Below are 72089 nucleotides of genomic sequence, written 5' to 3'. Positions count from 1 at the left end.
TTTTCTTTCGCATTATTGGCCTGTATCGGCATAACTGGTGCAAAAGATTGCAGAATTTTAAGTGCAAATTACGTTCAGCACAACTCGAGTTTCTGCGATCTTTTACGCTAGTTTTAGAAACATTGCGCTCGAAGCAGGCTCCGCCCACAAAACTGGCCATGCACCCAGGGTGAATTAATCACGATTGGCACTTTCCACTAATTGCTCTCGTTTGTAGGCCTTTAAAAAATTAAGCTGGATCTTTAGGATGCAAGGACACTAATAGGTATGTTCTGAATGATTTTTTAAAAATTTTACCAAGGAACTGACAACTGTACCCAAATTTAACTACAAAATAATATTGAATATTTTTAAAAAATCATTTAAAATCAGGTTAGTCGCAGGTTGTGGATTAACACTGTGATTTCAAATGCTTATTTTTTGTGATAAACCCATTTTCAATTGTATTAATCAAACTTAACCACTCTTAAATACATCAAGGAATATTTTTGAAAGCAAAATGTAAAAATATTATGTTTTAAAACACTACCCGATTGCACTGGTTCATGGCAGATTTTGTGTTTGGCAACATGCAGATGAGTTTGAACAGAAACTCGGGAACAAAACTTCTCAAAACGGGTTATTTATTATGAATCAGATATCAAGTTGTTTTAATGGGAACATTTATCAACAGCTCATCTTCTGACATTTCTCTATTAATTCAGGATTTTCCAGAGTCTCTACGCTCTCTCTGTGCCTTTTTTATATCAATGCTCTCCTACATGCATCATCCAAGCATGCTGATTATTCCACTCTGTATTGATCAATTTCTTTCAGATTACACACTCGGCTCCACTCCTTGCAGTACAATGGCTGAATCACTACATCTTGATCTCTTCTGTGCACTGCCAATTATTATTTTTCCCTTTCAATTCTTGAGGCAACTCCTTCATGTCTGTCATGTGCAAGCAACAATTCTCACTCTTAACATTGCCTCAGCTGCATTCTTTCAACATTCCTTGCATCAATCTTTGACCTCCAATGAATCCCCACATCTCCTGCATCTTCTCGCTATCTTTTTATCTTCTCATCAATTCCACTGGTCAGTGCTGCGAGGAGCATTTATCTCTTGCTCCTTGGAAGCTGCAAATAACTCCGACATGCTCTTCCTCCTCCATGTTGTTGAAATGCATTCTATCCCATCCCTAGGATCTCAAAGCTGTGGCTCTCCTTGCCGCCCTCTGTCTTTCCTTAATCTTCAAGGTTTTAAAATCCAAGCTGGGTATCAGAATCAACACTTCCTAATTTATTTCAACTCACTCATTTCGGTGGCATCCTCTAGCGGATTTACTTTTGATTCTTAAGATATACACTGCATACTGAACTGTTTACAACAACAGTTCTACTGATTTTAATCTGAATGTTTGTAAAGGTGTGGTGAAATGTAAAATGCATTATAATTTCAAACAAATTGATTGAAGCTGTATCTTACATTTTGTCTGATAAAATTGGAGAAACTGTTCAGGTTCAAGTTACATAGAAACACCGAAACATAGAAAATAGGTGCGGGAGTAGGCCATTCGGCCCTTCGAGCCTGCACCATCATTAAATAAGATCATGGCTGATCATTCAACCTCAGTACCCCTTTCCTGCTTTCTTTCCATACCCCTTGATCCCTTTGGCTGTAAGGGTCATATCTAACTCCCTTTTGAATATATTGAACAAACGGGCCTCAACAACTTTCTGCGGTAGAAAATTCCACAGGTTAAACACTCTCGGAGTGAAGAGGTTTCTCCTCATCTCAGTCCTAAATGGCTTACCTCTTATTCTTAGACTGTGCACCCTGGTTCTGGAACTCCCCAGTAACGGGAACATTCTTCCTGCCTCTAACCTGTCTAATCCCGTCAGAATTTTATATGTTTCTATGAGATCCCCTCTCATTCTTCTAAACTCCAGTGAATACAAGCCCAGTTGATCCAGTCTCTCCTCATATATCAGTCCTGCCATCCCGGGAATCAATCTGGTGAACCTTCGCTGCACTCCCTCAATAGCAAGAACGTCCTTCCTCAGATTAGGAGACCAAAACTGAACACAATATTCCAGATGAGGCCTCACCAAGGCCCTGTACAACTGCAGTAAGACCTCCCTGCTCCTATACTCAAATACTCTAGCTATGAAGGCCAACCTGCCATTTGCCTTCTTCACCGCCTGCTGTACCTGCATGCCAAACTTCAATGATTGATGTACCATGACACCCATATCTCGTTGCACCTCCCCTTTTTCTAATCTGTCACCATTCAGATAACATTCTGTCTTCCTGTTTTTGCCACCAAAGTGGATAACCTCACATTTATTCACATTGTACTGCATCTGCCATGCATTTGCCCACTCACCTAACCTGTCCAAGTCACCCTGCTGCCTCTTAGCGTCCTCCTCACGGCTCACACCACCACCCAGCTTAGTGTCACCTGCAAACTTGGAGATATTAAACTCAATTCCTTCATCTAAATCATTAATGTATATTGTAAATAGCTGGGATCCCAGCACTGAACCCTGCGGCACCCCACTGGTCACCGCCTGCCATTCTGAAAAGGACCCGTTTATTCCGACTCTGCTTCCTGTCTGCCAACCAGTTCTCTATCCACGTCAATTACATTACCCCCAATACCATGTGCTTTAATTTTGCACACTAATCTCTTGTGTGGGACCTTGTTAAAAGCCTTTTGAAAGTTCAAATACACCACATCCACTGGTTCTCCCTTGTCCACTCTATTAGTTACATCCTCAAAAAATTCTAGATTTGTCAAGCATGATTTTACTGCTTTCCAAATGCGCTGCTATTTCATCTTTAATAATTGATTCCAACATTTTTCCCACCATCGATGTCAGGCTAACCGGTCTATAATTCCCTGCTTTCTCTCTCCCTCCTTTTTTAAAAAGTGGTGTTACATTAGCTACCCTCCAGTCCATAGGAACTGATCCAGAGTCAATAGAATGTTGGAAAATTATCACCAATGCATCCACTATTTCTAGGGCCACTTCCTTAAGTACTCTGGGATGCAGCCTATCGGGCCGTGGGGATTTATCGGCCTTCAATCCCATCAATTTCCCAAACACAATTTCCTGACTAATAAGGATTTCCTTCAATTCCTTCTTTTCCCGAGACCCTCGAACCCCTAGTATTTCCGGAAGGTTATTTGTGTCTTCCTTAGTGAAGACAGATCCAAAGTATTTGTTCAATTGGTCTGCCATTTCTTTGTTCCCCATTATAAATTCACCTGATTCTGACTGCAAAGGACTTACGTTGGTCTTACTAATCTTTTTCTCTTCACATATCTATAGAAGCTTTTGCAGTCAGTTTTTATGTTCCCTCTAAGCTTCCTCTCATACTTTATTTTCCCCCTCCTAATTAGACATTTTGTCCTCCTCTGCTGAGTTCTAAATTTCTCCTAGTCCTCAGGTTTGCTGCTTTTTCTGGCCAATTTATATGCCTCTTCCTTGGATTTAACACTATCCCTAATTTCCCTTGTTAGCCACGGTTGAGCTACCTTCCCCTTTTTATTTTTACTCCAGACAGGGATGTACAATTGTTGAAGTTCATCCATGTAATCTATAAATGTCTGCCATTGCCTATCCACTGTCAACCCTTTAAGTATCATTTGCCAGTCTATTCTAGCCAATTCACGTCTCATACTATCAAAGTTATCTTTCCTTAAGTTCAGGACCCTAGTCTCTGAATTAACAATGTCACTCTCCATCTTACTAAAGAATTCGACCATATTATGGTCATTCTTCCCCAGGGGGCCTCGCACAAGATTGCTAATTAGTCCTTTCGCATTACACAACACCCAGTCTAGGATGGCCAGCTCTCTAGTTAGTTCCTCGACATATTGGTCTAGAAAGCCATCCCAAATACACTCCAGGAAATCCTCCTCCATCGTATTGCTACCAGCTTGGTTAGCCCAATCTATATGTAGATTAAAGTCGCCCATGATAACTGCTGTACCTTTATTGCACGCATCCCTAATTTCTCGTTTGATACCATCCCTAACCTCACTACTACTGTTTGGTGGTCTGAACACAACTCCCACTAGCGTTTTCTGCCCTTTGGTATTCCGCAGCTCTACCCATACAGATTCCACATCATCCAAGCTAATGTCCTTTCTTATTATTGCATTAATTTCCTCTTTAACCAGCAGCACTACCCCACCTCCTTTTCCTTTAAGTCTATCCTTCCTGAATGTTTAAAAAAAAGCGACCATACCAATCCATTTTATATTAGTGATAGTATCCTCACTTCTGACAATAAGTGTGAGGAGCTCATGGATATCTTTGTCTCTAAGTATCATTTGCCAGTCTATTCTAGCCAATTCACGTCTCATACTATCAAAGTTATCTTTCCTTAAGTTCAGGACCCTAGTCTCTGAATTAACAATGTCACTCTCCATCTTACTAAAGAATTCGACCATATTATGGTCATTCTTCCCCAGGGGGCCTCGCACAAGATTGCTAATTAGTCCTTTCGCATTACACAACACCCATTGTTCGGCTGCTTCTGCCTCTTCCTAGCCCTGACCTCACATCTTTCTCCAGTTTCTCTCCGATCTCCCCTCATGACCTTTCCGAGATCATCCTGTCCATGAGACCCATTTCCTGCTCCCTTTACCCTATTCCCACCAAACTGCTGACCACCTAACTTCCTTTTCTGGCTCCCATGTTAGCTGACATTGTTAATGGTTCTCTCTCCTCAGGTACTGTCCCCCTCTCCCTTAAATCTGCCATTATCACCCCTTCCCTCAAAAAAACCCTCGAATCCTCTCTTCTTGCAAACTACCGGCCCATCTCCACTCTCCCGTTCCTCTCCAAATTCCTTGAATGTATTGTTACCTCCCAAATCCATCTTTCCTGCAACTTCATGTTTGAATCCCTCCAATCCGGTTTCCATGCCTGCCACAGTACCGAAACAACTCTCATCAAAGTCGATAATTGCATCCTTTGTGACTGTAACAAAAGCAAATTATCACGCCTCATCCTTCTTGACTTGTTTGCAGCCTTTGACATGGTTGACCACATTATCCTTCTCAAACACCTCTCCACCATTGTCTAGCTGGGTGGGACTGCACTTGCCTGGTTTCATTCTTATCTATCTAATCATAGCCAGAGAATCACCTGCAACGGCTTCTCTTCCCACCCCCGCATCGTTACCTCTGGTGTCTCCCAGGGATCTATCCTTGGCCCCCTCCTATTTCTTATCTACATGTTGCCCCTTGGTGACATCATCTGAAAACACAGCGTCAGTTTCTACATGTACGCTGATGACACCCAACTCTACTTCACTACCACTTCTCTCGGCCCCTCGACAGTCTCTAAATTGTCAGACTGCTTGTCCAACATCCAGTTCTGGATGAGCAGAAATTTTATCCAATTGATTATTGGGAAGACCAAAGCCATTATTTGCAGTCTCCACAAACTGCATTCCCTAAGCATTGGCTCCATCCCTCTCCCTAACTTCTGTCTGAAGCTAAATCACACTGTTCGCAACCTTGGTGTTATATTTGACCCAGAAATGAACTTCCGACCACATATCCGCAGTATAACTAAGACCGACTATTTCTACCTCCATAACATCGCCTGTCCCCGCCCTTGCCTCAGCTCATCCACTGCTGAAGCCCTCATCCATGCCTTTGTTACCTCTAGACTTGACTATTCCTGGCTGGCCTCCCACATTTTATGATTCTCAGGAGCCAAAATTCAGGCACCAGAAAGCTGGCGCACGAACAATTTTTTACCAGTTTTTTTCCACTGGGAGCAATGAGGCAGCCTTCGGATTGATTTTCAGCACTTTTAACTTTTTTTCATGTCGGACCAGAAGTCGGTCATAATGGGGGTTGAAGTGTGGCGGTAAGTCCTGCTGCGGGGCAGAAGCTGAGACAAGATTGATTCTCCACCGCTGTCACTCAGCAGTGGTGACATCACTGTGTGTGTGTGTCACCACGCTCTCTCCCCTCTGTTAAAGGGGAGAGAATTGGGTATTTTTTAGCTTCAGCCACTGGGCCACCAGGGAGGGTTTCAGTCAGGCCAGCGGCCTGACACCCAAGAGGCAGCCCGGCTGAACTCGGGGCAATAATTCGCCGACCGATCAGGAAGTCGGCCGGCAAAAATAAAAACATGGCGGCTGCGGCAGTGCACCCTCCCCTTGAAGGGCCACTTTGCTGCCGGGCCACACACAGGCAGGAGAAGGTGCACTGGCAGAGAAAGCTGTCGTGGGCACTGCAAGGCGGATCATGCTTTTTTTGGGTGAATTTGGGTCGGAGTGTACTGGAGGTGTGGGAGAGCAGCAGTGCGCGGTTTGATGACACGCTTGTAGTGATCAGCAGCAACGGGGTGAAAGTGGGGACAGGGCGAAAAATCACCAAGCTAAATTTGGGTCGGGGCGGCCCATTGACTGCAATGCAGCAGCCACTCGATTCCGCCGCACGACCGTTGCAAAACAGCGGTAACAGGGCTTACACAGACCCTGAATTTCGGCCCTTATGATTCTACCCTACCTAAACTAGAGGTGATCAAAAATTTGGCTGCCCATGTCCTAACTCGCAACAAGTCCTACTCACCCCTGTGCTCGCTGACCTACATTGGCTCCCAGTTAAGCAACGGTTGAATCCTTGGTTTCAAATCCCTCCATGGCATCACTTCTCTCGACTCTGTAATATCCTTCAACCCCACAAGCCCAAATGTTTGCACTCCTCTAATTCTACCCTCTCGCGCATCCCTGATTATAATCACTCAACCATTAGTGGCCATGCCTTCTGTTGCCTAGGCCCCAAGCTCTGGAATTTTCTGCCTAAACCTCTTTAACTCTCTTTCCTCCTTCAAGACGCTTCTTAAAACATACCAAGCTTTTGGTCACCTGTCCTAATTTCTCATTGTGTGGCTCAGTGTCACATTTTCTGTCTCATAATTTTCCTATGAAGTGCCTTGGGACATTTCACTACGTTAAAGGTGCTATATAAATACAAGTTATTGTTGTTGCAAAATAAGTGAGCAGCTATTACTCTTTCAATCTTTATATGCCAGTTTATAACATTTCTATTACTTTTCTTTTGCATGGCATTTGATATATTTATTCTCTGCTTTTATTTTAATTATTTTTCTCCTCGTTCATTTTATAAGCTCATTTAATGTCAGCTTGCTAATATCAGAAATCTTTCATGTTGGCAGCAAATTGGATTTAAAAATAAGAGGTCTCAACTGTATTAGCAGATGAGAAAGTGATAGGAATTCAATAATGAAGCCTTAAGGAAACCTTGTGAATACTGAATAGGATAATGATATTTTGCAAGATTTTGCCAGAATGCCTGCAACTCAATGCAGCACCAAGATTGATGAAAGTACACTAATGAGAACTGTTGGAGCTGAGCTTGTGGGAATGCACATATCATTAAAACAGCAATAGCCAAAATACTACATTGGTTTTCAATAACAACAGAAGCTATAATAAACAAAAAAAATCAATGTTCATACTAACAATGAGTCTAATTAAATAATGCTTCAGAAGCTATTGGGATGGGTGACAAATCATTGCTTTCAAATGTGGATTGTATGAGAATAGGCATGTGTCCAATACCTTGATATATACCTAGAGGTGATCGGAAATTGTATCGATGCAATAGCGGTAGGGGATTTAATAGTAAGGGAAGCAGATAGGCGTATTTGCAGCCACAGACGTGACTCCAGGATAGTATGGTGCCTCCCTGGTGCAAGGATCAAGAATGTCAACGAGCGGCTGCAAGGCATTCTGGGGGAGAGGTTAAACAGCCAGAGGTTGTGGTGCATATCGGTACCAATGACATAGGTAGAAAGAGGGATGAGGTCCTACACAGAGAGTTTAGGGAGCAAGGAGAGAGATTAAAAAGCAGGACCTCAAAGGTAGTAATGGGCGGGTTACTGCCGGTTCCACGTGCTAGTGAGTACAGAAATAGGATATAGACGATGAATGCATGGTTGGAGAGATGGTTTAGGTGAGAGGGCTTTAGATTCCTGAGGCATTGGGACTGTTTCTGGGGTAAGTGGGACCTGGACAAGCCGGACTGGTTGCACCTCAACAGAGCCGGGACCAGTATCCTTGCGGGAGGGTTTAAACTAGCTTGGCAGAGGGATGGGAACGGAGAATAGATTCAGTGGGGGGAGAAACAAAGCAGGAAAGTAGAAAGTGAATTTGGAAGGCAGAGGAAACAAGGGCTGGAAAATAGACAATAAGGGAGTTTGGCAGTCCCAAATGATATTTACTTCAATGTAAGGAGTATTGGCAATAAGGCACATAGACACTTGGGAGTGCGATATTATAGCTATTACTGAGACATGGCTGAAAGAAGGGCAGGTATGGCAGCTCAACATTCCTGGTTACAGGGCTTTCAGAGGGGATAGAGAGGGGTTAAAAATAGGAGGGGGGGGGGTCACAGTATTAATCAAAGAAACAATTACAGCTGTGAGAAGGGATGATATGTTCGAGGAGTCAACAAGCGAGGCCATATGGGTTGAATTGAAGAACGAAAAAGGGGCGATCACACTACTGGGAGTGTACGATAGACCCCCAAGCAGTCAGAGGGAGATAAAAGAACAAACATGTGGGCAAATTGCTGCAAAGTGCAAAATCTATAGAGCTGTAATAGTGGGGGATTTCAACTACCCTAATATTAACTGGGAAAATAGTAGTGTGAATGATAAGAGGATATGGAATTCCTAAAATGCATTCAGGAGAACTTCTTTAGCCAGTATGCAACAAACCCAACAAGGGAAGGGGCAGTTCTGGACTTGGTTTTGGGGAATGAGGAGGGGCAGGTGGAAAGGGTTTCAGTGGGAGAGCATTTTGGTGCTCGTGATCGTAATTCAGTAAGATTTAGGGTAGTTATGGAAAAGGAGAAAGATGGACCAGGAATAAAAGTTCTCAATTGGGGTAAAGCCAATTTTGCTGAGCTGAGATGGGATTTGGTCAAAATGGACTGGAAACAGCTACTTGATGGTAAATCAGTTTCAGAGCAGTGGGAGGCATTCAAGGAAGAGATCCTGAGGGTACAGAGCAAGTATGTTACCTTAAAAAAAGGATGGGGCTAAAAAATCTAGAGCCCCTGGATATCAAGGGATATACAGGGTAAGATAAAGAAAAAAAGGGAAGCTTATGACAGATATCGAGAACTCAATACGGCAGAAACTCGAGGAGTATAAAGAAGTGTAGGGGTGTATTTAAAAAAAGATATCAGTAAAGCAAAGAGAGCATGAAAGAATGTTGGCAAGCAAAAAGATGTTTTATACATTAAGAGCAAGAGGATAACTAGAGAAAGAGTGGGGCCTATTAGAGACCATAAAGGAAATGTGTGTGGAGGCAAAAGACGTGGATATGATTCTTAATTAATACTTTGCATGTTATCACGAGGGGCAATGCAGACTTTGCAATGAGGAGGAGTGTGAAATATTAGACAAGATAAATGTAGTGAGAGAGGAAGTATTAAGGAGCTTAAGCAGCTTTGAAAGTGGATAAATCCCCAAGCTGTTAAGCAAAAGAGGAAATAGCAAAGGCTCTGACCATTTTCCAGTCCTCTCTGGCTTCAGGTGTAGTGGCAGAGGACTGGAGGACTGCTAATGTTGTACCTTTGTTTAAAAAGGGAGAAAGGGATAGATCGAGTAATTACAGGCCAGTCAGCCTAACCTTAGTGGTGGGAAAATTATTGGAGAGTCCTGAGGGACAGGATAAATCTTTAATTGTAAAGATATGGATTAATCAAGGACAATCAGCATAGATTTGTTTAAGAAGGTCATGTCTGATGAATTTGATTGAATTTTAAGAGGAGGTAACCAGGAGGGTCGATAAGGGCAGTGCGTATGATGTAGTGTATATGGATTTTAGCAAAGCTTTTGATAAGGTCCCACATGGCAGCCTGGTCACAAAAGTAAAATCCGGTGAGATCCAGGGCAAAGTGGCAAGTTGAATCCAAAATTGGCTGAGAGGCAGGAAGCAAAGGATAATGGTTTATGAGTATTTTTGTGACTGGAAGGCTGCATCCAGTGGGGTTCCGCAGGGCTCAGTGCTGGGTCCCTTGTTTTTTATGGTATATATCAATGACTTGGATTTGAATGCTGGGGTATGATTAAGAAGTTTGCAGATGACACTAAAATAGGCCATATGGTTGATAATGAAGAAGAAAGCTGTGGACTGCAGGAAGATATCAATGTACTGGTCAGGTGGGCCGAACAATGGTAAATGGAATTCAATCCGGGTAAGTGTGAGGTAATGCATTTGGGGAGGTCTAACAAGGCAAGGGAATACACATTAAATGGTACAGGTACAACATCCAAAATCCTCGGGACCAAGTCCGTTCTGGTTTTTGTTTTTTTTCGGATTTCAGACAGGAAAATCAATTGTCTGAAATCCGGAACCCTGTGCTGGGTTTTGAGTGGCGAGGTCTGAAATCTAGCATGGTTTCGGGTGCTGGATTTCAGACTTGTTTTTTTTGTCTGAAATCCGGAATCCTCGACTGAATCTGTGCCAGATTTTGCCTCAAAATGATCGGTTTTCAGACAACTCCATCAGCTCTGCGCAAAATGTCTGGTTTTCGGAGTTCTGGATTCGGGACGTTGCACCTGTACGACACTGAAAAGTGTAAAGGAACAAAGGGACCTTGGAGTGCAGGTCCACAGATCCCTCAAGGTAGCAGTCTAGGTAGATAATGTGTTTTAGAAGGCATATGGAATACTTGCCTTTATTAGTCGAGGCATGGAATACAAGAGCAAGGTTATGCTTGAACTGTATAAAACACTGGTTAGGTCGCAGATGGAGTACTGCGTGCAGTTCTGGTCACATTACAGGAAAGATATGATTGCACTGGAAAGAGTGCAGAGGAGATTTACAAGAATGTTGCCTGGACTGGAGAATTTTAGCTATGAGGAAAGATTATTTAGGCTGTGTTTGTTTTCTTTGGAACGGAGGAGGCTGAGGGGAGACGTGATTGAGGTGTATAACATTATGAGGGGCCTGGATAGAGTGGATAGGATGTGTTTCCCTTGGCAGAGGGGTCAACAACCAGGGGGCATATATTTAAATTAATTGGGGAGAGGTTTAGAGGAGATATAAGGGGAAATTTCTTCACCCAGAAGGTGGTGGAGATCTGGAACCCACTGCCTGAAAGGGTGGCATAGGCAGAAACCCTCACCACATTTAAAAAATACTTGGGTGTGCACTTAAAAGTGCCGTAACCTACAGGGCTACGGACCAACAGCTGGAAAGTAGGTTTAGGCTGGATTAGCTCTTGGTTGGCCGGCGCGGACACGATGGGGTAAATAGAGAAAAGACAGGAGCTGAGCCACCCACTACAATAACAAAGCAGTTCAACAGGAAACCAGATCACCATAAACAGAGTTGGTGGATGACCATCCAACAGCAACATGTTTAGAACTGCATGGAACTCTGCCTTTAAAAGTCTTTTGAGATGTCCAAAGAGGAACTTCACTATTCATGAAAACAATCTTGGCAAAAGATGAATTTCCCAGCAATCTTCACTGACGGGGGGTTGGTGCTTGTTTCATGTGCACGTTTATCTACTTTTGGGTTGAACCCAACCTTAAATAAATCTAATTTCTTCCCACTCACCTTTGCGAAGCATGTCTATGTTACAGGCGCTATTGAAATGCAAGTTACTGCTGTATGAAGATGACCATTTCAGACTATTTGCAACATTAAGTATGAGCTCACATTAATTACTATTACAATATTCATTAACCTTTAGATACCCATTCCCTTGGTACTAAACACAAGAGATTTATGTTTCCAATGGCTCTGTTAATGCAAATTATTTTTACATTATTTGGCTAACTTTTATACTAATTATACTTTGGAAAAGTTCAACTCCAAATGAATGAGAATCTGAGATTCCAGTTGCCTACTGCATTTATAATTATATTACTGATCTATCAGCAAACTTTTACAAAGCTTATTAATCTTAAACATAATTTTGCTGGTTGTGTTCTTGAAATCAATGTAAATATTTTCAAACCAGGCAGAGAAAGTGATGCTACACATTTTCTCTTCCAGTGTTCCTTTCTCTTATGTCAAGGAAAAACATAGTAATTTCATAAGCAAAGCCATTATTTGTAGCCCCGAAATCATGAAATTAAAAAACACACACAAAACAGATAGCCCAGATCTTCATTAGAATTCTGTTTATTGTGGATTCAGACAATTTATTATTTACAGCAGGTTTATCAGGTTTTTTGTTATATTGGGACAAAGCAGGCTTATGCAAAGATTGATTGAATTTATTCAGACAGTTAAAATATAGTACAAGTTTTGGTTGAGTTTCCATAGCATACAATGAGATTAATCTAGTTGTATTCACATCCTCCTGAAACTGAAACAGTGAGAGAACATCTTTAAACACAGGAAGTTCATTAGAACATCATAGCTTCCAAACCATCTTCCATGAATTGCTTGTAAATAGCCATAAACTTGGCCACAAATGCTTCCAGGTGATAGATGGCCTTGTTGCCAAGCTGCAGACGATGCTCATAATAGGCAGCCATCTGTGCAACCTCCCCTTTAAGTAGACCATCACAGTTGTTTAACAACTCTGACAAGAGACCCTGAAACAGAAAATTTAAACAAATGAATCTGAAAATTTACAGATCACTACACTTGCTGTGCGCAGTTCATAGAGTGAACATATTCGAATTGTATATAAATTATTCCAAATCAGATCTCACAGATTATGCAAACAGACTTTGATGAGCAATTGGCACTTCTGACTTGGTTGAATATGCAATGTAGTAAGTGACTGAAATAACATACTAATCAGTTTTACTCTTTTTCGCCCTACGATTATTTGCTCTCGTTAGCTGGGTATAAATACTATTTGGACATTTAGACCCAACATTAATTGCCTTTATTGCACATTACACACGATTCTATCAAATACATCTCTTCCTCAAAGGCCTCACTTCAAGAATGGTATTTCTCAGTATATTACAGACTAGCTCAAACTATAGGAGCAATTCTATAAATGTTGGGTCACAATTATACAGAGAAAATAGTGTCACACAAAGCACTGGACTGTTTTGCAATAAATCTTTGCATTTTCTTTATTTTCTACATCAACGTGCAGCAAAGACGAGTCTCAGGTTTTGATGTACAAAATCCAAATTTAAAAGGGGACTTTTGCGATCCCTCAATGAGCAAGATTGAAAGACAATTAATTTCAGAAAGGTTGTTTTTAATTTTATTCAACTGAGTTACACTGCAATAAAATTAATCTTCTATGTTCAGTATTTCTTTTGGCAAGCAGCACATGTAGGTGCTGTGGTTTCCGTAGATAAGCTACTGCGTTGCAATCACGGTAAACTTATCAAATATTGGTCAATAACTAGTAGAGAAAAGTTTCATTCATATGATTGATGATATCAGTGCAACCTTTTAAGGCACTGTTGCCTTGTAACACCGTGTACAATACATAGGATTTTCTATTTAAATCAGCAGTCAAATAGCAATGTGTGGTCTTGCTAAACTACATCACATCCTGACCAAATTAGTGATCTCTCTATGCCACCAGAAGAATGCAAAAAGTTGACTCCCATCAAAATGTAATTTCCCATCCACTTTCCTCCACCCACAACTCAGTAAAGAAACAGTTTGCTTGCTTCCAAAAATCAGCAACTTGCTGTTAAGAAACAGTAGGTTAGCATCTATTTTCCATTACTCTGTGGCATAGCAAGTTAGAATACTAATAAAGCTTATTTCAATGGGTAGCTTTTATGCCTGAGCCAGTAGGTTGTGGATTCAAGCTTCATTCTAAGGGCCCAAGTTTCGGGCCGCGCCGGACCTGGACGCCCGTTTTTCACGCCAGAAAGTGCGCCTAAAAAAAACTTACCTATTCTCCGGCTCCCTGCGGGTCCTCTGGAGCTGGGCGCGGCGCAGCACGAGCTGTAGGGGGCGGAGCCAGGTCCCTGCGCTGAAAACAGTGCTGGGACCTCTGCACATGCGCACTACAGTGGGCGCCCAAAACTGTGGGAGGGGCCCGAAGCATGCAGCCCCTAGCCCTGGCCGAATGGCCTCACTGGGGCTGCGTGGATAAGGCTCTCCCCCCTCCCCGACGCCACCTACCTGTAAATCCAGCCCGAAGTCTTGGGCCCGGCCGTTCTGCCTCCTTCTCTCCCTTCCCTCTCCCCCCGCCCCTCTCCTTCCTTCCCTCCCTTCCTCTCTCCTTCCTTCCCTCCCTTCCTCCCTCCTCTATCCTTCCCTCCCTCCTCACCCTCTCCCCCCCTTCTCCTCGCCCCCCTCCACCTCCTCCCCCCCAACCCCTCTACCTACCTTCTCTTTCCTCCCCCACCCCCCCTCTACCTACCTCCTCCTTCCTCCCCCACCCCCCCTCTACCTACCTCCTCCTTCCTCCCCCACCCCCCTTCTCCCTACCTCCTCCTTCCTCCCCCTCTTTCTACCTCCTCCTTCCTCCCCCACCCCCCTCTACCGACCTCCTCCTTCCTCCCCCACCCCCCTTCTCCCCCTCCCCCCCACCACCCCCCTTCCCACTTCTCCCCTCCCCCTCCCACCCCCCTTCTCCCCCTCCCCTCGCTGTCAGAAACACAGACACTGACAGAGAGTGAGAGACACACACCCAGACAGACAGACAGAGAGATAGACACACTGACAGAGACACACTGGGAGGGCCGTCCCAGCACGCTGTTGGAGGTCTCCGGTGCTGCAGTCGGTAAGTAGAAAATGTTTCATTTATTGATTTAAAATTTTTTTTTTATTTTGTATTAATTTTTTTTGATTGATTTATTGGTTGATTTATTGATGTATTTATCATTGATTATTGATGATGGCTCTTTATTTGTAAAACTGAAGTGTTTAATGTTTGTAAGCTTCTCTTTAAACACCCCCCCCATTCCTTACGCCTAATTTGTAACCTACGCCCGATTTTCTAAAGTGTAGACAAGGTTTTTTCGAACGTACAAAAATCTTCACTTACTCCATTCTAAGTTAGTTTGGAGTAAGTTTTCACTGCCTAAACTTTGAAAATAGGCGTAAGTGGCCGGACACGCCCCCTTTTGAAAAAAAAAATTCTGTTCCAAAGTGAAAATGTTCTAACTGACTAGAACTGGAGCAAACTAAATGCCGAGAATTCAAATTTCTAAGATATTCCATTCTAAACTAGTTGCTCCAAAAAAAGCAGGAGCAACTCAGGCCGAAACTTGGCCCCTAAGATTTAAAGTGCTTTGAGACATTTGAGAGGCATGGTAAAAGTGCTTTAAAAAGTATATTTTCCCCCAACATACTGTACCCACGGCTCTTGAATTAAACTTTTTAGCATGGCCAAGTTGCACAACTATACCAACAATCCTTTTAGTCAACAATGAGGAATAGATTTTGGTCCATCTTTTTTCAGAACGATGCAGTTCGTAAACATACCTTCATTATTATTTCAGGGGGTATGCAGTGGGTCAGAAGCTCATATAACCGTCCACGTACTTCAAGCAGCCTAAAAGGGAGAGAATGTTGCACAAGAAATTCAATAAAACATCAGCTCTTTAGTACTGGGGCCAAAGAGAATGTATCAGCACTATTTATGTTTCACCAGATTAGATGACTGCATTCTAATCGATGTGCTATGACAAATGGAGACAACACACTATTTTCCTTATTGCTTCAGTGCAAAATGATTCAACAAAAATATTATACATAAAGCAAGTTTGTATCCGAAATAGCATTGTTTATGTGTACTGTATTTTTTTTTTACCAGACTTGACAAAATATCACAAATCTTACAGATACCATGAAATGTTATGCTGTTAAACAACATTGGTGAACCAGAAAGATGAGGAATGATAATAAAAAGCACTCTGCAGATATAGTTTGAAAAATTATCAGCAAGGAGGCAAAATATAATAGAACATGTACTTTAAAAATTATTCTACTTACAATATGAATTTATCTGTATATGAAGTTTTACTGTACAAGTATTTCAACTACCACCTTACCATAGCCTAAAGACACATACAAAAAGTGAGAGATTCCAGGCTGGTTACATCTTTGCACCTTCTTAATTTATTAATATTCCAGGCCTAACTATGTCACTTGAACTTGTGGCATCTCAAAACAGTTCCATCCTTATTTGAACTCCATTGGTCTTCTAGCACTTCCCAGGCACTCCTGGAGAGGATACCAGAAAAAAGCTTCTTGTCCATTAGGCAATCCCTCTCATCTCCAGCCTTTACCCTCTTCCCTTTATTGATATAATGGTCAGTAGTCATCTGAACTTTCTTCTTTTAGAAACATAGAAGAAACATAGAAAATAGGTGCAGGAGTAGGCCATTCGGCCCTTCTAGCCTGCACCGCCATTCAATGAGTTCATGGCTGAACATGCAACTTCAGTACCCCATTCCTGCTTTCTCACCATACCCCTTGATTCCCCTAGTAGTAAGGACTTCATCTAACTCCTTTTTGAATATATTTAGTGAATTGGCCTCAACAACTTTCTGTGGTAGAGAATTCCACAGGTTCACCACTCTCTGGGTGAAGAAATTCCTCCTCATCTCGGTCCTAAATGGCTTCCCTCTTTTGGTCCTTCCAAGCTCCAAATTGCCATGCTACATATATTTTCTCCTTCAAATGATCCGATTTTATTGAAATCAATACTCATTGCACACGATCCTACTGTAACTTATTCTCTCAGGACCTCTAAAATGTAGAACTCTTCAACCTTGGTGGCATCCTACATTATAACTGCAAATGCTTTATGGCAAACAATAATTTAAGGAAATGGGTTTATAACTGCAACTACCACAAAATATTTTTCCAAGAGATCAGTAGAATTAAAAAAAAAATTATTCAATGCTGTCTGTCCTATTTTTATTTGCTAAGATTAAGAAAATAACTGCATTGGATGCCAGTGAACTGAGCTCTGCATTGGGTGCAAGCACACCATTGTCTGGTGGTAATGGTATACTACCCATATGCTAACTCGCACCGACTTATTCACCCATCAACCTTGTGCTCGGCAACCTACATTAAGCTCTCAGTCCACCAATGCCTCAATTTCAAAATTCTTATCCTCGTGTCCAAATCTCCCCATGGCCTCAGTCCTCCCCATCTCTGTAACATTCTCCAGCCCTACAACCCTCAGAGAACTCTGCGTTCATTCAACTCTGGATTCTTCTGCATCCTCCACTTCCTTCACCCCACCAATGGTAGCAATGCCTTCAGCCGTCTAGGCCCCAAGCTCTGGAATTCCCTCCTCAAACCTCTTCACCTCTCCCTCCTTCTTCAAGACACTGCTTAAAACCTACCTTTTTGACCAAGCATTTAGTCAGCTGTCCTAATAGCTCCTCCTTTAGCTCGGTGTCAATTTTTGCCTGATTACGCTCCTGTAAAGTACCTTGGGACATTTTACTACATTAAAGGTGCTATATAAATGCAAGTTGTTGTTGTGCCAGTCTAATGCTCTCCTGGCTAGGCTTCCATTCTCCACCCTCTATAATCCAACTAATCCAAAACTCTGTGGCACGTATCCTAACCCGTGTCAAGTTCCAATGCCCATTACCCCCATCTTCACTGACCTACATAGGCTCCAGGTTCCCAATATCTCAAATTTAAAATCATATTAGTATTTACTGTCTATGGCTTCACTCCTCCAGATCTACAACCTCCCCTGCTCTAACTCTGTTGCAACCCCCTTTCACCCCACCATTGGCCTCACTCTCAAGAATTCCCTTTCATATACCTCTCTTTCCCCCTTCTCTCAAGATCCTCCTTAAAACACAATTCTGGTCACCCCTCCAAATCTCTCATTTGGCTTGGCATCGACTACATTAGACAATTTCCCCTCATTATAGTTACTCACTTTCACTGCCACCCTTTTGCTGTCAGTACTTAAGTGCACACTTCTCTGTGACTCCCATTAATGAGCCTCCATAGCAGCGGGTGCGAAGAACCTTTCACAGAGCGTAACTATTTCTGCCTATTTTGTCTCATCGTATGTAGTGTTCCATGTGCTGTCTTTGGAGGCCGAGTTAAGAGCAAGTGATATTCTCCCATAGAAGAAGGGAGAGTTCAAATATCAAATTGAGCCGAGGATTGAATGGTCAACCATTATAGCTCTATCAAATTCAGTTTGGAAATGAAGAATCTGATGAGAGGAAGTAATTTACATCGTCACAAAAATCTGCTAAAGCAATTGCATTATAACTCATCTAATAGATTCCAAGAAATAATGGCCCAGAAATCGCCATTATCTGTACGGACCCGGGAAGGCATCGCAAAAGCCGGTTTTCAGCACACAATGCGCATGCACTGAAAACCGGCTTTTCTGATCCGTCAAGCTCTAGCTTGACAAGATCCTCTGTATCTCGGGAGTGAGGACATTTGCAAGGGCAAGATAGGGCATTTACCCATATCTTGCTCAGCAAATATCCTGAAAACTCTTGCGCCTGATAAAACCAGGCGCATAAGCCTACTTTTACAAGCGCAAGAGTTTAAAACTTTTTCTATTTTTTAATTAGTGTTTCGGGTGTTTGGGGGGTGGGGGGGGGGGCGGGGGGTTGGTTCTCAATCATAATAATGGGAACTCCAACTTACGGAGTTCCCATTATTATGAATGAGAAAATACTCTATCTTGATTGGCTGCCCAGAGCCATGTGACTGTAGCTCTGGCTCTACGGACGTCCCAACGTGCATGCGCTCCGATGCACAGTGAGTGGAGGCCTCAGGATCGGGATCTCTAGTGGGCGCAGCAGGTTCAGGTAATTGCGCATCTTTTTCCCCTATTTGAGTTGATCGCCCGTGGGAAGCAGCTGACCGGGATTTCTAGGCCAATATAAACATAATTCTCTTCACTTTTGGTGGCGGAAAAAGAAAATTCCAGGTTTACCTTTGTGGTGTTTGCTGGCTGACAATAGCATTAGCAGTTTCTCTGAGGTATATTTCCCAGTCTGTCTCGGGAATATCCTGATCTGCTGAAAATGGATATCTAAAGAGCATAAAAATGTTTACAGGTCAAAAAAAATAGTAGGACAATCTAGACATTCTTGCCACATAGTTCCCTTTTATTTTTAGGGTCTAGTTGCTGGAACTGGTAGAAATTTGTGCATTTTCAATTTTTCTATTGTGAATCTGAAATTTAAGTTGCTATCTAATATCACTCTTTTCTATATTTTAAGATTAAAATTTGATCTTCCACTGTTGTATAAAAGCCAATAGTCTTTTACAGAATATCATGTTCAAATTACTTTGTGTAATGAAGATTGGGAAAATATCAAAGTACATGAATTCTCAAAGTACTGTATGAAGGGTATGGTAGTGTAGTGATGTTACTAGACTAATAATCCAGCGGCCTGGACAATCTAGAGAACAGGAATTCAAATCCCACCATGACAGTTTGAGAATTTGAATTCAGTTAAATAAATCAATCATCACCACCTTCTCAAGGGCAACTAAGGATGGGCAAAAAAAATGCTTGCGTTGCCAGCAATGGTCATATCCCAAGAATAAATTAAAAATCAATCTCATCTTTTACTTACTGTTGAACTCTGCAGGCTTCACACATAAGCAGTGCTTTTCTCAGGTTGCGATTGGATTTTTCCGCAATTTTCCGAGCCAGTTCTTGAGGAAGTACGAGACCCTCTTTTTTGCAAACTCCACTTAGCACATGACAAATCTGGAAATAAACGAGATCAGATTGTCACTCCTGCACATTGCCTTAAAATTAGGCAATATTTCACAAAACAGAAAATATTGCAACTTCATTATCCAGACGAGCACTTATCCAAAGATTTGTTCAGATACCACTTCAGTCACTGAATGCTATTATTAAATGGTCAAATTGTCAGAAATACAAATATTCAAAGTATTTGAAGATAAATGATGATAATGGGTATATACAAGGGATGTTGACATGATTACCCAGCTTTGAATACTAGCAGACTGCTCTGGCACTGCATATGGTGAGCTAGGGGATTGCTGTTTATTAGCAATAGATATTTCTGCCATCTAGGTGATAACATTAGAGCAACTGATTTACAATAACTGAATAAGTCAACTTCCATTTTATTAAATAGTATTCTGGGATTTTTACTTGTGCTTTGGGGATAGAATTCCATGACTGTCCATTATTCTGTGAAACTATGAAATATTAATCTATTATACATTAGATTCAGTCTCTGAAATGTGTTTCTTTGAAAACTAAAAAGAACTTTCATTTATATAGCATTGTTCAAGAGCTGAAGCCTCTCAAAGCACAAAAGTGTATACTATTTAGTTACTGACTGTTCGACAAGCAGAAAGTTTAAAAAAAATCCCTTTTGTGCCTCATCAAAAATCCTTAATTTACATAGAAAATAGGTGCAGGAGTAGGCCATTTCGCCCTTCGAGCCTGCCCAACAATCCAATAAGATCATGGCTGATCATCACCTCAGTACCCCTTTCCTGCTTTCTCTCCATACCCCTTGATCCCTTTAGCCATAAGGGCCATATCTAACTCCCTCTTGAATATATCCAACGAACTGGCATCAACAACTCTCTGCGGTAGAGATAGAGCATCTGTATTAGATCTGTTAACATTCTCTGCTCTAATGAAGAGTTCTGGTTTCTCTAGTCTTTTCAATGAGATATTAAACAGACACCTCCTCTGCCTTTTCTGACAGAAAAGACCCCAAGGCATGAATTGAAGAGTCTGCCCAATTTCCCAGGATGCATTAGTACTGCTCAGCAAACTGTACTGATGTAATATTCTAGCAGTCACTGCTGAAAAGTTTTTCAAAATTATTTGAAGAAAAGCTAGAAATTTCAAAATCTTCTTCAAAACATTGAGAGAGAAAATAGGACAGATTGATTATACACTGCCTGATTTTCGTTTCTGTTGACTTGAATTTAACAAAAATTGGGCGGAGTGGAAAACAAGCAGCCGATCCGTTACTGCCCAGCGGCAAAAGTAAAAATTCACTTCCATATCGCTCTCTCTCAGTTGAATAATTTTCTGAAGTTTGCAGAACATAAAAGAAAAGCTATAACAGGCATTATCATTTTTTGATTTTCTATTGTCATTTATTTTCTCACTCACCAACATTCACTTTAGTAATACTACAAGTGCACCTTAATTGTCTCTTAATTTACAATCCTCACTTTTCCTTGCCAACTTGCAGGCCAGGATATGAATACTTGGTCTCATTTAGTCAGGAGACCGGGGCTACAGAATTCACATGAGAGAGACCGGATGAGATAAGTTTAAAAAAAAAATCAGATCATAGGCTCAAAACACTGACTGACTTCTGAGACTTCAACCCCAACAATCAAGATGTGAAGCTAGTACCATTATTTCCGTTATATCATTGAGTTCGCTCTTCGTTGTACATGTCTTTATTAAAGTGTGGTATGGGAGGATGAAATATTTTTTATATTTTGCACCAAGTAATTGAAGGAAGTACTTTTGGATATATGTGGTACCCTTAGCTTTCCTAACTTAACACTTTACAACAATCCACACACAAAAGTTTCATGTTTATGTCCCATGTAATTCACTTATAACTATTATATAGCAATTCAAGAGCAGTTCTCTACCGTGATTCACATCCAAGATAAAGATGCAGTCTTTCATGAGGCAGCTTCCTCCCTTTTACGTTCCAGTTAGGTTCAAACCCAAGTCACAGAATGTGGGTAGGGTTATTACTTATCCTGAAAGATTAACCTTGCCCAGCACTCTATCTGCTTCTCCAAACCAGATGGGAAAGATCAGCTCACATGAGCACATACCAAAATACTTGGCGTCAAGGAAGTAGAATTTAAGACATTAGGATTAAGAATTGCAAAAGAATCAGGTGTTACAGTCGGTTAAGCTTTTTCGATTGTAGGACTAGTAAAGCTAGTTAGTATGCCAAATACTTTATCTGGCTTATGGAATAAGCCAGACAATTAAGGTGTACTTGTAGTATTACTATAGTGAGTGTTGGTGAGTGAGAAAATAAATGACAATAGAAAATCAAAAATGATAACGCCTAACATATGTAACATACATCAGTATCCATCTGGTGCCCAATGAACAGTACCCAACAGCATTCCACCTCGGTTGTCATGTGTAGCAGCACGAGAGATGCAGATGAAGTTTCTGACTAATATTATTCCCTGTAATTGAATAAATCGTTCATGCCACCTAGAATTATTTTACACTGATTCAGTTTTATTGACGCAACATGGATTTATGAAGGGGAAATCATGTTTAACTAATTTACTGGAATTCTTTGAAGATATAACGAACATGGTGGATAGAGGTGTACCGATGGATGTGGTGTATTTAGATTTCCAAAAGGCATTGATAAGGTGCCACACAAAAGGTTACTGCAGAAGATAAAGGTACGCGGAGTCAGAGGAGATGTATTAGCATGGATAGAGAATTGGCTGGCTAACAGAAAGCAGAGAGTTGGGATAAATGGGTCTTTTTCAGGTTGGAAATCAGTGGTTAGTGGTGTGCCACAGGGATCGGTGCTGGGACCACAACTGTTTACAATATACATAGATGACCTGGAGGAGGGGACAGTGTAGTGTAAAAAAATTTTGCAGATGACACAAAGATTAGTGGGGAAGCGGGTTGTGTAGAGGACACAGAGAGGCTGCAAAGAGTTAAGCGAATGGGCTCAGGTTTGGCAGATGGAATACAATGTAGGAAAATGTGAGGTCATCCACCTTGGGGGAAAAAAAACAGTAAAAGGGAATATTATTTGAATGGGGAGAAATTACAACATGCTGCGGTGCAGAGGGACCTGGGGGTCCTTGTGCATGAATCCCAAAAAGTTAGATTGCAGGTACAGCAGGTAATCAGGAAGGCGAATGGAATGTTGACTTTCATTGCGAGAGGGATGGAGTACAAAAGCAGGGAGGTCCTGCTGCAACTGTACAGGGTATTGGTGAGGCCGCATCTGGAGTACTGCGTGCAGTTTTGGTCACCTTTCTTAAGGAAGGATATACTAGCTTTGGAGGGGGTACAGAGACGATTCACTAGGCTGATTCCGGAGATGAGGGGGTTACCTTATGATGATAGATTGAGTAGACTGGGTCTTTACTCATTGGAGTTCAGAAGGATGAGGGGTGATCTTACGGAAACATTTAAAATCATGGAAGAGATAGACAAAATAGAGGCAGAGAGATTGTTTCCAGTAGTCGGGGAGACTAGAACTAGGGGGCACAGCCTCAAAATACAGGGGAGCCAATTTAAAACCGAGTTGAGAAGGAATTTCTTCTCCCAGAGGGTTGTGAATCTGTGGAATTCTCTATCCATGGAAGCAGTTGAGGCTAGCTCATTGAATGTATTCAAATCACAGATAGATAAATTCTTAACCAATAAGGGAATTAAGGGGTAAGGGGAGCGGGCGGGTAAGTGGAGCTGAGTCCACGGCCAGATCAGTCATGATCTTTTTGAATGGCGGAGCAGGCTCGAGGGGCTAGATGGCCTACTCCTGTTCCTAATTCTTATGTTCTTATTATACTATCACAGCTAAATGTTACCATTTGTATTTTTTTTTAAACACACAATTGCCCCAACCATAAAATAAGTACTTGGAGTGCCACTGAAAGGGATGGAATTGTTATCATGTAACTGGGATTTGAATGTCTTTGATGAAAAACAGCATTTAGTTTGAACTATCAGTGGACCAAAGTTATAATGCGATGTGCTGCTAAAGTGTAAGGCTAGAAGTTCTTCCATGCAATGCCCAAATTTATACTGAATCATCAGGAGTCTTCAGAGAAACAGTTAAATAATCAACTGGAAAACAATCCATGGCAGTGGAAGGAGTGGGTCTGTAAACTTAAAATGAAATTATAAAAAACATTACACAATCAGAATACAAATAAAAGTCAACTTCCAGTACTAACTACTTCAGCACTGTCTTGATGTAATGGTATGGTCACCCCCACACCCACCCTTCTCTGGCATAACTACTTTCATGACCACAATCTCATACTTGTTGCCTCTGACTGGAGTGTCTTCACTAATTAAAACTCAATAACTCATTACATAATATGCAAAGTTGCAAATCATTGTATGAAATTAATTATAGCATGACTAAAATACATCCCTCCAAACTTCAATTTAAAAAAAATTAACAGCTGACTTCTTCAACAATTCACCGATAACTAAAAAGCTAAAAGTGAATTTCATCAAGATAAGTACACCTACTTCCTCAATGCTGGGTGCAGAGACTCGCACTGCAAGACATCTGCTACGAATAGGGGGAATGACTTTTGATGTTGAGTTACAGCAAAGAATTAATCTGCAGGTAGACATGTACTTTTCCATCGTCCTCCTCAGTGCATGCTGGGCATCCTTTGTTAGTCTATCAACTTCTGTCAGCAATACAACTGTCAGAATCAATAAAAATTAGAACATTTCATTAGTTGCTGAGCTTCTTTCCATATCATTCATAGCAGTCCCTTGGAATCAAGGAAGACTTGCTTCCACTCTTGAAGTGAGTTCTTTGGTGGCTGAACATTCCAATACAATAAGGACATAAGAACATAAGAATTAGGAACAGGAGTAGGCCATCTAGCCCCTCGAGCCTGCTCTGCCATTCAACAAGATCATGGCTGATCTGGCCGTGGACTCAGCTCCACTTACCCGCCCGCTCCCCGTAACCCTTAATTCCCTTATTGGTTAAAAATCTATCTATCTGTGACTTAAATACATTCAATGAGCTAGCCTCAACTGCTTCCTTAGGCAGAGAATTCCACAGATTCACAACCCTCTGGGAGAAGAAATTCCTTCTCAACTCAGTTTTAAATTGGCTCCCCCGTATTTTGAGGCTGTGCCCCCTAGTTCTAGTCTCCCCGACCAGTGGAAACAACCTCTCTGCCTCTTGTCTATCCCTTTCATGATTTTAAATGTTTCTGTAAGATCACCCCTCATCCTTCTGAACTCCAACAAGTAAAGACCCAGTCTACTCAATCTATCATCATAAGGTAACCCTCTCATCTCTGGAATCAGCCTAGTGAATCGTCTCTGTACCCCCTCCAAAGACAGTATATCCTTCCTTAAGTAAGGTGACCAAAACTGCACGCAGTACTCCAGGTGCGGCCTCACCAATACCCTATACAGTTGCAGAAGGACCTCCCTGCTTTTGTACTCCATCCCTCTCGCAATGAAGGCCAACATTCCATTCGCCTTCCTGATTACCTGCTACACCTGCAAACTAACTTTTTGGGATTCATGCACAAGGACCCCCAGATCCCTCTGCACCGCAGCATGTTGTAATTTCTCCCCATTCAAATAGTATTCCCTTTTTTTGTTTTTTTTCCCCAAGGTGGATGACCTCACACTTTCCGACATTGTATTTCATCTGCCAAACCTTAGCCCATTCACTTAACCTATCCAAATCTCTTTGCAGCCTCTCTGTGTCCTCTACACAACCCGCTTTCCCACTAATCTTTGTGTCATCTGCAAATTTTATTACACCACACTCTGTCCCCTCTTCCAGGTCATCTATGTATATTGTAAACAGTTGTGGTCCCAGCACCGATCCCTGTGGCACACCACTAACCACCGATTTCCAACCCGAAAAGGACCAATGTATCCCGACTCTCTGCTTTCTATCAGCCAGCCAATTCTCTATCCAAGCTAATACATTTCCACTGACCCCGCGTACCTTTATCTTCTGCAGTAACCTTTTGTGTGGCACCTTATTGAATGCCTTTTGGAAATCTAAATACACCACATCCATCGGTACACCTCTATCCACCATGCTCGTTATATCCTCAAAGAATTCCAGTAAATTAGTTAAACATGATTTCCCCTTCATGAATCCATGCTGCGTCTGCTTGATTGCACTATTCCTATCTAGATGTCCCGCTATTTCTTCCTTAATGATAGCTTCAAGCATTTTCCCCACGACAGATGTTAAACTAACCGGCCTATAGTTACCTGCCTTTTGTCTGCCCCCTTTTTTAAACAGAGGCGTTATATTAGCTGCTTTCCAATCCGCTGGTACCTCCCCAGAGTCCAGAGAATTTTGGTAGATTATAACGAATGCATCTGCTATAACTTCCGCCATCTCTTTTAATACCCTGGGATGCATTTCATCAGGACCAGGGGACTTGTCTACCTTGAGTCCCATTAGCCTGTCCAGCACTACCCCCGCCAGTGATAGTGATTATCTCCAGGTCCTCCCTTCCCACATTCCTGTGACCAGCAATTTCTGGCATGGTTTCTGTGTCTTCCACTGTGAAGACCGAAGCAAAATAATTGTTTAAGGTCTCAGCCATTTCCACATTTCCCATTATTAAATCCCCCTTCTCATCTTCGAAGGAACCAACATTTACTTTAGTCACTCTTTTCCGTTTTATATATCTGTAAAAGCTTTTACTATCCGTTTTTATGTTTTGCGCAAGTTTACCTTCGTAATCTATCTTTCCTTTCTTTATTGCTTTCTTAGTCATTCAAAATTTTCCCAATCTTCTAGTTTTCCACTAACCTTGGCCACCTTATCCGCATTGGTTTTTAATTTGATACTCTCCTTAATTTCCTTGGTTATCCATGGCTGGTTATCCCTTCTCTTACCGCCCTTCTTTTTCATTGGAATATATTTTTGTTAAGCACTATGAAAGAGCTCCTTAAAAGTCCTCCACTGTTCCTCAATTGTGCCACCGTTTAGTCTGTGTTTCCAGTCTACTTTAGCCAACTCTGCCCTCATCCCACTGTAGTCCCCTTTGTTTAAGCATAGTATGCTCGTTTGAGACATTACTTCCTCACCCTCAATCTTTATTACAAATTCAACCATACTGTGATCACTCATTCCGAAAGGATCTTTTACTAAGAGATCGTTTATTATTCCTGTCTCATTTCACAGGACCAGATCTAAGATAGCTTGCTCCCTTGTCGGTTCTGTAACATACTGTTCTAAGAAACAATCCCGTATGCATTCTATGAATTCCTCCTCCAGGCTACCCAGTGCGATTTGATTTGACCAATTGATATATAGGTTAAAATCCCCCATGATTACTGCCGTTCCTTTTTCACATGCCTCCATTATTCCCTTGATTATTGCCTGCCCCACCGTGAAGTTATTATTTGGGGGCCTATAAACTACGCCCACAAGTGACTTTTTCCCCTTATTATCTCTAATCTCCACCCACAATGATTCAACATTTTGTTCAATAGAGCCAATATCGTCTCTCACAACTGCCCTGATATCATTCTTTATTAACAGACTCTGTCACAGAATGGACAAATAGTCATTGAGGGAAGGGGTGGGTGGGACAGGTTTGCCGCACGCTCTTTCCGCTGCCTGCGCTTGATTCTGCACGCTCTCGGCGTTGAGACTTGAGGTGCTCAGCGCCCTCTCGGATGCACTTCCTCCACTTCGGGCGGTCTTTGGCCAGGGACTCTCAGGTTTCAGTGGGGATGTCGCACTTTATCAGGGAGGCTTTGAGTGTGTCCTTGTAGCGTTTCCGCTGCCCACCTTTGGTTCATTTGTCGTGAAGGAGCTCCGAGTAGAGTACTTGCTTTGGGAGTCTCGTGTCTGCCACGCAAACTATGTGGCCTGCCCTGTGGAGCTGATCGAGCGTGGTCAGTGCTTCAATGCTGGGGATGTTAGCCTGGATGAGGACGCTGATGTTGGTGCGCCTGTCCTCCCAGCGGAATTGTAGGATCTTGCGGAGACATCGTTGGTGATATTTCTCCAGCAACTTGGTGTCTGCTGTACATGGTCCATGTCTCTGAGCCATTCAGGAGGGCAAGTATTACCACATATTGTGTATATAAAGAGCACCAAAGTCTAGAATTACCATTATTATAATGTGTTGCACTGTTCTGTCAAGGTATGGTCAAGCCAGCTTTTGAGCTTCAAAGTGTTGGCTGACACTGTAGTTCAAAATATAATAGTATCTCTGAAGCCAAAACATAATTTAGCACTAAAGGGACAATGTTCAATATTTAGGTAGTGCTGTTGGTTTTGCATATAATGGAAAACTGTTTCACCGTGATAAATCAGCAGAGATTATATCAACCACAACCAAGGCATTTTATTCTAGATAAATAAAAGTTCTATTTTCTAATAGAATGACCTATATGCAAGGAGTGTACACAATACTTTTTAAATTATTGCGATATCCATAAATTATTAATTATCTTTCCAGCCTCTCAAAGTTGTATAACCTCTTACCTTTGAAGTCTCTCTGTGTACTTGTCTCAAGCTGTTGAGACTGTGCTACTGTCTTAATCAGTTCTTGAATAACCACTCGGTCACTGTTCCCGGCATCACTGCAACAAAAACATAATTCTAGAATTCATATGCTTTGTTAATTTGGAAATAACACACTGTTGAAGGATACAGGTGAAGGAAATCATATTTCAATACTAATTGCAAAAGTTTGGCAGAAGGGTCATGAGAATGGTTAGTCTGGGAAATGGAAAATTCATACAAGTACAGTGGGTATGCAGTTCCTGAGAAATTGAGGCAGAACAGAGACAGGATGGTTTTTGTATGTTAGGTGGCATACCACTAGAATACTGCTACCGACGATTATTACAATGTTAGGCATCTCACAAAACTGACCACGGTGGCTGCAAGATGTGCAGACACCCTCGGTAAAATACTGGGTTATCAAGAAGGCAAACTCTCAGCCGAGTGCATGCTCCAACAATTCTGATTCCACAACAGTGATGATGCCACACTACATTTTTACCTTGCATCTGGCACTGCTATATATATCTGAACTGGGATATTCACACTGGCTACCAAGAACGATCCTTTCCCAATATCGCGCACTCTCATGACCAGTCATCAAAGATAAAGGCAGCGCAAAATGGCTTTTTAATAATAGTCTCGAGGTGCAAAGCAAAATTTTGTACTCCTCAGTGCCTTTTGCCCCACACACTCTGGTTCAAATCTAGTCCAGAAGACAGACATAAATTTCTCTTTCTCTGGCGATTGTAAAGGTACATAAAAGAAGTGAAAGAAAAACTCTATTTGTCTCCTGTGACTCTATGAGACCACTGCAACAACAAAAAAACCTACTAAAATAAGCAATAAATCAGTCAAGTCCCAAGGACAATATATGGGATGGAAATGTCATACTTCCATAGTAGTGATGTTCAAAGAAACGAACTTTAGATTTAGGGCCTAATTTTCCTCTTCCCCTCTTTGCCAGAGCATAAGTTGTGTGGAATGTGCCCAAAATGCGTTTGCTCAAATGCATCCGAACCCATCAACATTTTCAGGTGCAGATCATTAGCATTCCCTTGCACAGGAACACTCCCGAGATTAAGCATGTACCAAAATGGAGGGAGGAAAGTGGACAGTTGTTCCAGGCCTGGGAAGCCTAGAAAAGGAATTATTTTGCTATTTGGAGATTAATGGAAGCCTTTTCTCAGATTTTCCAATTTGTAGGCCAGGTTTACAACCTCCAAGGCTCAATTTCAGTGGATGCTGCAACAGAAACATAATTAGACCAGCCGCATAAGTACTGTGCTGCAAGAGGTCAGAGGCTGGGTATTCTGCAGTGAGTGACTCACCAAAGCCTTTCCCTCACCTACAAGGCACAAGTCAGGAGTGTGATGGAATACTCTCCACTTGCCTGGAAGAGTGCAGCTCCAACAACACTCAAGTAGCTCGAAACCATCCAGGACAAAGCAGTCCACTTGATTGGCACTCCATCCACCACCTTAAACATTCACTCCCTCCACTATCGGCGCACTGTGGCTGCAGTGTGTAGCATCTACAAGATGCACTGCAGCAACTCACCAAAGCTTCTTCGGCAGCACCTCCCAAACCCACGATCTCTACCACCTAGAAGGACAAGAGCAGCAGGCACATGGGAACACCATCACCTACAAGTTCTCCTCCAAGTTACACACCATCCTGACTGGGAAATATATCGCCGTTCCTTCCATCATCACTGGGTCAAAATCCTGGAACTCCCTTCCTACCAGCACTGTGGAAGTACCTTCATCACAGACTGCAGTGGTTCAAGACAGCTCACCACCAGCTTCTCAATGGTAATTAGGGATGGGCAATAAATGCTGGCCTTGCCAGTGACGGCCAGATCCCGGAACGAATAAAAAAAAAATTGATCCTGGGAAGCACACCAATGTCATTCAAGCATCATTTACATACAGCCACCTGAGAGGTATATGTACTCCACCCACACGCTGGAGGTACTCTGAAAATATTAGTGAAGCACAAAGGGATAGCATAACATGTCTCCACCCCTTTCTCCTCTGTTTTACACCTGGGAAATAGGCATATCTTGGGGCAGAGAGGAAAACTGGCGTCATATCGCCAGAGTGTGGAGGAAAAACGTTCTTTCAATTGACATTTGAAATGTAAGGGAAAAAGTGTTCAAATTGCTAATACAATACTGCCCCGCCTTTTTAGATTAACAAAACACTTAAAATTGAAGAGTAACAAAATTCTTATGCTTTGGGAGCACTTACCTCGCATTAACTTCAAGATGATAGTTGCTTGCTATTGTGCTTATTTCCAGTTTCTTTTTGGATGGTGTCTGTAAAGAAGCACAGTAAAGTAGTGAGAATCTACAATATTAATAGTATTCGTGCTGGCTTGATTTGTTAGGGCTTCAATTCTACAAGTGCTAATTTAACCGCTCTTTGGGCCCAAGTTTCCACAGGATAAAAAACGGGCGCCCCTCCGAGCTGGTTGCCCGTTTTTCGCGCCTAAAATGGCGCCAGAAAAAAAACGCGCTATTCTCGAGCGCCTTGCAGCTCCTTGTCTGTTTGGCGCGGCGCCCAGGGGGGCGGAGCCTACACTCGCGCTGATTTTGTAAGTGGGAGGGGGCGGGTACTATTTAAATTAGTTTTTTTCCTGCCGGCAACGCTGCGCGTGCGCGTTGGAGCGTTCGCGCATGCTCAGTGTGAAAAAAAACATTGGCACTCGGCCATTTTTGTAGTTCTTTGTAGCTGTTTAATTTTTGAACATTTTTTAATAAAAGCACATTGCCATCAGCACTGAGGCTACCCTTCTCACTGTCTCCTTCCCCTCCCCACCCTCCACGGCAACAAACGGCTGTCTCCTTCCCCTCCCTCCCCTCCGCGGCAACAAACCGCTGTCTCCTTCCCCTCCCTCCCCTCCGTGGCAACAAACCGCTGTCTCCTTCCCCTCCCTCCCCTCCGTGGCAACAAACCGCTGTCTCCTTCCCCTCCCTCCCCTCCACAACAACAAACCGCTTTCTCCTCCCCCACCCCCCTCCCGCTCAGCGGCACGAACGGCTTTCTCCCACCCCCCCCTCCTCCCGCACGCTCAGCGGCACGAACGGCTTTCTCCTCCCACCCCCTCCCGCTCAGCGGCACGAACGGCTTTCTCCCCCCCCCTCCCGCTCAGCGGCAACGAACGGCTGCAGAATTCTCCCTGGCTGAAGCACTTTCACACAGGTAGGAAGATGGTTTATTTAATCTTTTCTTTGCTTATAAATGTTTATTCAGGTTGGATTTATTTGTATAATATTTGTAGAAGTATAAATAAGGATTTATTGTAGAATTTAATGAGTTCCCTCCCCCACCCCCACCTCATTCTGGACGCCTAATTTGTAACCTGCGCCTGATTTTTTAATGTGTAGAACAGGTTTTTTCAGTTCTACAAAAATCTTCACTTGCTCCATTCTACTTTAGTTTGGAGTACGTTTTCACTGTGGAAACTTTCAAATCAGGCGTCAGTGGCCGGACACGCCCCCTTTCGAAGAAAAAATTCTGTTCCAAAGTAGAACTGTTCTACCTGACGAGAACTGCAGAAAAAAAAATGTGGAGAATTGCGATTGCTAAGATAGTCCGTTCTCCACCAGTTGCTCCTAAAAATCAGGCGCAAATCATGTGGAAACTTGGGCCCTTTATGTTGTTACAGTGCAGTCACTTCATTGGCAGAGTATTTTTTTAATATAAAATTCTATTGATAAGTAGCTCCGAATCCTAGATAATACAATCATGCTTTGTATCCATTTCTGTATCCCAATGAATTCTTGTCCCCTAGCAAAACAACAGATAGCTCTTTCTTTCTCAAAAGCCATTCACCCATCATTCTACAGACTGGTTACTTTCCACTACGACATTTCCATAGCCTCAGCAGCACAAAAATCATAACATTCTATGGAGTACTAACCATTTGTCAATAGTCTAAGAGTGCATTTAGCCTGCAGTTACCAATCACAAAAAAAATGCACCAAAAATATCTACTAGAAAATGGTTGATCATATAGAGCACTGAACAAGCCAAGAAGTAGATGCATTTATATCAGGGATATAGAGGCATTGGAAAGGTGCAAAACAGATTCACAAGGATGATGCCAGAAGTGAGAGGTTATAACTATCAGGAAAGACTGAACAGGCTGGGCTCTTTTCTCAAGAAAAGAGAAGGCTGAGGGTTGACCTGATGGTGGTCTTTAAGATAATTAAAGGGTTTAATAGAATAGTAGAGAAAATGTTTCCATGTGTGGGGAGAACAAAACTAGAGGTCATAAATAGAAGATAGTCACTAATAAATCCAATGGTGAATTGAGGAGAAACTAGTTTACCCAAAGAGTGGTAAACATAGAAACATAGAAAATAAGTGCAGGAGTAGGCCATGTGGAACCAGTAGTTGAGGCGAATAGCCTCGATACGTTTAAGAGTAAACTAGATAAAGACATTAAAGAGAAAGGAATAGAAGAGTATGCTGATAGCGTTAGATGAAGAAAGGTAGGAGGAGGCTCCTGTGGAGCATAAACGCTGGAATAGGCCAGCTGGGCCAAATGGCCAGCTTCTGTGCTGTAGACTCGATGTAACGCGATATAGTGTGTCAGAGAGAGAAAAAACACTGCTCTCATCATTTAGCTGCAACATTTCCCAAGCAATAGCAGGATCATTGCAAAGGAATACAGAATGGTTTGCAAACTTTTTCTTAGTAGGCAGACAGCATGGTGGAGGGGAATAAAGAGAAGGGCAAGATAAAAGTTTCCTCATGTAAAGGTTTCACTTCATAGTCCTAGTGTCTGTCCTCAGTGCGCATCTGGGAAGTCTAACATGGCTAGAAGTGGTCTGTTACGCTCAGTATTCCAGAAAAGGAGCCCAACTTTGAAAGAATTTATCCAGCCAGACATAGAGTTCATTATTTTTACGATAAGTTGTGCATGATAAACCTGTCAGGACTAGCTGGTAATTGAACGTGGAACCATCCAACTTGAATACAATGCTGTACAGTGTATAATAGCAAGTCAAGAAGTTGGCCCCTGTCAGGATCCAAAGGCAGATTTACAGGTAAGCCCCCCAAAAAAGTTCATGTTGTTGGAATCAACTGTTATCTCTATTATTGATGCAATTTATTTAAAGGAGGTACCTTAAGGTCCAAAAAATATGTAAAAGACTCCCAACCTGACCAAAGTCCCTCCAGCATGTTTTAGGATTGCAGAGTTTCAGTATTGCAATCATACAGGGATATGGTAAATACAATGCAGCATTTTAAATGACTTTTTCCTTAATGGATTGTGTGCGACCCACATATCGTCTCCCACTGCTGTTCGCAATGTCAATATTTTGGATTGTCCACTCGTCGTGCTGTAATTGATCGGAACTCGGCAAGTTTATTGAAACAAAACGGATAAAATAAAGTTGTTGGTTTCTCATTGCCCCCATAAAATAAATCTTCCAGCGTGTGTTTATGTTGCCTTCCAACTGCCCCAGTGACAAATCTAGAAGTATTGGTAAAAATCACTACCTTCAACGCAAAACTGACTCTGCAAAGTCTCACATAACTGAAGCCCTCTCCTTTATAAAACAGCTCAGCCAAGTGCTTTAAATCTTCAGTCACCAGTTCACGAAACCATGCCTCACCATCATGACACAATTGCTGCACAGCTGTGGTTAGTCGTCTGATAGCCCAGACAAGTGTGAAGGCAGCAGCAGAAATCCCTCAAAATCCAAAAGCAACACTGATCAATAGGTAGCCTCACAAATCACTAGCGTCACTGGATAAAGAGCAGACATCAAGATTCCTACTCCATCCTTATCCATATCGGGGAAATCCATTCGCACACATCATTAACTTAAATTGCCCAATAATAAAATAAATTATACACTGAAACATCTCTGCCATTCAGAGGGAGGTGGAGTTATTAAGAGTTTTGTGGGCCTGGGCATACCAAAGGAAGCAGGAAATCTGCCACTTGTGACCTTTGAAGGTCATATGCAGATTACAAATTGGGAGCATTTAAAATAATTAATTTTAACCACATCACTTTATGAACAAGAATCATATTGATTGCCCATTAGATTCCATTTAGAATCACGCTGACTGGGAGAGATGTATAGATATCAATGTACAGTGCTCTAAATTGATTGAAGCTATAAAACTATCATATACAGGTGCAACGTCCTGAATCCGGAACTCCAAAAACCGGAATTGTCCGAAAACCGGACATTTTTCAGGTGGCCAAGATGGCGACATCGGGCAGCGAGGAAGGAGGAAACTGGTAAAAAAGCACAGTGCTGGGAATCGGCGAATAGCGAGAATCGGCGAGCAGAGTGAATTGGCGAGGAACAGTGTGAGTCAGCGATGTCAATCGGCGAGGTCTGAAATCCGGCAAAACCCGGCACGGATTCCGGATTTCAGACTATTGATTTTCTTGCCTTAAATCTGGAAAAACCCAAAAACCGGCATAGTCGGTCCCAAGGATTCCGGATGTTATACCTGTAGTAATATTTTCTCAAATAATTGTTCCTAAGGGACTTTCCATAACTTTCATATTTTCAGAAGAGTATTTTTTTTGGTTACTTTGCCGATAATCATGATGTGAAACTGAAAACATTGGGGGCTGGATTTTTGGCTTTTTGGATTTCGGGGCGTTAATCGCGGCGGGACAAAAAAGTCTGCACCTGAAAATAGTTTGCGCCTTCGACTGAAAGTTTCACCAAAAAGTCATCTAGAGGCTCGTTGGCATTAAGTCAGGCATTGCATGCCTGACTTTGTGCACTCGAGCTGAAACTTTCGGCATTAAAGGAGGCGGCCATTTTGCGCATATGTAGTGAATTTTTTTTTCTCCTGTTCGTCGCAAACGCTAATGCAGGATATGGCAGCTTCTTGCACGCATGTGCATATAAACCGCCCCACTTCAGCTGAGATGGAGGAGCAGGAGGGAAGGCAGAGTGCCAGGTTCTTCAGTCAGGCCTTAGTCCACGCAGTGGAGAGGAGGCGGTCCTCACTCCATCTTGCTTGGGGAGCCAGATCATTCCTCCTGTGCTTAAGCGAATATGGAGGGAGATAGCACAGGAGGTGTCTGCCCAGGACTGGCACGCAGTGTCGAAAAAAGTGCAACGACCTTACAATGTTCGTCGGGGTGAGTACCATTTGCATCTATGTATGCCTCCGTGACTTCGAACATTAATCTCACACAATATGTGAAGTTTGTCATGCATATGGTCCCTCTCAACAGTGGGATGGCTTTCACAATGAAGAAAGATGAACGCTTATTTCGGCACCCGTTATCTCTTAATGGTCCATGCACATTAGCTCCATCATTTACATCGGCCCTCGCAATGCACTCCAACTGCTGCTATGCCTTTCTGAAAGTTCACTTACAGCCCCATGTTAGATGCCTCTAACCTGCGAACAATACTGACAAAGCACATACAACATCCAAACAGATTGAACGGAAGCAACCATAACATTCAGACAGTATCACCTATTGTACTCTGGTAAGCATATGTGCCACAACAGCAGAGAAACCCTTTCCGCACCCTTCCTATTTTTCTCTTTCCAGCCCAAACACTCCCATAATAGAAGGGAGCAGCTGTGGACAGGCGGAGGTCTGCCTCAACCAATCCCATTGACGGATGTTGAGGAAAGGCCCTCATCGGACAGTTGTCGGGGGCGATGCTGAGCCCCCTTCGGGTAGTGAGGGTATGCAAATGGATCGCACGACTCAAGATACTGCATTGAGAGATATTATGGAGTTGTGACGGCCCTTCAAATGAACATGTGCAATACCACCTTCCTCACGTCACCTTGTCCCCTCCCCTGCTACTAACCACTCCTCTGTTGTTTTCTTTCAGATGACCAACCAGAGTCATAGCATCCCTCGAGGGAGGCCTCTACATCGCCATGGTGGAGACGACGAGAGAGGGGAGGAGATTGCTCCAGCGTTGCATCACAGCCCACCAGTTGCCCCTTCGGGACTAAGTTCAACTGGGAACAATGCTAACTTCCCAGGTTTTGAGGAGTCGGAGGCTCCTGGACGCGGTGGCGTACTGCAATGCAGTGTCGAGGTGACATCTTGCAGGCCAGCTCTCCGTAGGGGGAGTCAGCAAAGACGGTCTGCTCAAAGACAGGCAGACATAGAACTGGACCTGGTGGAAATGTCCAAGGAAACCACAGTTATGCACCGTGAGCTTATGGATGCATTGGGACGGATCCCAGCGAGCATTGACAAGCTGACTGCAACTATTGCGGAGGCAGTGTTGCAGATTGTCATTGCGAGTCCCGAGTCCAACGAGACCATCATTGCCACACAGAGGCTGGTGGCCTCGAGCAACGACAGTGGCGTTCCAGAGAGCGCGGCGCATGCCAATGATCATGCCGCAGACTTGGGCGCATCACAGGCACAAGCTTTGCTTCAGCTTGGGGAAGTGATGCAGTCCATATCTGCTTCCATACTCTCTGCATTCCCACTGCCCAACGGGGAAGTGATGGTGCCAAAGCAGGCCAGCAAGTTGTGGTAACACATTGTGGCCCAGTTGCTAAGGCCCACCCCATTGGAGAGTCAGTGGCTCCCCGGAAATGGCAGGTGCTGTCATTGCTCAGGATGACAGCATTCTGGATCCCACCACTCACTCGTCAACCATGTATGATTGACACCCTAGCCACCTGACTGGTCACGCCGATGATGAGGCGCCCCAGTTCAAAGCCGGGCCTTCCAGGCCAAGAGCTAGTCCAGGACGTCCTCAGACACTGTCTGCATTGTCTGGCCCCACAATAATTGTGACGACAATAAACTGAGAAAGATGATACTGTTCTCCCTAGATGGGAAACTGTACCAGGGTTTATTGGCAGCCACTAAATTACGAGGGGGTACTCTGGATGGGCTAAAGGCCGAAATTTTAATGGCGCTGGGACATAGCCAAGGCAGCCTATTCTTGCAGGTTGAGCAGACCAGACAGCTGGCTGGCGAGGCTCTGGATGCATTTGCAGACAGGTTATGGCCCGTGTATCTGAAGGCGATGGGGGGGTGGGGGCACAGTTGTTAGGGGCTCCCAGGAATCATTGGTTGAGGACTCTAGTGGCTAACAGCTTGTCACGGAGCAGGGCTAGGGCGGAGGGCGGAATCATGGTTTGACCCCGAGGATGTTAATAACACAGAGCCAGGTGTGTTAAGGACTCTGGCTTTTAAATCCGACTGGGGGGGGGGGGGGGGGGGGGGGCGCGGGGAGAAGAGAGAATAGACAAAAAGGAAAAGTGCACGAGATAAAGGGAAGCGTGGATGGTAGAAAAGAATGGAAGCAGGAGGGGGAGTAATGTGGACAGATCCCAAGAAAGGAAAAACCAGAGGTTCCCTCTAGGTCAAAACCGAGGCTAGTAGAGGCGAAGAGAGGAAAGGTAGAAGATCCGTTGGAACTTCTAGTGGCCGCGTTACGGCAGCTTATGGGCAAGGATCAGGAAAAGCTGGACGCTGCCATAAGCAGTGAAATGCCCAGCGCGCCTCCACTTCCCCCATGCCTATAACGCATCCAGCCCGAATACCTGTGCCCGTTCTATGATGAGTGGGGCAGACCTTGTGTAGAAATCAAGGTAGAGACCACTTGGGGAAAGTATCCAGTGGGCACTGGAGCTTCCAGTACGGTGGTTCACCCACCAAACGCGAGCACTTCACCATGGTCGAGCAGGATCCCATTTAACTTAGTGGGTTTCACAGGGAACGAGCAGGCTGGGGCAGTATCAAAACCTTTGTCCATAGGGTTAGGACCCCTTGTCACTAAGTGGAAATGTGTACTGATGCAATGGGATCAGCCTGGCGTGGGGGTCCTCGGAACTGATTTTATGCTGGCCCATTATGCGATAGTAGATATGAGGAACCACTGTCTATGGAGGAGCAGTTGGTTCAGATAAACCTGAGGAAGTTTTAGTTATCCCCAAGGCGGAAAAGGTAGCGCCTGTACTATGAAACAGAAGGGAAGCTATGACCTGGAACAATTAGTCCGTAGCACCCCGGAAAAATATCGGATGCATGTGAAAAATAATCTTGCAGTGTTCGCCACTCATCGACATGACTGTGGTAGGGTAGCGGGGGTAGAGGTGAAGGTACACGGGGATCCAATGTCGTGACCTCAGAAACAGTATCGTTTTCCCCGGGAGGCAGAGAGGACTTGTAAACTACACTGAGCTCCCTGGTGGAACAAGGGGTACTGAGACTGATAGTGACCCATGTGAATTCACCCCTATGGCCAGTTAGGAAGCCCGATCAGTCACGGAGAGCCACGGTAGACTATCGGGTTCTTAATAAAGGTATTCCAGCATGCGCGCCCACGGTAGCAGCAATAGCCAATCTAATAGGGAATATCCCTGCAGAGGCAACAACATTCACTGTAATGAACATAGCTAACAGGTTCTGGTCTATCCCAGGAAGATGGGAGTTTAAATATAAATTTGCCTTTACATTCAAGGGGCAACAGTATACGTGGACGTTCCTCCTGCAAAGGTTTCATAACAGTCCCTCGATTTTCCATCAGCGTATGGCTGATGCTTTAAAAAATTTTAGTCAGCCGAGCCAGTTGATCCAGTACGTGGACGACCTACTATTATTCTCAGAAATTGCAGAGGACCACGGGCCACTACTGGACGAGCTACTAAAGCTGTTGGGGAAGGCTGGGTTTAAGGCAAACCCCAAGAAAGCCCAAATTGGACAGGAGGAGGTGAAATTCTTAGGATTGACGATTAGGGCAGGGGAAAGGGCTATAGACGAGATGAAAAGGAGGGGTCACCCAGAGTTGGGGGATGTGGACTTGAAGCAAATCCTCTTCAGTAGCTGCAAAAACAGTTTTAGAAATTTGAAAGCTGACAGTAAGGTGGATCCAAAAGGGAGTACAAAGCATGGCAGGGAAGCATTGTATTTACGGCAGTAAGCCGTTTGTTTAAGAGACAAAAAAAATAGAAAAGCATTTCTTTGGCTCCAAGAAGGTGAAACTGACACTTACGCGTCTAACTTTTGAGCCGAGAGAAATAAAACATGGAATTTGCTATTATGGATGTTTGAGAAGTCATGAAATGTGTGTGTATGTTCAATAAAACGAACAAATCTTGGTTGAGCCAAAATCCTGTGCCATGTGTAATTTTGTTATTAGAAATCCTGACATCAAAGAACCATGTAACGGGGGACGAGGTATTTAGTAACCCTTACACAATGCACTTCTCTTCAATGGCGTTGCTGCATTTTGTTCATTTACATTTTGTTCACTGCAGGGAGCAGTTTTGTGTTCATTTACATTGTCTTTATAAGCATTGTATAGTTTGTGATTTTTGGGGGAGGGGAATTATAAATGCTGCATTTTGATAAAAATGTTTGTTTGACCTTTGCCATTGGTCTGCACCTGGGCAGGACCGCAACCAATGTCGTAGGGGGAGTGTTTGCTAGTGCTGTTGGGGAGGGGTTAAACTAATATGGCAGGGGGATGGGAACCTATGCAGGGAGACAGAGGGAAATAGAATGGGGGCAGAAGCAAAAGATAGAAAGAAGAAAAGTAAAAGTGGAGGGCAGAGAAACCCAAGGCAAAAATCAAAAAAGGCCACATTACAGCAAAATTCTAAAGGGGCAAAGTGTGTTAAAAAGACAAGCCTGAAGGCTCTGTGCCTCAATGCGAGGAGTATTCGTAATAAGGTGGACAAATTAACTGCACAGGCAACTATTAATGAATATGATATAATTGGCATTACGGAGACATGGCTCTCGGGTGACGAAGGCTGGGAACTCAACATCCAGGGGTATTCAACATTCAGGAAGGATAGACAGAAAGGAAAATGAGGTGGGGTAGTGTTGCTGATTAAAGAGGAAATTAATGCAATAGTAAGGAAGGACATTAGCTTGGATGATGTGGAATCTGTATGGGTGGAGCTGCGGAACACCAAAAGGCAGAAAACGCTAGTGGGAGTTGTGTACAGACCACCAAACAGTAGTAGTGAGGTTGGGGACAGCATTAAACAAGAAATTAGGGATGCATGCAATAAAGGTACAGCAGTTATCATGGGCGACTTTAATCTACATATAGATTGGGCTAACCAAACTGGTAGCAATACGGTGGAGGAGCATTTCCTGGATGGTTTTCTAGACCAATATGTCGAGGAACCAACTAGAGGGCTGACCATCCTAGACTGGGTGATGTGTAATGAGAAAGGACTAATTAGCAATCTTGTTGTGCGAGGCCCCTTAGGGAAGAGTAACCATAGTATAGTAGAATTCTTTATTAAGATGGAGAGTGACACTGTTAATTCAGAGACTAGGGTCCTGAACTTACGGAAAGGTAACTTCGATGGTATGAGACATAAATTGGCTAGAATAGACTGGCGAATGATAATTAAAGGGTTGACGGTGGATAGGCAATGGCAAACATGTAAAGATCACATGGATGAACCTCAACAATTGTACATCCCGTTCTGGAGTAAAAATAAAATGGAGAAGGTGTCTCAACCGTGGCTAACAAGGGAAATTAAGAATAGTGTTAAGTCCAAGGAAGAGGCATATAAATTGGTCAGAAAAAGCAGCAAACCTAAGGACTGGGCAAAATTTAGAATTCAGCAGAGGAGGACAAAGGGTTTAATTAGGAGGGGGAAAATAGAGTATGAGAAGAAGTTTGCTGAGAACATAAAAACTAACTGCAAAAGCTTCCTGATTGGCAGACAGGAAGCAGAGTCGGGATAAATGGGTCCTTTTCAGAATGACAGGCAGTGACTAGTGGGGTACCGCAGGGCTCAGAGCTGGGACCCCAGCTATTTATAATATACATCAATTATTTGGATGAAGGAATTGAGCATAATATCTCCAAGTTTGCAGATGACACTAAGCTGGGTGGCGGTGTGAGCTGTGAGGAGGATGCTAAGAGGCTGCAGGGTGACTTGGACAGGTTAGGTGAGTGGGCAAATGCATGGCAGATGCAGTATAATGTGGATAAATGTGGGGTTATCCACTTTGGGGGCAAAAACACGAAGGCAGAATATTATCTGAATGGCGGCAGATTAGGAAAAGGGAGGTGCAACGAGACCAAGGTGTCATGGTATATCAGTCACTGAAAGTTGGCATGCAGGTACAGCAGGCGGTGAAGGCGGCAAATGGCATGTTGGCCTTCATAGCTAGTGGATTTGTGTATAGGAGCAGGGAGGTCTTACTGCAGTTGTACAGGGCCTTGGTGAAGCCTCACCTGGAATATTGTGTTCAGTTTTGGTCTCCTAATCTGAGGAAGGACGTTCTTGCTATTGATGGAGTGCAGCGAATGTTCAACAGACTGATTCCCGGGATGGCAGGACTGACATATGAGAAGATTGGATCGACTGGGCCTGTATTCACTGGAGTTTAGAAGGATGAGAGGGGATCTCATAGAAACATACAAGATTCTGACGGGACTGGACAGGTTAGATGCAGGAAGAATGTTCCCGATGTTGGGGAAGTCCAGAACCAGGGGACACAGTCTAAGGATAAGGGGTAAGCCATTTAGGACCGAGATGAGGAGAAACTTTTTCACTCAGAGTTGTTAACCTGTGGAATTCTCTACGGCAGAGAGTTGTTGATGCCAGTTCGTTGGATATATTCAAAAGGGAGTTAGATATGGCCCTTACGGCTAATGGGATCAGGTTTCGGAGAGAAAGCAGGAAAGCGGTTCTGAGGTGAATGATCAGCCATGATCTTACTGAATGGTGGTGCAGGCTCGAAGGGCCGAATGGCCTACTCCTGCACCTATTTTCTATGTTTCTCTGTCTTGTGTCTCATTCGCAGAATCAAGTGTAGAATAGCCAGCATGGTGGCATAGAGGAGCGAGTCAACGCTGAAACCCCATCTTCCCTGTTCAACCAAACTGGTCAATGATGAGCTGCCGATGTAATGCTCTTGCTGCGGCCATATCTCCACGCTGCCTCTCCTGTGGTTGTGGTGGATACACAATGGGTTCTTCGCCAGCCTCCTCGTCGTCCTCCTCCTGAGGTGGTCCTGCAATCCCCATTGGCAAAGCTTGTCCCCTCATGATTGCTAAGTGTGTAGCTTGCAGCACACAACAATGAACTTGGAGACCTGTTGTGGGAGTATTGAAGGCTGTCTCCAGAGTGGTCCAGGCTTCGGAAGCACTGCTTCAGCACGCTAATTGTCTGTTTGATGATGTTGCGGGTGGCAGCATGGCTGTCATTATATCGCTGCTCGGCTTCTGTGGCTGGGTTCCGGGCTGGGGTGGGGGGTCGGGGGGGGGGGTCAAGCCATATCCTTCGTTCCCCATCAGCCATCTCTGGCCTTGTCTTTTTCGCTGAAACATTCGAGAGACACTGCTGTCACGCAAGATGGATAGTGGGCATTCACTGTGAGGATGTGCTGAATGTGGTATCGCAGACCAGCTGTATGTTTAGCGAGTGGTATCCCTTTCAGTTTCTGAAGACCTCTGCATTGTGTGATGGTGCTCGCAAGGCGACGTATGTACAGTCAATGGCACCTTGAATGTTGGTAGGCTGTAGGTCTGCTTATATGAGTTGGCATATCTGTGTCAGCACCTCTTTTCAGAAGGGCAGCCTTCTAACACACTACACATTAGAGATGTGGAGGTATGAGCGATGTTACCTGTAAACCTGTGGTGGGGGGTAAGGCCTCCTCCCCAAACGTCTGCAACCTCGATTCCGAGGCCCAACATGGCCAAGAACCCTTCTTTGAGCTTGAAGCTGCCTGCCAATAGCAACCAGCATGATACGCTGGCGAACTAGTATTGCCCCCATTGAAATTTCTCACTGACCTTGCAAACAAAGTGTGACGGCATATAAAAGTGCCGCTTTAAATTCTAGCCTCACGCAGCGTTCAACCGTGGCAGTCACAGACAACTGCGATATAAGATCCTCCAGCCTCCCTTTAAAAATGCTGCACCCTGGGACCACCTGTTTTTTTCAGTTGTTTCCTGGGGCGGTCGTTAAATGATGTGTTAGGGCCAAAAGTTCCATCCGGGGCGCGAGCGCAGCCTCGCACGACGATTTACGCCACAATGACGGTCAAAACGGAGGGCAGAGCGGTAAGTTTCATTGGATATATTCAAGATGGAGTTAGATATGGCCCTTACGGCTAAAGGGATCAAGGGGTATGGAGAGAAAGCAGGAAAGGGGCACCGAGGTGAATGATCAGCCATGATCTTATTGAATGGTGGTGCAGGCTCGAAGGGCCGAACGGCCTACTCCTGCACCTATTTTCTATGTTTCTATATTACGCCGCCGCAAAACCATTAGCTAAACTTCCGGCCAGGCACTAAATCCTGGACGCCCAGTTTCACACCCAGAAACAGTATTTACAGTCGCGCCAGGGCACGAAATGAGGAGCAAAATAGCGGAAAATCCATCCCCGTATATACACACAGTAAATAAAAAAGTATACAAGAGACATTAAGTCATTCCCTCCCACACTCTCTATATTCCCGATAATGATGAAAATTATGCATAAGTTGTAAACAGCTTCATTTTGCTGAAGTATACATTTAAGCATACTATTATTGTTACTTACTGTTATTGTTTGATGTTCAATCCTTAGCTTCTCTATTCCTGCGCCATAAAGCTCACGAAGTAAACACATTATCCTGGTCTTCTTTCCTGAGCCTGAAGGCCCATACACCAGCAAATGAGGGAAATCACCACACTGAACCTGGTAGAAACAAAGCAAAGGTCACTAAACAGCCACTGAGTATCACTTAATACAGTGGGTTGGTACTACTTTGACCAGTATTTGAAGTCACTATTGTAGGCTAAAGTGGCAGCCAATTTGTGCACAGTAAGTCCTAGAAACAACAAGTGAGAAGAAAAAATAATTGTGTTGGTGGTGATGAATGTTGGTCAGGATTATAGCAAAATCTAAGTTTTACAGCACAGTAGGAGCCAATTCATCCTACCATGCCTGCGTTGATAGAGCTATACATTTAGTTCCATCCCTCCGCCCTTTCCCCAAAACCTTTAAAATTATACTTTTCAAGTTTTTATCCACTTACCTTTTAAAAGCCATCATCAATTCTGCTTCTACTGCTATAATGACTTTATTTCAAATGTACTTAATTGGCAGTGAAACACTTTGTGAGGTCCTGAGGTTGTGAAAGGTGCTACATAAATGTAAATGATTTCTTTCTTTATCTCAAAAGTTTGAGGATGACACCAAAATAGCAAGGATGGTCAATACAGTGGAAGATCGAAACGAGATACAGGGGAAATTAGACTATTTGGGCAGGTGGCAGACGCAGTTTAATGTTGAATTTTGAAGCCAACTAATTACCTTACCTCTATTTTACTCAGTTCGGTCAATGCTAATAGATTACACCTATCCAACAGATTCTAATTTTTTAATATCTATGAAACAGTGGGTGGGGAAAGATCAAAAGGCAGATAGACATAGTTTATTTCCTCATTCTAATTTGTTTTCTTTTTTTTTTACAAAACTTAATTTTGAAAGCAAATAAAGCCTCTTCGAGGGAAGATGGGGCGGGGCAAGTTGGAAACTGGTTGAGGATGAGGAGGGTTCCTCTGGTCTCGCTTCCCAAAACACAGCTGGCAAGTAGAAGTGCAGAGAGTTGAGCATGAGGTGACTCACTGTGGAGCAAAGGATAGGATGTAGGTGTAAAGCAGGCAGTTCAAAAAGAAAGAGATAAGGATAGGAATGGGAATGTGGTAAAGAGCTTGCATTTATATTGCGCCTTTTAAGAGTTAAGGGGATAAAAGCAGAAGAGAAAGAGAGAGACAGAATCAGAGGAAGATAGATTAAAAAAAGGAACAGCAAGACAAAACAGGTGAGAGACTTATTCTTGAATTAATCATTTTGAAATGCCATAGGAGATTGAGCAAACACACCAATACCAAAGACTGCATACTCATACAAAAGACTGTACCTCTGTTAACAGAGCTCCCTCAGTACTGCACATACATTAGTATGTGCTCAAATCCATAGTAGAGTTATACCAGAACACAAGAATAGGAGCAGCCCCTCGAGCCTGCTCCTTCATTCAATAAGATCTGAACTTTTACATTAACTCCACTTTCCCGCCCTATCCCAATAACCCTTGATTTCCTTAATGCCCAAAAATCTATCGATCTGTCTTGAATATACAGACCGACTGAGCATTTACAGCCCTCTGGGATGGAGAATTCCAAAGATTCACAACCCTCGGTGAAGAAATTTCTCCTCATCTCAGACCAAAATGGTCAACTCCTTATCCTGAGACTATCACCCCTAGTTCTAGACTCTCCAGCCAGGGAAAACAGCCTCTCAGTACATACCCTGTCAAGCCCTCTAAGAATTTTATACATTTCAATGTGATCACCTCTCAATCTGCTAAACTCCAGAGAATATAGGCCCATTCTACTCAATTTCTCCTCAGAGCAGCCCTCTCATCCCAGGAATCAATCTAGTGAACCTTCGTTGCACCACCTCCAAGGCATGTATATCCTTCCTTAGGTAAGGAGATCAAAACTGTAAACAGTACTCCCAAGTGTGGTCTCACCAAAGTCCTATATAATTGCAGGACTTCCTTGCTCTTATACTCCAATTCTCTTGCAATAAAGGCTAATATACCATTTGCTTTTCGAATTGCTACTGTACCTGCATGTTAACTTTGTGATTTGTGTACAAGGCACCCAAATCCCTCTGAATACCAACATTTACACAGAAACATAGAAAATAGGTGCAGGAGTAAGCCATTCGGCCCTTCGATCCATTCAATATCATGGCTGATCATTCCTTCAGTACCCCTTTCCTGCTTTCTCTCCATACCCCTTGATCCCCTTAACCGCAAGGGCCATATCTAACTCCCTCTTGAATATAATGAGGGAGTTAGATATGATCCTTAAGGTTAAGATTGTGGGTGAGGAAGTAGTGTCTCAAACGAGCGTACTATGCTTAAACAAAGGGGACTACAGTGGGATGAGGGCAGAGTTGGCAAAAGTAGTCTGGGAACACAGACTAAACGGTGGCACAATTGAGGAGCTCTTTCATAATGCTCAACAAAAATATATTCCAGTAAAAAAGGACGGAAAGAGAAGGGATAACCAGCCGTGGATAACCAAGGAAATAAAGGAGAGTATCAAATTAAAAACCAATGCGTATAAGGTGGCCAAGGTTAGTGGGAAACTAGAAGATTGGGAAAATTTTAAACGACAGCAAAGAATGACTAAGGAAGCAATAAAGGAAAGAGAAATTACGAAAGTAAACTTGCGTAAAACATAAAAACAGATAGTAAAAGCTTTTGCCGATACATAAAACGGAAAAGAGTGACTAAAGTAAATGTTGGTCCCTTAGAAGATGAGAAGGGGGATTTAATAATGGGAAATGTGGAAATGCCTGAAACCTTAAACAATTATTTTGCTTCGGTCTTCACAGTGGAAGATACAAAAACCATGCCAAAAATTGCTGGTCACGGGAATGTGGGAAGGGAGGACCTTGAGACAATCACTATCACTAGGGGGGTAATGCTGGACAGGCTAATGGATCTCAAGGTAGACAAGTCCCCTGGTCCTGATGAAATGCATCCCAGGGTATTAAAAGAGATGGCGGAAGTTATAGCAGATGCATTCGTTATAATCTACCAAAATTCTCTGGACTCTGGGGAGGTACCATCGGATTGGAAAGCAGCTAATGTAACGCCTCTGTTTAAAAAAGGGGGCAGACAAAAGGCAGGTAACTATAGGCTGGTTAGTTTAACATCTGTAGTGGGGAAAATGCTTGAAGCTATCATTAAGGAAGAAATAGCGGGACATCTAGATAGGAATAGTGCAATCAAGCAGACGCAACATGGATTCATGAAGGGAAATCATGTTTAACTAATTTACTGGAATTCTTTGAGGATATAATGAGCATGGTGGATTGAGGTGTATCGATGGATGTATTTAGATTTCCAAAAGGCATTCGATAAGGTGCCACACAAAAGGTTACTGCAGAAGATAAAGGTACGCGGAGTCAGAGGAAATGTATTAGCATGGATCGAGAATTGGCTGGCTAACAGAAAGCAGAGAGTCGGGATAAATGGGTCCTTTTCGGGTTGGAAATCGGTGGTTAGTGGTGTGCCACAGGGATCGGTGCTGGGACCACAACTGTTTACAATATACATAGATGACCTGGAAGAGGGGACAGAGTGTACTGTAAAAAAAATTTGCAGATGACACAAAGATTAGTGGGAAAGCGGGTTGTGTAGAGGACACTGAGAGGCTGCAAAGAGATTTAGGTAGGCTAAGCGAATGGGCTCAGGTTTGGCAGATGGAATACAATGTCGGAAAATGTGAGGTCATCCACCTTGGAAAAAAACAGTAAAAGGGAATATTATTTGAATGGGGAGAAATTACAACATGCTGCGGTGCAGAGGGACCTGGGGGTCCTTGTGCATGAATCCCAAAAAGTTAGTTTGCAGGTGCAGCAGGTAATCAGGAAGGCGCATGGAATGTTGGCCTTCATTGCGAGAGGGATGGAGTACAAAAGCAGGGAGGTCCTGCTGCAACTGTACAGGGTATTGGTGAGGCCGCACCTGGAATACTGTGTGCAGTTTTGGTCACCTTACTTAAGGAAGGATGTACTAGCTTTGGAGGGGGTACAGAGACGATTCACTAGGCTGATTCCGGAGATGAGGGGGTTACCTTATGATGATAGATTGAGAAGACTGGGTCTTTACTCGTTGGAGTTCAGAAGGATGAGGGGTAATCTTAGAGAAACATTTAAAATAATGAAAAGGATAGACAAGATAGAGGCAGAGAGGTTGTTTCCACTGGTCGGGGAGACTAGAACTAGGGGCACAGCCTCAAAATACGGGGGAGCCAATTTAAAACCGAGTTGAGAAGGAATTTCTTCTCCGAGGGTTGTGAATCTGTGGAATTCTCTGCCCAGGGAAGCAGTTGAGGCTAGCTCATTGAATGTATTCAAATCACAGATAGATAGATTTTTAACCAATAAGGGAATTAAGGGTTATGGGGAGCGGGCGGGTAAGTAGAGCCGAGTCCACGGCCAGATCAGCCATGATCTTGTTGAGTGGCGGAGCAGGCTCGAGGGGCTAGATGGCCTACTCCTGTTCCTAATTCTTATGTTCTTATATCCAATGAACTGGCATCAACAACACTCTACGGCAGGGAATTCCACAGGTTAACAACTCTCTGAGTGAAGAAGTTTCTCCTCATCTCAGTCCTAAACGGCCTACCCTTATCCTATGACTATGTCCCCTGGTTCTGGACTTCTGCAACATCGGGAACATTCTTCCCGCATCTAACCTGTTGAGTCCCGTCAGAATCTTATACGTTTCTATGAGATCCCCTCTCATCCTTCTAAACTCCAGTGAATAAAAGGCCCAGTTGATCCAGTCTCTCCTCATATGACAGTCCAGCCATCCCTGGAATTAGTCTGGTGAACCTTCGCTGCACTCCCTCAATAGCAAGAATGTCCTTCCTCAGATTAGGAGACCAAAACTGAACACAATATTCCAAGTGAGGCCTCACTAAGGCCCTGTACAACTGCAGTAAGACCTCCCTGCTCCTATATTCAAATCCCCTAGCTATGAAGGCCAAGTCTCTCACCTTGAAAAAAAAAAATTCTGCTTTTCCATTCTTCCTACCAAAATGGATAATTTCACACTTCCCCACATTATACTCCATCTGTTACCTTACCCAATCACTTAACCTGTCTATATCCCTTTGCAGCCTCTTTGCATGCTCCTAACAGCTTACTTTCCCACATTGCTTTATATCATCAGTAAACCTGGATACATTACACTCGGTCCCCTCATCTAAGTCATTGATAATAGATTGTAAATAGCTGAGGCCCAAGAACTGATCCTTGCAGCGCTCCACTAGTGGCACCTTATTAAATGCTTTCTGAAAATTCAAATATACTACATTCACTGGTTCCCCTTTATCTACCCTGCTAGTTACACCCTCAAAACACGAATTGATTTTTCAAACATGATTTCCCTTTCATAAATCCGTGTTGACTCTGCCTAATCTTAGTGATTTACCAAGTGCCCTGTTGCCACGTCCTTAATAATAGATTCTAGCATTTTCGCTACTATTGATGTCAGGCTAACTGGCCTATAGTTCCCCGATTTCTGTCTCCCTCCTTTCTTGATCAGTGAGGTTACATTTGCAATCCATGGGCACTGTTCTAGAATCTAGGGAATTCTGGAAGATCAAAATGAATGCATCCACTATCTCTCCAGCCACCTCTTTTAAAACACTAGGATGTAGGCGATCAGGTCCACGGTATTGATTGGCTTTTAGACCCATTAACTTCTCCAGTGCTTTTTCCTTTACAAATATTAATTACTTTACATTCCTCATTCTCATTAGACCCTTGGTTCCCCACAATTTCCAGTATGTTCTTTATGTCTTCTACTGTGAAGACAGATACAAAAGCTTTTTAAAAAAAATCAACATTTCTTTATTCCCCATTATATCTCTTGTCTCTGCCTCTAAGGGACACATGTTACTTTTGCTAATCTCTTCATTTTTATATACTTGTAAAAGCTCTTACAATCTGTTTTTATATTTCATGCTAGTTTATTTAAATCTATTTTCATCCTCTTTATCATTTCTTTCGTCATGCTTTGTTGATTTTTAAACCCCCCAATCCTCAGGCTTACTACTCTTTTGACAACATTGTACCGTCTCTTCTTTTAATCTAATACTATCTTTAACTTTCCTAGTTAGCCATTGTTATACTACTTTTTCAGTGGAGTTTTTATTCCCCAAGAGAATGTATATTGGTTGAGAATTATGAATTATTTCTTTAAATGTTTTCCATTGCTTATCTACCATTGTATCATTTAATCTAATTTCCCATTCTAGCTAAGCAAACTTGCCCCTCATACCTCTGTAATTGGCTTTGTTAAAATTTAAGACTCTAGTTTTGGACTTAACCAAACTTAATATCAAATTCTATCATATTATGATCACTCTTTCCCAGAGGATCCTTTACTGTAAGATTACAAATTAACCTTGTCTCATTACACAATACTAGATCTAAAATAGCCTGTTTCCTCATTAGTTTTCTAGAACAATATGTAGAAGGAACTGTCTCGAATGCATTCTATGAACTTGTCCTCCAAGCTACTTTTGTCAATTTGGTTTGCCCAGTCGATATGAAGATTAAAGTTCCCCCACAATTATTGCATTACCTTTGTTGCATGCTCCTCTAATTTCCTGATTTATACTCTGTCCAACACTATGATTACTGTTAGGGGGCATATAAACTACTCCCCCTTTGTTATTTCTTAGCTCCACCCATACCAATTGTACATCCTAATTTTCTGGGCTAAGATACCTTCTCACTGCTGCCTTTATTTCATCCTTTATCAGACCTATCCCATCTGTTCCATTTTGCCTATCTTTTCTAAAAGTCAAGTACCCTGAAATATTTAGTTCCTAATCTTAGTCACTCTAGAGTACAATATACATCCAAAGTATAAGGCACCTATAGTCTTGGCCAGGGTTGAGCATGTCCTATACTTGGAGGAAGGGAAAGAGGGAGAAAGAAAAAAACATCAGACAACAGTAACCAATCAAGTACATTTTTTTTATTCTTTGGAATTGAGCACAATTGCTTGATCATAGTTAACTCCTGGCCATCTCTGGCATCTGAAGGTTTTTCCTTTATTGTAGCCCGAAAGTACAAGGCAAAGTTTTGATTAAATAATTATTGACCCGGTACAGTAAAATGTCATACTAGAGAAATTCATGTTTCCAAACTTTACTAATTTTTAAATGGTTCATCTGGTACTACACAAAACTCAACAAGTGATCAAAGAGACTGATCTATCACAATACCCTAGGCTCCAGCTGAGGGGAATGGCGCAACACAAAGTAATTACTTTCAAATGCAATTTTGCTGAGCAGCAGAACAAAGCTTGATTCCATTTCTACTCTTAGAGAGAGTGGTATATTGAGATTCTACCAGCAAAAACTATTTTTCAAAACTGAACGTTATCTTCCAATAGAAAAGGCGTACGGTTTCCTTTCAGGCTGCATTATCAACGTGTGCATAGTAAACAGGCCACAGACCACAGGCTACTTACCTGCAGCTGCTTGGTCAGTTCAGTGAGTTATCTAATTTTAACTTATGATAATGACCTTAAGTTATTTAATGGTACAGTACTTTACTGTGGTAAGTATTAAGGTGTTCCCAAGAATATATATACTAAAAAAACATTGAGAGCAGTGGCTGTTTATGTAACTAGGAGTTGTAGGAGGAATAGTGGGAGACAAAGGCTAGCTTGGGATGGTAATTAAAGCTAATAGGAATAAAGGGGAGGCATTCAAATACTGTAAGTTATCTGCAACAGATAATAGAGCCAGTAGAAAGAAAAACTTCTCAATTCAAAAGGACTGTTAAAATGGCAAAGCAGGAGTATGAATTTAAAATTGCGAAGGAAGTTAGGATAATTACGTAAGAGGGCTACCAGAACTGGGACAAATATTTAGAGACTCCTTAGTTAAAGGAGTGGTACCAGACGATTGGAGACCAGCAAATATGTTGGCCTTATTTAGAAGGGTATCTGGCAAACTATAGAGCAGTTAGTCTCACATCAATACCAGGAAACAAAATCGATTGTGAAGGAGCATTTCGGGAGATATAAACTAATACATGCGTCAGCATGGATTTACAAAAGAAAGGTCATGCCAGACTAACTTAATAGAATGTTTTGACAAAGTAACTAAAGATGTAGATAAATACAACAATGTAGATATAGTTTATGTGGAATTTAGTAATACTTTTGATAAGGGCTCATGGAAACTAGTTGAATTAGCAGTAATGGTATTAGAAGTTTGATGGAATGGATCAAATCACAACAGGGCAATACAAAACAGAATCTGTGCCAATGACATGTATTCTCCATAAAAGCGTATGCTGAGTGGGATCTCACATGGCTCAGTGGTGCAAATGATACTCAATGTTTTCATACATGACCGTAAAGCAGGTGTCAGTAGCTTCATCTCAGAAGGTGTCCTCTCCGAGTCAGAAAATTGTGGGGTCAAACCCCACTTCAATGCCGTACTGAGAGAATGCTGCATTGTTGGAGGTGCCGTCCTTCTGACGTGATGTTAAACCAAGACGCCGTCTGCCCTCTCAGGTTCATGTAAAAGATCCTGTAACATTATTCGAAGAAGAGCAGGGGAGTTCTCCCAAAATCTATCTTTCAGCCAATACCCCCAAAATAAATGATCTGGTTATTTATCTCAATGCTGTTTGTTGGGTGTGAAAGGCACTGTTTCATGTAGGCAAGTGTAAAGTTGTGTAATTAGTGATAACAAAATGAGCAGAGGAATTATAGGATTAATGGAAAAATACTGACAGGCAAATCAGGAAAATGATTTGAGTCATTCTAGACAAATCCCTCAAGGCATCAAAAACATCTGGTGGCTGTCAAGAAAGCAAATGGGATTTTAGGTTATATAAAAGAGAATAGAGTATAGATTGAAGGAGATTATTCTGCTGCAGTAGAGTTAGTAAAGCGGTACCTGGAGTATTGTGTGAAATTCTGGAACCCTCACAACAGGAAGATGTATCTGAGCTTGAAAAGGTGCAGAGAAGAACCACTAGAACGATTAGGAGACTACATGATGAAGCATCAGAAGTAGGATTCTTCTCTTTAGACACAAGACTGATGGGGGATATGAAAGATGTACTCCTGTATCAAATTAGTAAGGCTCAGAGAAGTGGAGCATCAATCTGAACTATTTGATTTGGTACAGGATAGCTGAGCAAAAGCAAAAAAAGGGCAGATTTCAGTGGGATATAAAAAAAGAATTACTTAACTGAGAGGATAATCGGCTTTTGCAATAATTTACCCAGGTGGTTATAGGGGCAAGTAATGTTGATTTTTTCAAGGTTAAATCTGACAAGTATCTTGAAAAACAAATTAGTTACAACTGCTATTATAGCAGGAGGCAGACCACATGGACCTATAGTATTCTGGATAAACAAGTATGGGTCTGTGTTAGTAAGGTGCACTGTTTTAGTTATTCTGCAGCAGTATATCTGTACACACTTCAGGAATTCCTAAACCTTGGCATTTAATATCTCTAAACTGCCCTCAAACGTGGCCTAGCAAGCCTTAGTTGTTTTAAACTGTTACTCAGCACAACGAGATGGAAAATGTTGACCTTGCCAGTGATGACTACATCCACAAAATAATTAAAAAATTTTTTTTTTTTTTTTTTTTTTTTTTTAAGTGTCCTCTTGGGTGCATTTATTATACAAACATATGTGCAAGTTTCTTATTCGTCTGCTGTGGAGACTCATAAGCATTGCAGCCAAAAAAAAGAGGTTCTGACTGCCGATTGCAATCCAGTGGCCTCTGTTAGAAAGTATGGCCCCGATATTCACAGGGAGGGTGTGAGAGAGGCCGAAAACGATCAAACTTAATGGCAGGACCTCATTATCATTTTCTTGTTCCGTTCTTCACCCGGCAGCCGGACAAACTGACAGCCTGGCCGCTGGCTGATAGGGAACACAAACAGCAGTCCGCAACCGTGGACCCTAGGGGGCGGTCCTCGGCAAGCGGGAGATTGCGGCTTGGGGCTGAAGGGAGAACAATGTCAGCGAGTGGGGGAAGTTGGTGATCACAGCTGGGGGTGGGGAGGAGGGGGAAAAAAAAAGAGCCTACGATGGCTTCCGTGAGGCTGCTGGGGAAGCACTTTTACTCCTCCTGGCCTACAAAGAGTGCTTAAAAAATGCATAACCTTGTGGAGCCAGTAGTTCCCGTCTCCCTTTTACTGCATGGTTTTCCCTGGGAGGATAGACGCATCAACATCAGTGTTCACGATCAGGCCAACATCCCCAGCATCGAAGCACTGTCCACACTCGACCAGCTTTGTCGGGCGGGCCACATTGTCCGCATGCCCGACACAAGACTCCTAAAGCAAGCGCTCTACTCGGACGACTCCTACACGGCAAACAAGCCCCAGATGGACAGAGAAAACATTTCAAGGACTCCTTGACCAACACCTGGGAATCCTTGGCTAAAGACCGCCCTAAGTGAAGAAAGAGCATCCGGGAGGGCGCTGAGCACCTCGAATCTCATTGCCAAGAGCATGCAGAAAACAAGCGCAGGCAGCGGAAGGAGCGTGCGGCAACCAGACTCCCCACCCACCCTTTCCGTCAACGACTGTCTGACCCACCTGTGACAGAGACTGTAATTCCCGTATTGGACTGTATAGTCACCTGAAAACTCATTTTTAGAGTGGAAGCAAGTCTTCCTCGATTTCAAGGGGCAGCCTATGATGATGATGCAGGGTTTTCCTGAACCCTAGGAATCCTGCGCAGCAGCAGTGAATTTTAAATCAGACTCCTAATTACACTGTGGGAGCCTAATTTAAATATGTTAATGAAGTGAGCGACCTCTTCATGGTAGGATGCTCCAATGCCTCGATATCTGCGGCCGTAAAAAAGGGGGTGGGCGGGTTAATATCAAGGCCTATATATTTGAAGGCTGTAGTGACTTGGTTTGGAGGCATTTACTGTAACTAGTTTGCCAACACCCAACTGTCCAGTTTCACAAGAATGGTCTCCTGCCTATCAGATGCCACCTGCGCCCATAGAACAGTATCTCAGCCAAGTCAGATTGGGGGAATTAAAAAAAAAACTAAAAATGTTGGACATACCCAGTAGGTCAGGCATCATCTGTGGCGAGAGAAAAACAGAGTTAACGTTTCAGGTCGATGACCTTTGTCCTGACAAAAGTTCTAACGAAATGTCATCGACCTATGTAACTCTGTTTCTCTCTCCACAAATGTTGCCCGACCTGCTGAGTATTTCTGGCATTTTGTGTTTTTATTTCAGATTGCCAACATCCCCAGTACTTTGCTTTCAGATTAGGAGAAAAAGAAAAACTTGCATTTATATAGGTCCTTTCATGACGTCCCAAAGTGCATGACAGCCAATAAAGTACTTTTGAAGTGTAGTCAATGTTGTAATGTAGGAAAACTGACAAAGGGGAGTAAGAGAAAGATGCATTATAGAAGTTAATTTTATATTTTAAAAGTGTAAGAGTTAGATGTGTTCAGTTAAAACAAACTAGATATATTGATCAAACGCAGCAACTACAGGAAAGGGGAGAGGCAAAGATGATTTTATTTTTGCAATGAGTGATCAATAAATGCAATAAATAGAAGGGATTGCGATGCAATATCGGCTTCTTTTTTTTTTGCAGCACAATGCGATCGGTTTAAAACTGGCTGCCTGGCCACAACGCCGAGAATCTCCAGCGTGTTTCCCCCGTTATTAAACACAAGGAGAAGGGGTTGGGGATTAATGCTGGAGCCCGGAGAGGGCCCAGAGCTCCGCGGGGGAGGGGGGTGCTCACCAACCAGTGGTCAGCTCCTCAGTTGGGTCCCGCTACTGTCACTCACCAGGTTGCGGAGCTGGCTGGCCTGCTCCCTGTGGTAATCGAGCTTGCCGAGGGCCGCCGGCCGGTACTTATCTACCCACAGACTCATGTCGCGCTCTGTCGCTGCCTCCGGCCCGCGCCACCAAACCAAACCCGCCAAACCGGCAAAGCGCGCGCGCTTCCACTCAAGCGGACGCACGCTCAGCGTCAGCACGCCGTCCACCTACTGACCTCACGTACAGCACCACAGCCAAGCATCTCCTTCTGCATTGATCGAATGCATCAGGCTTGCTCTGGTCAGTGGTGCAACATTTTATTTAATTTAACATATAAATCCTTATAGACGACGCTACAATACTGAATAGTTTAGTAGAGAAAACTTGTGGAATCACAGAATGCACTGCCTGAAAGGGTGACGGAAGCAGATTCAGGAATAACTTTCAAAAGGGAATTGGATAAATACTTGAGGGGGAAAAATGTGCAGGGTTAGGGCTGGGGAGCGGGACTAATTGGGTAATTCTTTCAAAGAGCTGGCACAGGCACGATGGGTTGAATGGCCTCTTATGCTGTATCATTCTATGATTGTATACTCTCCCCTCATTTACTTAGAATAAAGTAAAGAATAATCTAATCTGATAATCTGCTATGCTTCTCCAAAATGTTCTGTTTTCATTTGTACTCCAGTCACTAAGTTTTCTGCACTCTCAACGATGCTGATGGGTCTGCTATCTTTTTATTTCACATGGATCCGACCCCCTGCTACAAAAAGTTGAACACCTCGATTTAGGCAATCCCAATTTTTGGCCAATTTGTATCAACCTTTATTGAATTAAAACTAAATTGCATTTAATTAAAACTTGAATTAATTTCCCCCTAAAGTATAGCTGAAAATGTAAGTTATTTTCTCCATTTGTCGATTTTCAGGAATTGTAACCCAATTCCAAGATTCCAAAAATACTCTTTCAGAACCTACATTATAACAGTGGCTACATTTTCAAAAATACTTCATTGGCTATAAAGTGCTTTGGGAGTCCTGAGGTTGTGGAAGGTGCAATATAAACATAAATTCTTTCTTACGTAACCAACTGTGTAGAAGGTGCCCAATCTCAAACAGTCTCTCTGAGATTAGGAATTTACTGTGGAAGGCAGCCTAGGCTAGATGTTCTGCTTGGGAACATCCATTTTTTTGCGTGTGAAGTGGACATCCTGTGGCCGAAATTGCCCCTTTAAGGCCTGTTACCCCAGAAATTGGCGGCCTCGCTGCGGAGTGGAGTTTTTGTAGAATGGCCGCTGCTAGTCCAATTGCTTTCCTGAGTTTTCCCGGCGGTGCTCCGATCCCCCCCTTACCGCTCCATTGCTGCCAGTTGGTGTTAAGCACATCATCACCGTGTGCTCCGCCGATCTACCCCCACCCATCGATGGCGACATTCCCCTCCGAAAATCTTCGGCCCGCTCGGCGGTGCCAAAACAAGCTTTTTTCCGATGGTCCAATGAGACTGTGGCATTCTGCAGCGGCGGTGCAACTTCCCTTAAAGGGGAGGGTGCACTGCTGAGGCCGCCCGGCCGTTGCCACCATGTTTTTTTTGTCAGCCAACTGCCATGTCGGCCCACATATATGCCCCCCGGGTTCGGCCGGGCCGCCAACAGGCAGCCTTGCACCCCCTCTTGGCTGCCAGGCTGCTGGCCCCGCCAAAACCCTCCCTGGTGGCCCAGTGGGCCGAAGTTTTAAAAGCACGGAGGCTCTCCCCTTTAAGTGAAGGGACGTCATCGCGGCAGTGACTCCGCACCGCCCCCCCACCCCCCCCACCAACTTCCAGCCCTCAGTTCCTGTCACCGCTGCGTTTTGTCCCTCAGGTGTTGTCACCACCCCCATTATGACTGACATCTGGACCGAAACAAAAAAAATCAAAGAGCCGAATGTCACGCAAGAGGCGACCTGCCCGCAGCTGCAGTAAAAAAACATCGAAACGGGGTGTGAGCGCTCCGTTTCGGGTGGGGGGCAATTTCTACCCCCCGTCAGAAAATTGGGTGAGATCTGTAACACCAGATCTCTGTTCATTTTGCTTCCATTTCATTTCTCTATACAGGATTTAAGTTGGTGCAGGAAGCACCCATCATTTCATCGGTAGTTGCATATGCTTTAGAGCATTATGACATGGTTACAACATATGCTCAATTTTCTGATTTTCCACCCACTTCATGATGTTTCCTCTATCCACTCCTATAAACTGGGTGTTCAAGGTTGCTAGGTGCTATGTGTTCATAAAGAAATCAGTTTGAATAAATTAGTCGTCGTGCAAGATCAAAATTCACGGCCCCCCCCTCCCCTCCCCAACCTAGTGTTTAGACACTCGTTTGAAAGGAAATTTAATTTGGGACTATCTACTGGAAAGTTTGAAATCTAAAGTGCTTATGGAAGAAACTATGAACTTTAATCGAATTTTGGACTTTTACAAGTCAAATTCAAGTCTGTGGGCGGGCCTAAGGAACTAAAGAAGCCAACTTGATTATTGGAACTGTCTGGGTGTTGGGACTAAGGTAAATTGTCTGGAGGAATGGATACTCGAAAACTCTTCTCCACGAGAGACATTAACATTTAGTGAATTGGCCTCAACAACTTTCTGTGGTAGAGAATTCCACAGGTTCACCACTCTCTGGGTGAAGAAGTTTCTCCTCATCTCGGTCGTAATTGGCTTACCCTTTATCCTGAGACTGTGACCCCTGGTTCTGGACTTCCCCAACATTGGGAACATTCTTCCTGCATCTAACCTGTCTAAACCCGTCAGAATTTTGAAAGTTTCTATGAGATCCCCTCTCATTCTTCTGAACTCCAGTGAATACAAGCCCAGTTGATCCAGTCTTTCTTGATATGTCAGTCCCGCCATCCCGGGAATTAGTCTGGTGAACCTTCGCTGCACTCCCTCAATAGCAAGAATGTCCTTCCTCAAGTTAGGAGACCAAAACTGTACACGATATTCCAGGTGTGGCCTCACCAAGGCCCTGTACAACTGCAGTAACACCTCCCTGCCCCTGTACTCAAATCCCCTCGCTATGAAGGCCAACATGCCATTTGCTTTCTTAGCCGCCTGCTGTACCTGCATGCCAGCCTTCAATGACTGATGTACCATGACACCCAGGCCTCGTTGCACCTCCCCTTTTCCTAATCTGTCACCATTCAGATAATAGTCTGTCTCTCTTTTTACCACCAAAGTGGATAACCTCACATTTATCCACATTATACTTCATCTGCCATGCATTTGCCCACTCACCTAACCTATCCAAGTCACTCTGCAGCCTCATAGCATCCTCCTCGCAGTTCACACTGCCACCCAACTTAGTGTCATCTGCAAATTTGGAGATACTACATTTAAGCCTGAAAGTCCAAATACACCACATCAACTGGTTCTCCCTTGTCCAATCTACTGGAAACATCCTCATAAAATTCCAGAAGATTTGTCAAACATGATTTCCCTTTCACAAATCTATGCTGACTTGGACCTATCATGTCACCTCTTTCCAAATGCGCTGCTATGACATCCTTAATAATTGATTCCATCATTTTACCCACTACCGATGTCAGGCTGACCGGTCTATAATTCCCTGTTTTCTCTCTCCCTCCTTTTTTAAAAAGTGGGGTTACATTGGCTACCCTCCACTCCATAGGAACTGATCCAGAGTCTATGGAATGTTGGAAAATGACTGTCAATGCATCCGCCATTTCCAAGGCCACCTCCTTAAGTACTCTGGGATGCAGTCCATCCGGCTCTGGGGATTTATCGGCCTTCAATCCCATCGATTTCCCAACACAATTTCCCGACTAACAAGGATTTCCTTCAGTTCCTCCTTATTAGACCCTCTGACCCCTTTTATATCCGGAAGGTTGTTTGTGTCCTCCTTAGTGAATACCGAACCAAAGTACTTGTTCAATTGGTCCGCCATTTCTTTGTTCCCCGTTATGACTTCCTTGACCCTTGCACCATGGAGGCAACATACCATCCTGGAGTCTCGTTTGCGGCCGCAGAAACGCCTATCTATTCCCATTACAATTGAATCCCCTATCACTATCGCTCTCCCACACTTTTTCCTGCCCTCCTGTGCAGCAGAGCCACCCATGGTGCCATGAACTTGGGTGCTGCTGCTGCCCCCTGATGAGTCATCCCCCTTAACAGTACTAAAAACTGTGTTTCTGTTTTGCAGGGGGGTGATCGCAGGGGATCCCTGCACTACCTTCCTTGCACTGCTCTTCCTGTTGGTCTTCCATTCCCTATCTGGCTGTGGACCCTTTACCTGCGGTAAGACCAGCTCACTAAACGTGCTATTCATGTCATTCTCAGCATCGTGGATGCTCCAGAGTGAATCCACCATCAGCTCCAATTCCGCAACGCGGTCCGTCAGGAGCTGGAGGCGGATACACTTCCCGCACACGTAGTCGGTGTCCCTGATTTCCCACATAGTACAGGAGGAGCATAACACGTGTCCGAGCTTTCCTGCCATGGACTTAACGCTTAAATTAACTTAAATTGACAACAACAATGCTAAAGGTTACTTCCTGATATAGAAGAGAAAACAGAAAAACTACTCACCAATCACCAGCCAGTCACTTACCCCCTTGGCTGTGACGTCACCTTTATTTCTTTCTGCTTTTTTGCCTTCCCCCTGTAGCTGCGCTCCCGGTCTCACTGGCCTTTTGTAGGACTCTCCGATCCCCGGAACTCCCGTCTCTCGCCGACTCGCTGCCCTCCCGGTCTCACTGGCCTTTTGTAGGCCTCTTCCGGTGAAAACATTACCTAAAGAGACTTTGAATCTATTTCTAACAAAGGAAACCGGGTACTTAACCCATAGATCCAAAACGTGCCTTACCGCATCTGCGGACTCAACCCAACTAAAGATTGTGTAGTAAGAAGTCTTCTCCGACATTCGGGGTACGGCAAGCAGAACCTACAGAATTCAACGAACCCCAAAATCGCGAACTACCGCTAACTAACCAGAAAGGATTAGCAAGCATAGTCCCTGCCTGCCCTGTAGTCTAACCTAGCTAGGATTAGGTATTGGGAAGTGGAGGTGTAATTTTTATTGTAACCCCCTATGAATGTGTAATGCAATGTTCTTTATTGGAATGATTATAAGTTTGACATTGTATTTTCTTGTCTGTAATAAAATCGAAGTTCTTTTGCATCAAACCAGTTGTCCTTTGCACTTTATCACCCCCCCCGCCCCCCAAATAAACCCAGAGTCTAGAACCCAAGGGAGTGGGAGCGATTCGAACCACTCAAGTAGGTCAGAGGTGAACCTGACCCCTGGGACCAACCCTTACAGTCGCCATCATCATCATCATAGGCGGTCCCTCGTATCGAGGCTGACTTGCTTCAACGCCAAAAAGGGATGAGTCCACATGTGTTTCAATGAAGGACCTAATATTCCAGGTCCCGAACTACACGTTGAAGGGTGGAAGATGCCTGTGCGTGGATTTTTTTTAACGTGTGGTGGTCATTGCACACCAGTCACCACACGGTCTTGACAGACTCGGTCTTGGTCTAGTGGCAAGGATTAACCAAGATGACTAGTAGTGACTAGTAGATTAGTAGTGACTAATAGATTAGTAGTGAGACTGCAACTGGCAAGTTGCCAGTCAGAGGTATCTCTGACACCTGGAGCTTGTGCATAAGATTATATTGAGCCAGACTCCGGAAACCATAGTTTGGCCAGCGCTCAGCATGTTTAATGGACGCAAATTGCACGCAGTCCTATTTCCAGTTAGGATCACAGCCGATCAGAAATCCAGACTCATATGTCATACTACATTGTGGCATATGTCATACTCTGCAAGTGCTCTGAGATATCAGACTGTTCAAGAATATACATTTTAAACATTATTATTATTCTGCTAAGGGTAGTGCCTAAACAGATGATTTGATGCTAATTGTCTAAAGTGAGTTTTGCTTATTGCCACCTTCAATTTACATTAAAATGATAGAACTGACAATTTTACAGGAAATTTAAAAGCAGAGCCTTTTTTTCACTGTGCTATCAATTTTGATTGTCACTTTAGCAATTTAGTTTGATGCTTTTTGACTTGATAGACTTAGGTCTGTACAGATCAAACAGTAGTGTTATATGAAACACAAGTCAGTTTGATAGCTTCCAAGTGTATTTGTCATTGGTGGAAATGTAGTCATTAATGTCAGAGGATATCTTCACAGCCTTCAGCTACCGAGACCCTAAGCTCTGGAAATCCCTCTGTAAACTTTCCTGCCTCTATCTCTCTTTCCTCGTTTAAGACGCTCCTTAAAACCTATCTCATCTGCCCTAATATCTCCATATTGTGGCTCGATGTCAAATTTTGTTTGATCACGTTCCTGTGAAGCGCTGTGGGATGTTTTACTATGTTAAAGGCACTATATAAATATAAGTTGTTGTTGTTATGGGAATCATATCTTCATCAGATGCAACACAGAAAGCTAAAGATTATGAAAAAAAGCAAGTTGTTAATATTTAAATAAAGAATAGAAATAGATGCCGATTGTAGCTAAATTTTGAGACAAATCTCTGAAGTTTTGAAAGAGTCCTTTAAATGTATATGCGAATTGTGAACTGAAATACCTCTTAATATTTTGGATCAGAATAGCTATGTAACTCTGCTCCTGGAAAACAAGCTACTTCAATTAGACACGATTTTCTGTCCATGTTTTCCAGCATAATTCGAGTGAGTATGGGCGCAAACATGGAACATGGACAGGGGCCAGTACTGCCAGATACCTGCTTATTTCTACGCCCACACAGATATTCCAGTGTCACTTCTGTTGGATGCTGGAAGTAGGTATATTCAAATAATGTGGTAATGATGGAGTGACATCATACATTATATTATCTGTCAACACTGGACACTAATCATGCCAACATTTTTCTCACTTAACTAAGACTGAAGGAAGGAATAGAAAATTTAAATAGTCCACCCTAGTAAGTGCTGTTGATCAGAGTGATCAATGCAACGTCCCCTCCATCACCACTGATAGACTGTCAAAATAATTTTTATAAGGCTGATTCGGGAAATTTGCCATGGTCAGCCGCGGGTCACATAGGCGAGCAGAAGTCTCATCCCATCACACTCTCGGTGACAACAAAATTGTTATATTTTGTATCTTGTTATTAGGGAATGATGAAGCAGCAATAACTTTGTATTATGAACACTTTATGCACTGAGGATAACTTTCTACAATTTAATTTTACATCAAGGAAACCACAGCATTGTGGCTTCTCTATTTCAAGAAGTGCGTACAAGAACAACATCATCATGTGTTCAATTGTAACCATCTTTTTTCGCAGTTGGACTGCTGGATGGAACACCTATTCTACCTGATAAAGCACATCTTTTGTTGGCAGTGATGGAACAACATTGACAACAATGATGGAGAAGTCTGTAGCTAAGATATATTTCTGAAAATTCCAGCATCACTGGCATGTCTCAGTTGAACTAAAATAAAATGGTAAGTGACTGTCCAGCTTATTCATGGTTATAATGAGATTGTGTACAATAAGTCCTTGTTCCAGAAGTGTCAGATGGCAGCTAAAACTGAAAAATGTGCAGTAATACTGAGTCATGACGTCAACACTGAGCTGACAGCAGAACAGATTACTGCTCCATTTTGCTGTCACGCTTGCCCTAAAACCATCTGAATTAGCGGAAAATAATGCAGAAGTTTGTGTCTTATTTTGCTGGAGTAATTTTAACAAAAGTGAAAGAATTGAAGTGTAGACTCAACAGAAAGGTGCTCTATGAACCGAGAGATTCAGGCTTTCAAATATTCCTTAAAGTGTGAATGCAGGTAGATAAAGCAATAATATGCCAGTAGAATTTGGGGTTTTATATGGGGCATAGAATACAAGAGCAAAGATGTAATGATGAAATTATGCAAAAATATTGGTTAGGCCGCAGTCATACCACTGTATGCAGTTTTGGATTCCCTGTTATAGAAAGGGCATTAAAGCCATAGAGAGCATACAGTGCAGATTCACCAGGATGACACCAGAAGTAGAAATTACATTTATGAGAAGAGATTTGTCATACAAGAACTATTTCCATTGGAGCAGAGAATGCTAAGAGGAGATTTATTAGAGGCTTTTAAAATTAGGAGTTTTTTTTTAACAGTGAATTTCTTTTAGTTGAGTCAATGATGAGGAGGTCATCAATTTGAAATTGTCACAGAAAGTGGGGAAAGATATGAGTAATTTTTCCCAAAGGGTTGCTGGAGAATGCATTGTATTGCCACAGGCAGTGTTTGAGGCAGAGACTATTGCATCTTTTGAGGGATAATTGGGTAACTATATGATGCAGAGGAAGATACAGGGCTACGAGGAAAGAACAGGGCAGTGGGATTAGTTTTGGATTGCTTTCGAAAAGAGTCAATAACACAATAAATGCCTTAGAAACATAGAAACATAGAAACTAGGTGCAGGAGTAGGCCATTCGGCCCTTCTAGCCTGCACCGCCATTCAATAAGTTCATGGCTGAACATGCAACTTCAGTACCCCATCCCTGCTTTCTCGCCATACCCCTTGATCCCCCTAGTAATAAGGACTTCATCAAACTCCTTTTTGAATATATTTAGTGAATTGGCCTCAACAACTTTCTGTGGTCGAGAATTCCACATGTTCACCACTCTCTGGGTGAAGAAATTTCTCCTCATCTCGGTCCTTAATGGCTTACCCCTTATCCTTAGACTGTGACCCCTGGTTCTGGACTTCCCCAACATTGGGAACATTCTTCCTGCATCTAACCTGTCTGAACCCATCAGAATTTTAAACATTTCTATGAGGTCCCCTCTCATTCTTCTGAACTCCAGTGAATACAAGCCCAGTTGATCCAGTCTTTCTTGATATGTCAGTCCTGCCATCCCGGGAATCAGTCTGGTGAACCTTCGCTGCACTCCCTCAATAGCAAGAATGTCCTTCCTCAAGTTAGGAGACCAAAACTGTACACAATACTCCAGGTGTGGCCTCACCAAGGCCCAGTACAACTGTAGCAACACCTCCCTGCCCCTGTACTCGAATCCCCTCGCTATGAAGGCCAACATGCCATTTGCTTTCTTAACCGCCTGCTGTACCTGCATCCCAACCTTCAATGACTGATGTACCATGACACCCAGGTCTCGTTGCACCTCCCCTTTTCCTAATCTGTCACCATTCAGATAAAAGTCTGTCTCTCTGTTTTTACCACCAAAGTGGATAACCTCACATTTATCCACATTATACTTCATCTGCCATGCATTTGCCCACTCACCTAACCTATCCAAGTCACTCTGCAGCCTCACAGCATCCTCCTCGCAGCTCACACTGCCACCCAACTTAGTGTCATCTGCAAATTTGGAGACACTATATTTAATCCCCTCGTCTAAATCATTAATGTACAGTGTAAACAGCTGGGGCCCCAGCATAGAACCTTGCGGTACCCCACTAGTCACTGCCTGCCATTCTGAAAAGTACCCATTTACTCCTACTCTTTGCTTCCTGTCTGACAACCAGTTCTCAATCCATGTCAGCACACTACCCCCAATCCCATGTGCTTTAACTTTGCACATTAATCTCTTGTGTGGGACCTTGTCGAAAGCCTTCTGAAAGTCCAAATATACCACACCAACTGGTTCTCCCTTGTCCACTCTACTGGAAACATCCTCAAAAAATTCCAGAAGATTTGTCAAGCATGATTTCCCTTTCACAAATCCATGCTGACTTGGACCTATCATGTCACCTCTTTCCGAATGTGCTGCTATGACATCCTTAATAATTGATTCCATCATTTTACCCACGACTGAGGTCAGGCTGACCGGTCTATAATTCCCTGTTTTCTCTCTCCCTCCTTTTTTAAAAAGTGGGGTTACATTGGCTACCCTCCACTCGATAGGAACTGATCCAGAGTCAATGGAATGTTGGAAAATGACTGTCAATGCATCCGCTATTACCAAGGCCACCTCCTTAAGTACTCTGGGATGCAGTCCATCAGGCCCTGGGGATTTATCGGCCTTCAATCCCATCAATTTCCCCAACACAATTTCCTGACTAATAAGGATTTCCCTCAGTTCCTCCTCCTTACTAGACCCTCTGACCCCTTTTATATCCGGAAGGTTGTTTGTGTCCTCCTTAGTGAATACCGAACCAAAGTACTTGTTCAATTGGTCTGCAATTTCTTTGTTCGCCGTTATGATTTCCCCTGATTCTGACTGCAGGGGACCTACGTTTGTCTTTACTAACCTTTTTCTCTTTACATATCCATAGAAACTTTTGCAATCCATCTTAATGTTCCCTGCAAGCTTCTTCTCGTACTCCATTTTCCCTGCCCTAATCAAACCCTTTGTCCTCCTCTGCTGAGTTCTAAATTTCTCCCAGTCCCCGGGTTCGCTTCTATTTCTGGGCAATTTGTATGCCACTTCCTTGGCTTTAATACTATCCCTGATTTCTCTTGATAGCCACGGTTGAGCCACCTTCCCTTTTTTATTTTTACGCCAGACAGGAATGTACAATTGTTGTAGTTCATCCATGCGGTCTCTAAATGTCTGCCATTGCCCATCCACAGTCAACCCCTTAAGTATCATTCGCCAATCTATCCTAGCCAATTCACGCCTCATACCTTCAAAGTTACCCTTCTTTAAGTTCTGGACCATGGTCTCTGAATTAACTGTTTCATTCTCCATCCTAATGCAGAATTCCACCATATTATGGTCACTCTTCCCCAAGGGGCCTCGCACAACGCGATTGCTAATTAACCCTCTCTCATTACACAACACCCAGTCTAAGATGGCCTCCCCCCTAGTTGGTTCCTCGACATATTGGTCTAGAAAACCATCCCTTATGCACTCCAGGAAATCCTCCTCCATCGTATTGCTTCCAGTTTGGTTAGCCCAATCTATATGCATATTAAAGTCACCCATGATAACTGCTGCACCTTTATTGCATGCACCCCTAATTTCCTGTTTAATGCCCTCCCCAACATCACTACTACTGTTTGGAGGTCTGTACACAACTCCCACTAACGTTTTTTGCCCTTTGGTGTTCTGCAGCTCTACCCATATAGATTCCACATCATCCAAGCTAATGTCCTTCCTAACTATTGTGTTAATTTCCTCCTTAACCAGCAATGCTACCCCACCTCCTTTTCCTTTTATTCTATCCTTCCTGAATGTTTAATACCCCTGGATGTTGAGTTCCCACCCCTGATCATCCTGGAGCCACGTCTCTGTAATCCCAATCACATCATATTTGTTAACATCTATTTGCACAGTTAATTCGTCCACCTTATTATGGATATTCCTTGCATTAAGACACAAAGCCTTCAGGCTTGTTTTTTTATCACCCTTTGTCCTCTTAGAATTTTGCTGTACAGTGGCCCTCTTTGTTCTTTGCCTTGTGTTTCTCTGCCCTCCACTTTTCCTCATCTCCTTTTTGCTTTTGTCTCCTTTTTGTTTCCCTCTGTCTCCCTGCATTGGTTCCCATCCCCCTGCCATATTAGTTTAACTCCTCCCCAACAGCATTAGCAAACACTCCCCCTAGGACATTGGTTCCAGTCCTGCCCAGGTGCAGACCGTCTGGTTTGTACTGGTCCCACCTCCCCCAGAACCGGTTCCAATGCCCCAGGAATTTGAATCCCTCCCTGCTGCACCACTGCTCAAGCCACGTATTCATCTGCGCTATCCTGCGATTCCTACTCTGACTAGCACGTGGCACTGGTAGCAATCCCGAGATTACTACTTTTGAGGACCTACTTTTTAATTTAGCTCCTAGCTCCTTAAATTCGTTTTGTAGGACCTCATCCCTTTTTTTACCTGTGTCGTTGGTACCAATGTGCACCACGACAACTGGCTCTTCTCCCTCTCTTTTTAGAATGTCCTGCACCCGCTCCGAGACATCCTTGACCCTTGCACCAGGGAGGCAACATACCATCCTGGAGTCTCGGTTGCGGCCGCAGAAACGCCTATCTATTCCCCTCACAATTGAATCTCCTATCACTATCGCTCTCCCACTGTTTTTCCTGTCCTTCTGTGCTGTACACTGTCATGTATCCTACGTGGCTACTGTTTGTACTATCACAAGGTGTGCCACCAGAGGGCACAGCAGTGGGAGACTTGTAGGTTACCTGTTCGGGTGTGCCTGGCCACCAGGTGTGATCCTCACTCTGGAGTTATCAATAAAGGACTACGGTCACTTCAGTTCAAGTACAATACATTGCCTCGTGAAGTCATTATCAGAGCATCCAAAGACATAACAATTAGCAACGAGATTACGGACTTTCACGCGAAAATGGCTACCCTTGGCATGTTGCAGCAGTTCGCCGATGGTGATGATTGGGACGCCTTTGTGGAGAGGCTCAACCGCTTCTTCACAGCAAACGACCTGGCAGGAGACAACCCGGCCACACTGGCTATCCTGCGAACCAGTTGTGGGTCCACCGTCTATGGCCTCGTTAGGGACTTGCTGGCACCAGCGAAGACAATGACCAAGACGTACGAAGAGCGCGTAACACTGATCCATGAGCAACTCAAGCCCAAGGAGAACATCCTCACAGCCAGGCACCGGTTCTACACCCACTGATGGCCAGAAGGCCAGGAAATCGCGAAATACGCTGCAGACCTCAGGAGACTGGTGGCACCGTGTGATTTTGGTGACCACCTCACCGAAGTGCTGCGGGACATTTTTGTCATTGGAATCGGCCATGAGGGCCTTCTTCATAAGCTACTGTCGGCGGATACCACAGTCACACTGCAGAAGACCATCTCTGTGAGCCAAGTATTCATGACCTTGACCTGTGGTTCTAGGCAGATGACTCACCCTCAGGACTCAAACCCGGCAAGTACTGTGCACAGAGTGGCGCCTTTTAGAGGCTGGACTGTAGAACGCGAACCCTCTCAGGGGAGAGAACAGGCCCTCGAGTCCCTTAACTCAGAGTCCGCCAAGGGGATCTAACTGAGTAACCCGATGCTGGCGTTGTGGAGGCAATCACAGGGCTCACCAGTGCTGTTTTAAAGACTATGGGCCCAAGTTTCCACAGGATAAAAAACGGGCACCCCTCCGAGCTGGGCGCCCATTTTTCGCACCTAAAACGGCGCCAGAAAAAAAACGCGCTATTCTCGAGCGCTTTGCAGCTCTTTGTCTGTTTGGCGCGGCGCCCAGGGGGGCGGAGCCTACACTCGCGCCGATTTTGTAAGTAGGAGGGGGCGGGTACTATTTAAATTAGTTTTTTTCCTGCCGGCAACGCTGCGCGTGCGCGTTGGAGCGTTCGCGCATGCTCAGTGTGAAAAAAACATTGGCACTCGGCCATTTTTATAGTTCTTTGTAGCTGTTTAATTTTTGAACATTTTTTAATAAAAGCACATTGCCATCAGCATATCAGCACTGAGGCTTCTTGCAGCCTTCTCACTGTCTTCTTCCCCTCCCCACCCTCCACGGCAACAAACGGCGGTTTCCTTCCCCTCCCTCCCCTCCGCGGCAACAAACCGCTGTCTCCTTCCCCTCCCTCCCCTCCGCGGCAACAAACCGCTGTCTCCTTCCCCTCCCTCCCCTCCGCGGGGGCATACGGCGGTTTCCTTCCCCATCCCCACGGCAACGAACGGCTGAAGCACTTTCACACAGGTAGGAAAATGGTTTATTTAATCTTTTCTTTGCTTATAAATGTTTATTCAGGTTGGATTTATTTGTATAATATTTGTAGAAGTATAAGTAAGGATTGATTGTAGAATTTACTGACTTCCCTTCCCCCACCCCTTCCCCCCCCCCCCCACCTCGTTCTGGACGCCTAATTTGTAACCTGCGCCTGATTTTTTAATGTGTAGAACAGGTTTTTTCAGTTCTACAAAAATCTTCACTTGCTCCATTCTACTTTAGTTTGGAGTACGTTTTCACTGTGGAAACTTTGAAATCAGGTGTCAGTGGCTGGACACGCCCCCTTTTGAAGAAAAAATTCTGTTCCAAAGTAGAACTGTTCTACCTGACTAGAACTGCAGAAAAAAAAATGTGGAGAATTGCGATTTCTAAGATAGTCCGTTCTCCATCAGTTGCTCCTAAAAATCAGGCGCAAATCATGTGGAAACTTGGGCCCTATGTATGCAAAGGCTGCAGCACAACGGGTCATCTCCAGCGAATGTGTGAGAGAAATATGACTCACTGTGTCGATGAAGAGTCTGCAGATGGCCATGAATCCAGCGCGGATTATGAAACGATAGGCAGAGAGGCAGCTCAGCCACACGACGAGGTATATAGCATGTTTACCTGCACCACCGAGTGTTCCCCGTTGAGGATGGAAGTCGAGATAGATGGCGTTCCAGGCTTCATGGAAGTGGACACGGGGGCGAGCCAGTCAGTAATAAATCAAGGAGCCTTTGAGAGGCTATGGAACAATCCGACTGAACGACCAAAGTTGGTCTTGGTTCAGGCAAAGCTGCGCACCTACACCGATGAACTTATCCCAGTCGTTGGTAGTACCGATGTTACTCCATGATGGCGCGGTGCACAAGTTACCTCTGTGGATTGTTGCAGGTGATGGACCAACGCTACTCGGAAGAAGGTGGATGGAGAAGATCCATTGGAAGTGGGAAGACTTCACTCTTCCAGCGATCGACGTCCTCTGCGCCCAGAGGCAAAGCAAGCCCTAACCTGAGGTTGGATCCGGCACCAGAGAGCAGACCAGCACAGCATCCGAGAAACAGACCTCCTAGCATGCTTGGAGATGATCCAGCTGGGTTGACCCGAGAGCGCCTTCCAGGCTCCAGTGGCAGGAATCCAGAGAAAGAAAATCGGATCCAGAGGCGATTTCCCAGCTTCAGAGGCAGAACCCGGGGAGAAGAGAATCACTGCAGTCGACATCGTAGATGGAAGAAAGATGGCGCCCGAACCACGAGGTGATGCGCTGAAGAAAAAGATGGCAGCGGCCAGACCACAAGGTGCAGCACTGATGGAGAAGAGGATTGGGGTAAAGAAAGCAAGGCTCTCTTAAAGGAGGCCTGCAACCCACCACAATTAAAGGGACAGTTCCACCCACTCAAGCAATGTAATAGCAAATGTGTTAAAGATAAAATGTGTAACTGACGATCAGAGTTGTGTACATGCAATAAGCAAGGAAAAGTCGCACGATCATGTAAAATGTGTAATTGATGATCAAAATTGTGTACATGCAACGAGCAAGGAAAAGTCGCGCGATCGCAATTGGGGCCACAGGGTAATCACAATAAGTAATGAAAAGTTGTGTGATGGAGGATTTCAACTGCACACAGCCAATGCAGCGGGCAAACACCCATCGGGAGCACACAGGTCCAGCGAGCTACCCAATGCTGTATGTAGCCTGTGCCCCTGGGACCAGAGTTATGCACCATGGAATGTGGCCACAAGCAGCCAATACACACGAGCTGCAGAGCAAACGATCTCAGGAGGGCAACGGCACCGGTATCGATACCCTGCCCCTGATCAGCTCCACCTCTCAGGCACCCGATGGCAGCAACTGCCACGAGCCTGAAAGAGCAAACTGTGCTAAGGCACAGCCCCCAGACCCCATCGCCACCAAGGCCATACCCAGAAACGAAGGGTCACCTGTTACTGTCCTCCCAAAGGGGACCGGGACCAGCCAGGATTCCAAACCAAACAACACCCAGGCTAGCGAGTCAGCAGTTCCCTGTACACTGCTAGACGACAGTTCCTCAGGGAGCAGCAGCGACCCGGGGCGCAAAGAAAGGACAGGGAGGTCATAGGCATCTGTGAACCTGCCTGACGCTAGGAACCACAGAAACAGCCTCAAGAGCAGGCAACTTGAGCCAACTGGGTTCCCACTGCCAGCACTGGGCAACGCGCCGCCACCAGACTACCTGGACACCCTCCAGCAGTTCTGGAACTAGATTGTTCTTACGCACCGGTCACCGATTCCCAGTTCGCATCGATAATGTATCTCACCAGTCTAACGTAGTTGTCTCAGAACCGAACCACAAATGTCATGCAAACTTTTTTTTCTGAATTTGAATGTATGTGAATGCAATGAGCCTCCAGCATAATCTATATGTGGGCGGGGGGGGCGGGGAAGAATGGAGTGGTCAGGGACACACACACACTGCAACCACCAGCACTCTACTGCACCAACCACTCATCCAAGATTGAAATGGCCCGCCAAGGGTCAACCAGATAGAGCTAAGCCCAGAGCACAGTCAATACAGAGGCGATTTGCACTAAAGGCTTGGGGGAGAATGATGTCATGTATCCTACATGGCTACTGTTGGTACTATCACAAGGTGTGCCACCAGAAGGCACAGCAGTGGGAGACTTGCAAGTTACCTGTACAGGTGTGCCTAACCTAGTATAAAAGGCAGGCCACCAGGTGTGATCCTCACTCTGGAGTTATCAATAAAGGACTAAGGTTACTACAGTTCAAGTACAACACAATGCCTCGTGGAGTCATTATCAGAGCATCCAAAGACATAACATACACCTCTATGGGTCTATGGTTTCCAGCCATAGAAACATTTTCTTCCTTCTACTCTAGAGTGATCCATAACCAATTACAGGTTGAACCTCCCTTATCCGGCACCCTCGGGAC

The 72089-nt window shown here is 43.7% G+C and overlaps 1 protein-coding gene across 1 annotated transcript; it reads right to left on the bottom strand.

Annotated features, from left to right (window-relative positions):
- Window positions 1-12174: 12174 nt before the first annotated feature.
- On the bottom strand, window positions 12175-55707 carry rfc3 (replication factor C (activator 1) 3). Its single transcript, XM_070891557.1, has 9 exons — window positions 55551-55707; window positions 43696-43833; window positions 30432-30499; window positions 28159-28256; window positions 24183-24364; window positions 19537-19673; window positions 18888-18986; window positions 15431-15500; window positions 12175-12609 (listed from the first exon to the last, which is right to left on the bottom strand). Exons 1-9 carry the CDS (start codon window positions 55635-55637, stop codon window positions 12418-12420), a joined length of 1071 nt encoding a protein of 356 aa, XP_070747658.1. The 5' UTR covers window positions 55638-55707; the 3' UTR covers window positions 12175-12417.
- Window positions 55708-72089: the final 16382 nt, after the last annotated feature.

The sequence above is a fragment of the Pristiophorus japonicus genome, chromosome 10 (genome assembly GCF_044704955.1).
Source record: "Pristiophorus japonicus isolate sPriJap1 chromosome 10, sPriJap1.hap1, whole genome shotgun sequence".
Lineage (NCBI taxonomy): Eukaryota > Metazoa > Chordata > Chondrichthyes > Pristiophoridae > Pristiophorus > Pristiophorus japonicus.
This window is presented reverse-complemented; position numbering and strand designations above follow the sequence as displayed.

Excerpts from the sequence above, each read along its gene's own strand:
- rfc3 (XM_070891557.1), bottom strand. The coding sequence starts at position 55,637 with ATGAGTCTGTGGGTAGATAAGTACCGGCCGGCGGCCCTCGGCAAGCTC. Across the intron at positions 30,500-43,695 it reads TTGAACATCAAACAATAACA|ACACCATCCAAAAAGAAACT; the intron begins GTAAGTAACAAT and ends GCTTCTTTACAG. Across the intron at positions 24,365-28,158 it reads TACACAGAGAGACTTCAAAG|TTGTATTGCTGACAGAAGTT; the intron begins GTAAGAGGTTAT and ends TGATTCTGACAG.